Consider the following 72089-nt stretch of genomic DNA (forward strand, 5'->3'; position numbering starts at 1 on the left):
ACAAACTAAAAGTAAATCAGGAAATAAATCTCAAGTATTTTTTAAAATTTATGTAAAGTTTCCTATCTTTCTATTTCTTTATTCCATGCAAATATGACTGCAATAAAATTTCAGATTGGCTAATTAGTGATAGTCAATATGCATATAAAATTTAGAGATTAAAATATTTTCCTAAATACTATGTAACATTATCTCCTTAACACAACAGTAAGCAGATATTGCCTTCTCAATTTTAAAGAAATGGAGAAATTCCAAATTAGAAAAAAATGAAAAATTACTGATGTGTCAGCTGCACATTTTCTATTATACCATGCTCCACTATTTGATTGTTTAAGTTAACGAATAAAATGTTCACCAAGAGGATGAAGTTTAAAAATACTCTATGATATGATGAAAGACATTACTTACAAAAGGAATTACTTCACTATTTCATGTTACTTACCTACTTAAGGTTAAGTAGTAAGATGGAAGAGTTTGGGAGCTGAAATAAGACTCCTTGGGTTTATATCCCAAACCTAATATTTCATTGCTGTGCTTTTTTTTTTAATTGCTGTGTAATTTAGGGCAGTTTATTCAAGCTTTCTAAAACTCAGTTTCCTCATTTGTAAAAGGAAAATCATAATATTACTATGCAGTGGTTTGCAGCTGTATGTACCCCAGAAGAGATGCTCTTACACTGAATCCATTCCCATGGGCATGAACCTATTGTCAGTAGGACATTTTGACGAGGCTACTTTAGTTAAGATGTTGCCCGCCACAATCAGAAAGGGTCTTAATACTTATTGGAGTCCTTTATAAGATAATGAAATTCAGATAGAGGGAGAAAGCCACAGAGGGAGCAGCTGGAAACCAAATATCAAAAGAATTCAGAAGGGAAGGGAGCTACCAGGAGAGCCCACCATGTGCCTTGCCATGTTAAAAGCTAAGGACTGAGGACCACTAGCAGCCAGCCCTAGAGCACCACATTCTTTGGGGAGAAAGCACTGCCTTAATTATGTCTCGATATGGATATTTTCCTAAACTCAAAACTGTAAGCCAGTAAATTCCCATTGTTTAAGCTGACCCATTGCATGGTATTTGCCTGAGAAACAAAGGAAATAAAATATGCTCCACTTATAGGATCATGATGATATTAAATAATTTAACACATTTAGACAATTTACCCTAAGACCTATAAAATGCTATACGCTCCAGAAAAGTAGACATTAGTATCATTACTGATATTGTAATTAAAGACTATTCTGTAATAATTGTTTATGTACTTCTTTCTTGACTGCTGGAAATTGTGAAGTTAATGATTCCAAAGAGGAAACACTATGAGAAAATCAATGTCAATTGATTTAAGGGTAGAAATAGCTAAAATAATCATATGATTGCTTATATATGCATGGCAATAGAACAAAAGATGTGTTGAAAATTTAAGATAAATTTGTAACTTTGTCTAGATTTCAGTTACTTAAATTATTATATAAATATTATATATATGTATATATATATATATATATATTTTTTTTTTTACATGGGCAGGCACCAGGAATTGAACCCAGGTCTCCAGCATGGCAAACCAGAATTCTGCCACTGAGCTACCATCACACTGCCCACTATTATTATATTTTTAACAGAAATAATCAACCATTTGAATATAGCACATTCATAAAGTTTTAAAATTCTATTAATTTAGCCTTCCTAATTATCCTTGAGAAAACTTTGTAGTGATAGAATTTTAAAAGAATTACTGTATCACTAATGTAGCAGTAACAAATTATTTTAAAGATTATGTAATTTTTTAAGAATAGTTATTCAGATGGCAATTTAACAACAACAAAAAATAACAGAAAGAACATTATTCTCCCCCAAAAGCCATGTTGCTGGGATTTGAGCTCATCAAAATAACATGGGCTCCAAATGGATCACAGTCTTTCCACCTTCCACACAGACCTAATCTAAATGAATGACCAATCCCAATACAGGAATTAACATTTATTGAATATGCGTGCATCTTCTACTCTACATTTACATTCTGTAACCAAAGTCATCACTCCAAACTGCTATACTTCGAAAGGCTTCATTCATTTATGGACTAGTCTTTTGATACTACTACGTTTTTTTTTCTATCAGCCTCCTTTTTGGTTTGATGTTCTCTTCTTTGCTTTTTGAAGTTCCTGATCAAGCTATTAATTGTCATTTTATTGAGACAACTACAATTTTAATGAGATTCTCAGTGTTTTATTATAGTACTTACTGAAGCTATCCTTATATAAATGAATCAACGTTCCAAACTGTGCAAAACTTCTGCAGAAGATCAATGAAATTGGTTTAGACTGGTTTCATGATGATGAATAGCAGTCTACCAAATATAATGTACATAATTGTACACTTCTCAATAAGTTTAATTTGTCCATTCAATTCTTCTCAACTCTATATAATTATTTTGATTGTTTGAACACTTTACTTAAAAGTTTGATTTTCCACTCCCAGCAATTCTGAGTATAACCACATTGCCTAATTAACAGAAAACTATGGAAAATTTCATAAGGGAAATTGCTTCAATATATATATATACAGCAAATAAATCTGAAAAATTATCTACATCCATATATAACCCCTTTGTCCAACCTCTTGTTACAACATTCTTCTTTCCTACTGACATCTCTCTGCCTGTTCTCTGTAAGTAATAATAGCCTTTCCCCAGATGCCTGCTATTAAATGACCTATTGCTTCTTTCTTTCCAATATCTTACTGTCTATTAGTGTTACCCAAATAGAATTTTCTTTTATATTGCATAATATCACCAGCACCAACAGCAAAAATATCTTGATCACATGATTTACACAATAAATATTAATGTTATGAAAATTATTTGTGAGGAATGACCTACCTTATGAGGATACAGTTGTCAATCTATTAAACAAGATCTCTGCCTTCATGGACAAAAGAAGCACAATAAATAGTCATTTATGTATCAGCTTAGGAAGTGAAAATTTCTATTAGAAATCATGCTGGAAAAGAAGATAGGGCCTGTTAAAGGTGGAAAGAGACTGCAATTTTTAAATAAGATCATGAAGAATACATCATTGTGAAAACACCCTGAGTAAAGACTTGAAAAAATGAGAGAACAAACCAAGAGGATATCTTGGGACAAGAATTCCAGGTTGAAGGAAAAGTAAATACAAAGATCCTGAGAAGGAGAACTCTTGTTAAGTAAGAGGAACAATAAAGAGGCCAGTGTACTGAGAGAAGGGTGAGCGAGAGGTAGAGGAAATTATGTCAGAGAAGCAATGGAACACAGAACTTAGTAGGCCATTGTAAAGGTGTTGATTTTTCTTTGGGTGAAATGGGGGATCATTGGTGATTTTGAGTAGAACAGTGTCACCATCTAACTACATTTTAAAAGATCACTTGGGCTGCTGTGTAGAGAATAGAATGAAAATGTTCAATGGTTGTCATGGTTAAGTTCATGTGTCAACTTGGCCACGTGGTGGTACCTGTTTGTCTGGTTGGGCAAGTGCTGGCCTGTTGGTTGCAATGAGAACATTTCACAGAATTAAATCATGATCATGTCAGCTGCATCCACATCTGATTCCATTTGTAATCAGCCAAAGGGGAGTGTCTTCTGCAATGAGTGATGGTTAATCTGATCACTGGAAGCCTTTTAAGGAGGATTCAGAAGAGACAGGCTCTTCCTGTCTCAGCCGGCAAGGGTCTCCTGTGGAGTTCATCCAGACCCTCCATCGGAATCGTTGGCTTCACAGCTGCCCTGCGGATTTTTGACTCTGTGTTCCCACAGCCATGTGAGACACTTTTATAAATTTTGCATTTGCAAGTGTTCCCTGATGATTTTGTTTCTCTAGAGAACCCTAACTAATACATCTTAGTACCAGGAGTGGTTCTTAAGAAACAGAGTCTTAGAATGGGTTTTTATGAATGGTTTCCTACTCTGACTGGACTCAAAGACACTAAGGACTCTGATTCCCATAATCAGAATGACACTCCCAATCCATGGAGTGAATTGGCAAAAGAGATAGTCAAAATATCACCATTCGATTTTCCTAACACTTCGCTTATATGAAGCCAGGCTCTGGCAGATAATGTTTTTGACACCTTTACAGAGTTTTGTAGAAATAAGAGATATAGAGATGTTGGTTGTTGTTAGATACACTGGCTACATTAAGGAGTGAAAGCAATGGGCTTAAGGCTTCAAATGAGAGGCTTAAGCGCTGTCTGACAGATGGAGATGTTTCTATGAGTATCCTGAAGGAAAATCTCATTTCCTGTAGCCGTAGACGTGAGATCTCTGAAAATGAGACTCAGAATCTTATTGTTAGAACAGAAACTTTACAATGTAAACTGAAATCTCAATCTTGCATTATGTCTGCTGATAAAGTGATAAAGCGAGGGCATTGATTGAAAAGGAGTGGGACCCTGAAAAATGAGATGGTGATATATGGATTGAGAATGATGTTGGGGGTGAGGTTGAAACCCTAGGTCATGCTGAGTCTTCTCTAGATAACCCTGTAATAGTCTGTCCTGAGGACATAACTGCCCTACCTCCAGCCTGCCTTGAGGAGTTGACCACTAAACCTCCTCCTGAAAAGATTATCCCTAGAGTGATTAATTCAGTTTTACCAGATGAAACTGCAAATGAAGGCCCTGAAGCATATGGCTTGGAAGATATTTCTAATTCTTTTCATGATGCACCCACACCACCCCTCATTTGTTCTAGACCTATAACTAGACTAAAGTCCCAACAAGCCCCTAAAGGTGAGGTACAAAGTATTACACACAAGGAGGTATGTTATACTCCAAAAGAACTGAGTGAGTTTTCTAATTTATACAGACAGAAATCAGGGGAATATGTGTGGCAATGGATTTTAAGGGTGTGGGATAATGGTGGGAGGATTATAAGGCTGGATCAGGCTGAATTTATTGATATGGGTCCACTAAGCAGAGATTCTGCATTCAATGTTATAGCTCAAGGGGTTAGAGAAGGTATTAACAGTTTGTTTGGATGGTTAGTTGAAACATGGATCAAAAGGTGGCCGACATTACCTGAGGTTGAAATGCCAAAACTGCCCTGGTATAATGTAGATGAGAGGATCCAGAGGCTTAAAGAGATTGGAATGTTAGAGTGGATTTATCATGAAAAGGCTGCTCTTACACCTAGGAATATCTGGAGGATGCACCTTTTACCAGAACAGTGAGAAATAAATTTGTGAGACTAGCACCATCATCCCTGAAGAGCTCTGTGGTTGCCCTTCTCTGTAGGTGAGATATTATTGTAGGAACTGCTGTCACTGAGCTGGAATCCTTAAACACAATGTGGAAGATGGGATCCTGAATTGGCAGAAGCCAGATGGCAGCACTTAATTGCCAAAGACAGGGTAGACGTGGCTATTGTAATAAACGGCAAACTCAAAGCGGGTGTCAAAATTATATGAATCGCAGAGATTTCTGGCATTGGCTAGTAAATCACGGGGTACCTAGAAATACAATAGAAGGGTATTCTGCTAAATTCTTGTTCAAGCTGTATAAACAAAAGAGTTCTAGGTCAAATGAACAGAAGTCTAATCTGAATTATGCACAGAGTCATGGTCCCTTAATCAATTTCCAGGCTTGAAACAGTTTACAAACCCAGAGCTCCTTGAATGAAGGGGAAGCCAGGTCCCTTTGGGGCAGAAACCTGTTACACTGCCACAAATTTATACTGTTAATCTTCCTCCAAGCCTTCCTCAAGGAGACCGACGGCCTTTTACCAGGGTAACTGTGCATTGGGGAAAAGGAAATGACCAGATATTTCAGGGATTTTAGACACTGGTTCAGAAGTGACATTAATTCTAGGTGACCCAACACATCACCCTGGACCACCAGTCAGAATGGGGGCTTATGGAGTCAGGTGATCAATGGAGTTTTAGCTCAGAGCTGTCTCACAATGGGTCCAGTGGACCCCCAGATTCATTCTGTAGTTATCTCCCCAGTTCCAGAATGTATGATTGGTATAGACATACTGAGCAACTGGCAGAATCCCCACATTGACTCTCTAACTTGTGCAGGGAGGGCTATTATGGTGGGAAAGGCCAAGTGGAAGCCACTAGAACTGCCCTTACCAAGCAAAATCAGAAGCAATACCAGATTCCTGGAGGGATTGCAGAGATTACTGCCACTCTTAAGGACTTGAAGGATGCAGGGGTGGTGAGTCCCACCACATCCACATTCAATTCTCCTATTTGCCCTGTGCAGAAAACAGATGGGTCTTGGAGGATGACAGTGGATTATCATAGGCTCAACCAGGTGGTAACTCCAATTGCAGCTGCTATTCCAGGTGTGGTATCATTGCTTGAGCAAATCAGTACATCCCCTGGTACCTGGTATGCAGCTATTGATCTGGCAAATGCTTTTTTCTCAATAGCTATTAGTAAGGACCACCAGAAACAGTTTGCTTTCAGCTGGGAAGGTCAGCAATATACTTTCATTGTCCTACCTCAGCCTCAGGGGTATATCAACTCTCCAGTCGTATGTCACAATCTTGTTTGCAGGGATCTTGATTGTTTCTCCCTCCCACAAGACATCACACTGGTCCATTATATTGATGATATCATGTTGATTGGACCTGGTGAGCAAGAAGTAGCAACTACTCTAGACTTACTGGTAAGGCATTTGTGTGTCAGAGGACGGGAGATAAATCCAACAAAAATACAGGGGTCTTCCACCTCAGTGAAATTTCTAGGTGTCCAAATGTGTGGGACCTGTTGAGATATCCCTTCTAAGGTGAAGGATAACTTGCTGCCTCTGGCCCCTCCTACAACCAAAAAAGAGGCACAATGCCTAGTTGGTCTTTTTGGATTTTGGCAACAACATATTCCTCATTTGGGTGTGCTACTCCAGCCCATTTATTGAGTAACCAGAAAAGCTGCTAATTTTGAGTGGGGACCTGAACAAGAGGAGGCTCTGCGACAAGTCCAGGCTGCTGTACAGGCTGCTCTGCCACTTGGGCCATATGATCCAGCAGATCCAATGGTGTTGGAAGTGTCAGTGGCAAATAGAGATGCTGTCTGGAGACTTTGGCAGGCACCTATAGGATAATCACAATGCTGACCCTTAGGATTTTGGAGCAAAGCCTTACCATTTGCTGCAGATAACTACTCTCCTTCTGAGAAACAGCTTTTGGCCTGCTACTGGGCCTTAGTAGAGACTGAACACTTAACCATTGGCCACCAGGTTACCATGAGACCTATCATGAGCTGGTTGTTGTCTGACCCACCAAACCATAAAGTTGGGTGCATGCAGCAGCACTGTATTGTAAAATGGAAATGGTATATACAAAATAGAGCCAGAGCAGGTCCTGAAGGCACAAGTAAATTACATGAAAAAATGGCCCAAATGCCCATGGTCTCCACTGCTACCACATTACCTTCTCTTTCCCAGACCAGAGTTATGGCCTCTTGGGGAGTTCGTGACAGTGAATTGACTGAGGCAGAGGAAACTGGGGCCTGGTTTACAGATGGTTCAGCACAATATGCAGGTACCACCCAAAAGTGGACAGCTGCAGCATTACAACCCCTTTCTGGGGTGTCTTGAAGGACAGTAGTGAGGGGAAATTCTCTCAGTGGGCAGAACTTTGAGCAGTGCACCTGGTTGTTCATTTTGTTTGGAAGGAAAACTGGCCAGAGGTGCATTTGTATACTGACTCATGGGCTGTTGCTAATGATTTGGCTGGATGGTCAGAGATTTGGAAAGACCATAATTGAAAAATTGGTGACAAAGTGGTCTGGGGAAGAAGTATGTGGATAGACCTTTCTGAGTGGGCTAAAACATGAAGATATTTGTGTCCCATGTGAATGCACACCAGAGGGTGACTTCAGCAGAGGAAGGTTTTAATAATCAAGTGAATAAGATGATCCGTTCTGTGAATACCAGTCAGCCTCTTTCCCCAGCAACTCCCGTCATTGCCCAATGGGCTCATGAACAAAGTGGTCATGGTGGTAGGGAGGGAGGTTGTGCATGGGCTCAGCAACATGAACTTTCACTCACCAAGGCTGACTTGGCTACAGCCACTGCTGAGTGCCCAATCTGTCAGCAGCAGAGACCCACACTCAGCCCATGATATGGCACCATTCCACATGTTGACCAGCCAGCTACATGGTGGCAGGTTGATTACATTGGACCACTCCCTTTATGGAAGGGGCAGCAATTTGTTCTAACTGGAATAGACACATACTCTGGATATGGGTTTGCTTTCCCTGCACACAATGCTTCTGCCAAAACTACCATCCTTAGGCTTACAGAATGCCTTATCCATCGTCATGGTATTCCACATAGCATTGTGTCTGGTCAAGGAACACACTTCACAGCAAATGAAGTGCGGGAATGGACACATGCTCATGGAATTCTCTGGTCTGATCATGTTCCCCATCATCCAGAAGCAGCTGGATTGATAGAACAGTGGAATGGCCTTTTGAAAACTCAATTATGGTGCTAACTAGGTGGCAATACCTTGAAAGCCTGGAATAATGTTCTCCAGGAAGCTGTATGTGCTCTGAATCAGCATTCACTGTATAGGGTCGTTTCTCCCATAGCCAGGATCCATGGGTCCAGGAACCAAGCAGTGGAAATGGGAATGGTACCACTCACTATTACCCCTAGTGATCCACTAGGAAAATTTTTGCTTCCTATCCCTGTGACCCTGAGCTCTTCTGGTCTACAGGTTTTAGTTCCAAAATAGGGAGTGCTTCCTCCAGGAGAAACAACAATGATTACACTGAACTGGAAGTTAAGACTGCCATCTAGTCACTTTTTGCTACTTATGCCACTTGGTCAACAAACAAAGAAGGGGATTACATTATTGTCTGGGGTTATTGACCCTAACTATCAGAAGGAAGTAGGACTGGAACTACATAATGGGGGTAAAGAAGAGTTTTCCATGTGGAGATCCCCTAGGGCGTCTTTTAGTACTACCATGTCCTGTGATTAAAATCAAGGGAAAACTGCAACAACTCAATCCAGGCAGGAGTACCCATGGCTCTGAAACTTCAGGAAAGAAGGTTTGGGTCACCCCACCAGGCAAAGAACCACGGCCAGCTGAAGTGCTTGCTGAGGGTAAAAGGAGCATGGAATGGGTAGTGGAAGAAGGTAGTGATAAACATAAACTTCGACCACGTGATCAGTTACAGAAATGAGGACTGTAATGCTGTTTTATTCATGTTATACTATTTAAGTAGTAAGATATTAAGTTTAAGAATGAATATTACCCAATGATTTGCACCCTATTCTGGAGAGATTTAATGTGTTTCCAGTTATATGCAGGACAGTTGAGTATTGTTAAGTGAAAGAAAAATTGTGCATTTTATTGTTTTTTTACTTAGAAATTTGGTATGGTTTAAGGTGGTATGCATAGCTGCCAAGTTGACAAGGGGTGGACTGTCATGGTTAGATTCATGTATCAACTTGGCCAAGTGGTGGTATCTGTTTGTCTGGTTGGACAAGTGCTGGCCTGTCGGTTGCGATGAGGACATTTCATAGAATTAAATCATGATCATGTCAGCTACATCCACAGCTGATTACATTTGCAATCAGCCAAAGATGAGTGTCTTCTGCAATGAGTAATGCTTTATCTGATCACTGGAAGCCTTTTATGGAGGATTCAGTAGAGACAGGCTCTTCCTGTCTTGGCTGGGGAGCCTCTCCTGCAGAGTTCATCCAGACCCTCCATGGGAATCTTCACCTTCACAGCCTGTCCTGCAGATTTTTGACTCTGTGTTCCTGCGGTCACGTGAGACACTTTTATAAATTTTATATTTGCGAGTGTTCCCTGATGATTCTGTTTCTCTAGAGAACCCTAAGTAATACAATGGTGAAAGCAACAGTAAAAATAATTCAGAATATAGAACAATAAGATTATCAAAAGATGAAACACACTGAGACCAGGTATAACTAGTATTAGTAACTGGATTTTGGTTAATAAAGGTGCATCAAAATGTTTGGTTGGTAGATTATATATGAAATGTGTGAGAGAAAGGTGAGTTAAGGAGAGCTCTAAGATTTGGTACCTAAGCTATTTGAAAGTAAAGTTGTCATAAACCAAAATGTAGAGAATTGCTGCAGAAATTTATTTGATGGATGAGATCAGGAGTTTACTTTTGGATATGTTGAGATATTATCCAAGAAACAACTTCTGAGTAAGCAATTAGAATATATTATAATTTTCAGAAGAGACATAAATTGGGATACTTCCCTGTTAAAGGGGCCATTTAGAAGCCATTAGACTGAATTTGATCACTAAGGGAGCAAGTATAGAAGTTACAGAGAAGTGTTCCAAGAAATAAGCCCTAATTGACTCCAAGGCTAAAGAAGAGAAAGCAAAAAGGAGAATGAGAGGGAGAGACCTTAATTCAGGAAGAAGCCTTAGAGTGTTTTTCTCTGGAAGAAAAATGAAGAAAATGATTAAGGAAGATGGAGTTCCTACTTGTGCAAATTCACTAATGGGCCAGTTTGATTGGGACCCATAATTGACCATTAAATTTAACAATATGGAGGACACTAGATGTAGACATGATTAGTTTTGTTGAAGTGATGGGAGTCAAACCTGAAAGACATCAAGTATAACAGATTTAGAGGAAGGGAATCAGATACAGTGAATTCGTTTTGAGAAATTTTACAATAAAGGAGGAAAGAAGTAGGGTGTCACCAATTATTTGAATAGAGACATTATTATTTCATGGCCATAACAAAAAGCCATGAAATAATATTATAATATATAATATTATATTAATATAATATTAATTTATATTAATTTAAATAAATATAAGTGACCAAGGACAGCTTGCCTCAATGAATATGCTTTTGCAAGCCATTCAATCAATAAAGACCCTCACTTCTGGATATATTCTATATCAAGAATGAACTCTTTCCAATTAACCTATGTTTAAAGGTCAATCAATTAAAAGCAGTCTCATCTGATTAACATTTCTCCAGATGATGCCCCCTTCCTTACATTCTAGAAAATCCATTAAATACTGATTCCCAATAAAATTGCATAAAATCAGCAATCTTCTCTGATCAGACAGACTGTACTTTACCAGTATAACTCTCCCTCGCTATAGGTGCACAATTAATTCAGCTTTGTGATTTTTTTTTTTAATTTCTGATACTGAATGGTTGTTTCATCATTATTTGATACCTTTTCTTCCTACTACTAATATAACTGTCTAGGCTTTAGTCAATCCTTGAAGAAAGTATCCATAAGTTTTTGTTTCTTTATTGCTAAAGCAAAGATCATGTAATATTTTGGCATAAACAACTGGAATGTATTGGCTCATGGTTTTGAGAATAGAAGAAGTCTAAATCAAGGAATCCTCAAGGCAATACTTTCTTCCAAAACTGATATTCCAGGGCTGGCTACCAGTGATCCCTAGTCCTTGGTTCTTCTGTCATACAGCACTGTATAGGGCTCACTCTTCTGGCTTCTCCCTTCTCTTCTAGTTTCCATTGACCTTCAGCTTCTTGCTTAATCTTTCTTTACCTCTGTTTGCCTGAATTTCATTCTGCTTACAAATGACTCCAGTAATAGGATTATGACCAATCCTGATTGAGTCAGGACACACCTTAACTGAAGTTGCCTTGTCAAAAGCCCCATTTACTGTGGGGTCACATCCAGAGAAATGGATGAAGCTTACAAACATGTTTTCCTGGCGTGCATAGCTCCAAACCAGCATAACATACTTCCATATTTGTACATTCTCTTCTCTCTACTGTTCTATATTATGTACTAGTTTTGTTTCCAGCCAACACATTTCCAAATAAATTGCTTTTGCTCTTTAAAAGTGTTCTTCAAGGGGGCGTAAGGGTAGTTCGGTAGTAGAATTCTCGCCTCCCATGCAGGAGACCTGGGTTTGATTCTAGGATCACTGGTTGTGTTAATTAGATCCTCTAAATAATGCACTCCACATTTTACTTTTCAACATGTTTATTCTTAAGTGATACAAATGAATAATATGTATTATTTATAGTACATATAAATTTTAAGCCTAAGGATTAAAAACACTATAATCTGAATTTTAAATGATTGGATATTCTGACTTTTGAAAATTTAGCATACCAAAATTTATCCAAAATACAAATTTCTTATGTTATATAGACACAGCAACAGTTGATAATGGATTTTATGTATTTATAAATTCTAAGGATGGATCATGATAAATGAAGAATTTCTTTCACACTCTTCTTTACCATTATTAAACTCCAAAATTATCTGTAAAGCTGCAGTGTTGTATTGCCTAAAAATATAGTACCATGGATAAATGCTAATTTGCTTTTGCCATTTCATATTCCATTTATTAAATTTCTAAAGCTTCCTTTGCAACGACATAGTGAAGATCCTATAACAGTGGTTTAGATGAATTTAATTAGCATTCATAGTTTCATGCAATTGCTTTAGAAAACAATTCAGACTGTATTTCAATTTTAAGACTTTGAATAAGAATTGTTTCGTTAGAAGAAAAAACTTCTTTCAAAATTAGTTAGTGCTTATAAAATTACAATATATAGATACCCTTATTTGTTTTATATGGCTTTTTCAACATGGTCAGTCATAGCTGGTGCTACTGAGGACTTTGTGCAGAAATAGATTCAAACCACTCAGTGAAACTGTGTTCTCTTTCTGTTCCCTCCACTTGTGTCCATATCCAACCTATATACAATTCTATCTCCAACCACACTACCACTGTGACTCTATTGCTTATTTCTTACAGGTTATATTATTTCTATCTGTCAACGTTAAATACAGAAGTCATTTAAATAAGGTTGTGTTAATAAATGGACTTTAGAATTGGATCGTATTTGGCTTTCCTGAACTAGAAATTGGCACATAGGTAAAGTGAATTAGATATGTTTAAATTTTCATCAAAGTCAATATCCAGAGAGGAAATACCTAGTATGCTATTTAATAAATTGATGAGTGTTCTAAAATAAAAATAAGTGAAATCTACCATTTTGTAATCTTTACCAGAACCCAGTAAAAGTTATTTAGTTACATTTAATAGATATCTATCCCAGGAAAGACAATTGTATACTAAGGTGTTTGAAGAAAAGTGGAACATGCATTTCAAATTATAAAATCAATGTAATTACAAAATATTTATGAAGAATATAAATTTATGGAAGTATGACCTTCTTGCAATTTTTTAATTCGTGAGGAAATTACTTTCATTTTACATTAAAGTATTAATAACAGTAACAGCTAGGAATTAAGGGTGTACTGGTGCAGCTGTTGCCCCCTTCAATTTGTAAGGGTTAAGTATTAATTCTCAAAATAGCCTTATGAGATATATATTAAAATCATCCAGTTACAGATGAGGAATTGGGGCACTGAAAAGCTCAATAAATTTCCTAAATGAAATGAGGAAGTTTTTCTGTATGAAAAAAAATTATTAACTATGTGCAGATTGATGTTGAGAAAAATATTCTAGGTGACACTGAAAAAATGAGATAAATTCATTGAAAATTAAATAAATTAAAAATTGAAGTATTTAATTGAAATAAAAAATCTGGGTAACACTATTGAGAACTGGATTTTATTTATTTTTTGACTGTGAATTCAATCAGTCAGGTATATCCTTGGCCCAAATACACCAGAAATGAGACAATTAAGTATATTTGTAAAGTTAAAGGCATAATATCTGGGTTGTAGCAGGAACATTCAACACCAAGTAAACTCCAGAGACAGAGGGAACTCAAATTGCCAAGCCACAATTAAGGTCAACACCTAAACTAAGGAATCTTGTTGAGTCCCCAAAATTCAAGTATATAGCCTGAGCAAACTCAGATTTGAAGGCAAATCACACCAGCAGAGTATTTATAGGCCTCTAGAATTTATTTTCATTTTAAACAAACAGGTTCCTTATTGTCCTTGTTGTAATTTCATTTAGCAGAAAGAAAGGTAAATAATTGTGAAGTTTATTATTTCGTAAAAAAAAAAAATCACTTTATTCCCTAAAGGTTTAGAGGAACTATTGAAGACTTTGGCAAAAACAAAACAAAACAAAACAAAACATCTATCATCCCTTAATTTCTATTTGTCAAAGAGAGGTTTGAGCAGACCAGCTACATAGACTTTTGTAAGGTGTGAAAAGGTTCATAGTAAAGGAAGAGATGACTTTCTGTGGTTTAGAGTATACTCTGCTATATGGTGTCTATGTAGCATAGTGTCAGTGGCATAAGGAGGGAATTTTGCAAACTTGCATGTGTAAGTTTTAAGAATGTATATGAGAAAGTCAACTTTCAACTTATACTAGTGTAGCGAAATAACTGTTGACGGTTATACTTTTCCTCTGTAAACAAACAAAAGTGTTCAATAGAATATGTTTTATAACTTAAAAGTCATTGAGGATCTAAAAGCTTAATTTCCTTGTGAATATTTGTAATCAAGGATAAACTGATAATATGAGGCCATGTGCCAATACTAATTATTAGAGTTTAAAGTTTTATTTCAAATTCTAACACTGGCTTTGTGGGCTAAAAGGAATCAAAATCAATACCAGGACTAAGGAAGTGGAGAAGCTGATAAGGGACTCTTCATGCATTATTTTGGGCCTCCAAAGATTCAGGGTGAAGGCAAAAGAATTCAAATCCATATTCACACACACACATACACAAACTCTCTCTCTCTCTCTCTCTCTCTCACACACACACACACACACACAACCAGACATAAAGAGCTGCTGAAAAAGTCTGCCTTAGTCTTAAACAGAACAAAGGAGGAAAAAATCAGGGGGATATTTCATTTAAAAAAAGGATCAATATCCAGACATACAAACTTGTGGCAGCTGAGGTGGTCATAGTTTGTTAGACTAAAACCCCCAATTTTTCTTGTGTAAATTGCTTCTACCTAGTAACCGTCACAGATGTCTGGCAGAACCAAAAATAAAACTTCCCTGAGAGAGGATATATTCATCCTAGGCCTTGGGGCACTGGAAGGTATCATTTTTCAATAGCAAAGAAAAACAATCATTCAAAGATAATGGTTAAATAGCAATATTTAACATAAAAATCTGAAAAACAATGTAAAACCACATATATTAAAACCATTACTATTTGCCTTGAGTATTACTTTTATTAAATGCAGATATTAAAACATGTGTTGCCAATATTAAAATACATAGTTGGAAAAATTTTAAATCTCTGCATGGCATTGAAAACTGCAAACCAATTAACATGACACAATTAGATACAATTATCAGAAAATAAAGCTGTAAATGGAAAATAACACTAACAAAATAGAAGTTCAAAAGAACATTTGTCATGTACTGGACATAAAGAACTGATATTCATAGAACTGGTAGACAGATATAAAAACCTCTGCTATATCTAACAAGGAAAGAGAAGATGATAAAGCATATCAAATGCAGTTTAAGAAATATTCAAGATATAATTTGAAGGTCTGACATAGATTTGTTCAGTGTCCCAGAAGAAACAGGGAGAGAAAATATGAAGGCTGTTTTTAAGTTCTAATGGTGTATAATCTTTTAGAGTTAAAAGTACTAAACCAGGGAATTTAAAGCAGGAAAATTAAACAATATTCACCCATTATTACGTAACAGTGAAATAACTAAGAGGAAGAGAGAGGGACAGATAAGGAGTGTTTGAAATTCTGAAAAGCAACTGGGGGAAAAAAGACAGATCTTTTTTTAAACTAACATCTGAATTGTGCATACCATCCTTTAATTGTGTCCATTTTTAAAAATAGATAACATGGGGCAAGATGGTGGAATTAATAAACAAATTCTGACTACTGAAAATAGGCCCCCAGCACAGATAAACCTGGAATAAGGACTAAAGGAAATAGGAGTTTTTGTCTTGACAGTGAGGAGGTGAGGCTGGTGGGGGGCAAAAAGGCTTTTTGAGTCAGACAGCACAAAATACTGGAAAAGAACTGAACCCAAAGAAGGGGGGCGGCATATAGAGCCTGGAGATACACAGAGCTGCATGCCAACTTAAGCTCTTGATTGACAGACCACAGGAGTGGGGATCCTGCTCTGAAAATGATTTTTTTTTCCTACTACTTAAGAGTTCATTAGATAGAACTGGAAACCTTCTCAGGCTCCAACACCACCCCAGGCAAAGACAGAATTAAGCTTGTCTGAGAGGCAAAGTAACAAGTCAGGTGAAAGGAGTTAATTCTCTAAAGGCTGTACATTCCCACAGAGAAAATTGGGGCCCAGCTCAAGTGGAATCTCTCTTTCAAGGAATTTGTGTCCCAGGGACTGGGAAATCAAAGCAAGTGATAGCAAACCAACAACCTCACCACATTCTCAACCACACCCTAGCAGGGAGAGTTTGCTGATGTGAAAGGTGGCACATTACTTCATGATGGTGGGAAGCCACAGACAGCAAAGGGCCACATGCTGGTCAGGATAGGAAAAGCACAGAGTCTAGAGGCTTCATATCGAAATCTGAAAACCTGCTGGGTTGCACCCTCAGGGAAAACTGATGGAGATGACTTTTACCTTCTGACAGGAGGCCAGACCAGTATGGGAACATATGACTGGGGTCTATAATATCTGAAGAGACCCTGCTCAAAAAAAAAAAAAAAAAAAAAAAAATCCCCATATAGGCAGGGCAAGAAATAGAAAAAAAGAAGAACTGAAAAATTCTGATCATTTAAACAGAATTTATGCTAGAGGTCTAGAATAAATTGAACTAAATGCCCAAGAACAGATAGAGAACAAAGCCATCCAGAAAAAAAAAAATCCTAGGTAAAAGAATGAGAACCACTTCCAGAAGAAACTACTTAAGGAAATCAAATACATAGATGCCAGCAAAACAGAATGAGTCATACTAGGCAAATCAAAGATATGGCCCAGTCAAAGGAACAAACCAAAAATTCAAATGGGATACAGGAGTTGAAACAACTAATTCAGGATGTTCAAACAGACATGCAAAATCTCATCAGAAATCAAATCCAAGAGGGAGGATATAAAGAAGGCATTGGGTGAACAAAAAGAAGAAATTGAAAGTTTGAAGAAAGTAAATCATAGAATTAAGGGAATGAAAGGATCAATAGAATAGATTAAAAAGACAATGGAAACCTACCATGATAAATTTGAAGAGGCAGAAGAAAAGATTAGTGAACAAGAGGACTGAACATCTTAAATCCAACATACAAAAGAAAATACAAGGAAAAGAATGGAAAATATGAGCACAGTATCAGGGAATTTGATGAAAGCATGAAGTGCATGAATATATGTATTGAAAGTGTCCCAGAAGGGGGATATACAGGAAAAGGAAGAGAAAAGCTAATGGAGGAAATAATCACTGAAGATTTCCCATCTCTTATGAAAGACAAAATTACAAATTCAGGAAGTGCAGCGTACCCCAAACAGAATAGGTCCAAATAGGCATACTCCAAAACACTTACTAATCAAGTTATCAGATGTCAAAGACAAAGAGAATTTTGAAAGCAGCAAGAGAAAAGCAATCCATCACATACAACAGAAACTCAAAAAGACTATGTGTGGATTTCTCAGCAGAAATCATGGAGGCAAAAAGGCAGTGGTATGATATATTTAAGATTCTAAAACAGAAAACTGTCAACCAAGAATTCTATACCAGCAAAATTGTCCTTCAAAAATGAGGGGGCACTAAAATATTTTCAGACAATCACTAAAGAATTTGTGACCAGGAAACTGGCTCTGCAAGAAATACCAAAAGAAGCACTACAGGCAGATAGGAAAAGGCAGGAGAGAGAGATCTGGAGAAGAGTGTGGAAATGAAGAATATCAGTAAAGGTAAAAAGAGAAAAAAAAATAGATATGACATATAAAACCCAAAAGGCAAAATCGTAGAAGAAAGTACCACCATTACAGTAATAATATTAAATGTTAATGGATTAAACTCCCCAATCACAAGACATAAACTGGCAAAATGGATTAAAAAGCATATATAGCTGTCTGCAGGAGACTCGTTTTTTGACCCATGAACAAAATTAGGTTGAAAGTGAAAGATTGGGAGAAGATATTTCATGCAAACAACAATCAGAAAAGTATAGGAGTAATTATACTAATATCCAACAAATTAGATTTCAAATGTAAAACAATTAAAAGAGAAAGAAGGACACTATGTATTAATAAAATGAACAATTCAACAAGAAGACACAACAATGATAAATACCTATGCACCAGGCTAGAGTGTTTCACAATGCAAGAGGCAAACACTGACAATACTGAAGGGAGAAATAGACACCTCTACCATTATAGTTGGAGACTTCCCACTCTGATCAATAAATAGAACATTTAGACAGAGGAGCAATAAAGAAACAGATAATTTGAATAATAAAATAAATGAACTAAACTTAACAGACATTTACAGAACATTATACCCCACAAAAGCAGGATATACATTTTTCTTGAGTGCTCATGGATCATTCTCAAGGATAGACCATATGCTGAGTCACAAAACAAATCTCAATAAATTTAAGAAGATTGTAATCATACAGCACACTTTCTTGGATCATAATGTAATGAAGTTGGAAATCAATAACAGGCAGAAGGTCAGAAAATTCACAAACATATGGAGGTTGAACAACACATTTCTAGACAACCAGTGGGTCAAGGAAGAAATTACAAGAGACGTCAGTAACTATCTCAAGACAAATGAAAATGAAATTGTGACATATCAAAATTTATGGGATGCAGCAAATGCAGTGCTAAGAGATAATTTATTACCCTAAATTCCTATACTAAAAAAGAAGAAAGTGAAAAAAAAACAAAGAATTAATGGTTCACTTGGAAGAACTGAGAAAGAACAGCAAACTAATCCCAAAGCAAAAAAAAAACACGAAAGAAAAAATTTGAAGATTAGAACAGAAATAAATGAAATTGAGAACACGAAAACAATCAAGAAAATCAACAAAACTAGAAGTTGGTTCTTTGAGAAAATCGATAAAATTGATGGACCCTTAGCTAGGTTAACAAAACGGAAAGGAGAGAAGATGCAAATAAATAACATCATGAATGGAAGAAGAGACATAACCACTGACACCACAGAAATAGGGGGAATAATGAGAGGATACTATTGAGCAACTATATGCTAATAAACTAGACAATGTAGATGAAATGGGCAACTACCAAGAAAGTTATGAACAACCAACATTGATTCAAGAATAAATAAATAACTTCAAGAAACCAATCACAAGTAAAAAGATTGAATCAGTCCTCGAGAATCTCCTCAAAAAGAAAAGACCAGGACCAAATGGATTCACCTGTGAATTCTACCAAACATTCTTCTCTTTTATTTTAGCTATAGTGATTGGTATGAAGTGAATTATTATGTGATTTTAATTTGCATTTCCCTGATGGCTAATGATGCTGTGTATCTTTTCCTGAGCCATCTTTGTATTTTCCTTGGTAAAATGTCTCTTCATTCATTTTCCCATGTTCTAATTGGAGTACTTTGTTACTATTGAGTTTTGAAAGTTCTTTATATGGACTAGAGATGTGTGGTTGTCAAACATTATTGCCCAACATAGAGATGTTTTTTTGATCCTCTTACCAGACTCTTTCACAGACCGAAAGTTTTTAATTTTGGTGAGGTCCAATTTACACATTTTTATAGTTTGTAGTTTTGGTATGAAGTTTAAAACCATTTCTCTAGATCTAGATCCCCAAAGGTTAATCCTATGTGTTTGGCTAAATGTTTTATACTTTTACAATTTGCATTTAAGTATATTATAAATTTTGAGTTAATTTTTGTATGAGGTTTGAAAGTTAGGTCAAGGTCCTGATATTGCCCCAGGATGTCCATTGCTTCTTCACCATTTTTTGAAAGGGTTATCTTTCCTCTGTAGAACTACTTTTGCATCTTTCTCAAAAAAAAAAAAGATTGGGGCATATCTGTTAGGATCTATTTCTGGGTTTCCAATTCTGTACAATTGATTTAGATTTCTATTCCTCTCCCAATACCATGTGGCTTTGATTAGTCTAGCTATGTAATAAATCTTGAAATAGAATAGAGTGATTTCTCCCACATTATTCTTTTTCAAAAATTGTTTGACTTATTCTAATTCTTTTGTCTTTGAATGTAGATTTTAAGAAACTATGGCCTATGTCTACAAAAGTATTGTTGGGATTTTGGTAGGAAATGTATTAAACCTGCATGTCAATTTTGGGAGAATTGTCATCTTTATTCAGTTTTCCAATCCATGCACATGGTATGCCTCTCTATTAATTTAGATCTTTGATTTCAATGATTGGTTTTGTGCAGTTTTCAGCATGTAACTCTTGTAATTTTGTTAAATTTATGACAAAGTACTTCATTTTATTGTTGAGAATTTGTAGATAACATTTTATTTTTCATTTTAATCGTTACTGCTTGAAAACAAAAACACAATTGATTTTTGTACATTCATCTTGTATTCAGAAACATTGGTAAAATTTTTCATTAGTTTTAATAAGTTTTTATTGTTTTTATTTCTTATATTTCCTGTTATTTTCACCACATACAGTCATGTCACCTGTAAGTAGAAGTAGTTGTATTTCTTCCTATTTTTTGTATGGTTTTTATGTCCTTTAATTAATTTATTTTTTTGCACTGGCTAGAATATACTGCAGTATTTTGAATGAAAATCATGAAAGTAAACATACTACATTGTTTCCTCTCTTAGATCAAAAATGTTATTCAGCAGAATATTGACTGTAAGTTTTTGTAGATGCCTTTTATCAAGTCAAAGTATTTCAACTCTACATAATTTTTTCTGAGAGTTTGTATTATGAATGGGTGCTGATGTTTGACAAATATTATTTCTGCATCAAATGATATAATTTTATGGCTTATCTTCTTAACTTTATAATACTGTGGATTTATTGATCTGTTTTAATAATAAACAAATCTTTCATGCCTGAAACTCCACTTGGTCATGATATAAAATCCTTTTTAAATATTGCTTAATTTTATTTGTCAATATTTTGCAAGGACTTTTTATTCCATAGCCCATAAAGACATTGGCTGGAGTTTTCTTTATATTTTTTGCACTATTTTTGTACAAAAAATAGTTTTGTGTTTTTAATCAGGATGACCCTAATAGCACAACATAAAAAGGAAAATATTTTTCTTCATTTATTTTCTGGTAGAGATTATGTAAAATTTGTGTTAATTCTTTTGTAACTATATATTTGTATTTTCATTGAAACCATTTTGGCCTGGAGATACTTTTCTTTGAGGGGGAGGGCATGTTTTAATTGCAAATTAAATTCCCTTGGAGGTTGTAAGAGTATTCATAGTATCTATTTCATATTGGGAGAATTGCGGTTTTAATTTGTCTATTTTATCATTTTATATGTGTAAAGTTGTGTGTTATCCTTTTCATGCATGTGGAATATATAACATAGTTAGAATGCCAGCTCAACTACTTAATAATGTAGTTATTAAACAAGAACTTGAATTATATATACTTCCTCTCACTATCAAAGTCCTAATCAGCTTTCATTCTATCCAGATATTGGCTTTTCCAAAAGATATCTATTTTCCCTCCATGTTCCCAGATTTCATTAAGTACCCCTTCAGTATACTACTCTAGCCTTTTGTATGTAGCATTGTCAATGTAGGGTATATTTCAATCAACTATTCTTTCAACTTTGTTGCCCATCAGAATAGTATCTTCTTGAGACCAGTAGCCACATCTTCATCTTTTAATTGCTCATTGTTGTAAATTGCACAGAGGACTGAAGAGGATATTAATGGTAGAGATGCAAAAATCTGGTTCTCAGTTTTTTATTAAATTGCCTCATTTCCTCATGAGAAAATATAGTTTAATAATCTCTATTTTCATGGCAAATATGAGTAAATGATTGGAAGTATTTAAAATTTGAGTACCTTAACTAATTCTTATTCATTTTTACAGCACCAAAATGTTAGAATGAAACTAACATTTAATTGTGCCCATGAAAATACAAAGATGTCATTTCCTTTCCCAGCTCCTAATAATGATTAAGCTATTCATTATTACTTCAGAAATGGTGAGATTATTAGAAGAGATAAGATATGATCATAAACTTAGTTATATATTCTTTTTCTGTGTAATATCTATTTAATTAACAACTAATAAAGGATGATTTCAAATAACTCCATGATGTTGCAGCCTTCAAATTGCTGGTAACATCAGAAAAAACGAGGACACTAAGAAAGAGAAAATGTGTAACAAAAACAAGGTTTATATTACCTTGAAACCTGTAAAAAATGTGGGATATATCTTCAACAACCTTCTCAACCCACGTCTACCAAGGCATTGAAACTTTTTCTGTCACATACAACTGCTATCTCATAAAGAATGCTCTTCTAACCTTTCTTTCCATCAGCTATCAGTCTTCTACATTTGATTTTTTGAAGCAAGCAAAAGAGTCAGAATACAGTGAATCAAGTTAGCAGACTGAACAGGATTAAGACTTCACAGAAGTCAAGTGCATGCTTGGGACAACTGGCCATTGACCCATTTATTTGTTCCTAAGATGCCAGTATGGGGTTTAAAAAATGTTACTCTTTAAGCCCCATTAAAATACTTTAACCACTTGGCCCTTTAAAACACAGGTTTGAATTGGGAACTCTATGACCATATGTACTAAATTTGTGATGGAGCCATAAAGAGGTTTTCAGCCAAAGAAAAGCTGGATTCCCTGATATATATCCTTTCTCTGTCATCAGGGTAAGAGGAATAGCTGCAGGATTTGCTTATCATTGTGTTTACTAAAGGTTATTTTGGGCAATTGTGAAGGTTATCACTACAGGGTGGATTGACTCTGAATAATTTACAGTTGAGAAATGTGTGCTAAATTTTAGTTTATATAACTAGAATCTAATATGCTCTGTTTAATTATATAATGCAATGTGTTCCTGAAAATATGTATGAAATCATGTGTTGATAGAATGTATAAACATAGATAGAAATGTATTCTACTATTTGTTTCTTTCACCTCTGCAACATTGTTTAAATGCATTCACTAATTTGGATATCATAAGCACAACTTTTTTAGTACAAAAAGAAATATGGGATAATATATCTTAAATGACTGAATCAGAATTCCAAAATATTTTCACATATTGGAGTGATATCATATATGGACCATATAAGATGAAATTTAGTGAAATTAAGAAGTCAATTAGAAACTGAAAACTGAACATTAGTTAATTTTTTAAAGGAATTATATTACAGGTAGTGTACTGGTTTGAAAGGATGTATGGACCCTAGAAAAGCCACGTTTTAATCAAAATCCCATTTTGTTAAGGCAGAATAATCCCTATTCAATATTGTATGGTTGAATCTGTAATTAGATCATCTCCCTGAAGATATAACCCAATCAAGAATGGTTATTAACCCGGCTTAGGTGATGAAATGTCTCCACCCATTTGGGTGGATCTTGATCAGTTAGTGGAGACATATAAAAGAGGAAACATTCTGGAGAATAAGAGATTCAGAGAGAACAGAGAATGATGCAGCACCATGAAGCAGAAAGTCCATCAACCAGTGACCTTTGGAGATGAGGAAGGAAAACCCCTCCCAGGGAGCTTCATGAAACAGGAAGCCAGGAGAGAAAGCTAGCACATGATGCCATGTTTGCCATGTGCCCCTCCAGCTGAGAGAGAAACCTTGACTGTGTTCGCCATGTACCTTCTCACTTGAGAGAGAGACCCTGAACTTCATCGGCCTTCTTGAACCAAGGTTCAAGATTGGACAGTTCTATAGACTTGTTTTAATTGGGACATTTTCTTGGTGCTGGGACTGTAAACTAGCAACTTATTAAATTCCCCTTTTAAAAGCCATTCCATTTCTGGTATTGCATTCTGACTGCTAGGAAACTAGAACAGGTAGTATTAAAATAAGAATGAGATCTGGAATACAAGCACTTGGAACCCTGATCTACACTGGTGTTCAAGGACTCACTAGAATTGCAGTCACATCCCTGGGTGGCAATTCATAGCAATGATTATTGAATTCAGAGAAAAGAAACAAGACTACTGAATATACACAATAATTCTCATAAAAACTATTTTTGTAATAGTTAAAATTGCAACTTGGGTGGAGAAGAGTTTTCTGGCACTAAACTTAAAATAGTTTACATGTCCATTTCATCAAGATATTCATTAAGAATATATGATTTTAATTTATAGATTTAAGTAAATTTGGAGCATATTAGAACTGAGATCATGAATTCATGATTCATGCACTACTTAACTCAGGTATATAGATATTTTGGAATAAATATCTAGTTAATTTTTACTCATTCATTCACTCATTCATTTGACAGTTCTTATTTGAGCATTTGTTTTTAAGTCTGTACTGTTCAGATCCCAGTGGATGCAAAGAAAGAAAAAAAAAGGCAGTCTTTGCATCTATTGACCTAAGAGTCTTTTGGAGGAAATTAATGTGAAAAATAAAGTTTAGCTTGTTGGTGATTGTGATAGATTGAAGCTGGATGCCCACCAGGAAAACATGGTCTTAAATTTAATCCATTCCTGTGGGTATAAACCTATTCTTAGTAGGAACATTTGATGAGATTACTTCAGTTAATGTGTTTAGCATTCAGTTAATACTAAAATCAGTATAGGTATTAATCCCATTACTGGAGTCTTTCATTAGAGAATGAAATTTAGACCCAAAGAAAGAAAGCCACAGGAAACAAGAAGCTGAAATGGAATTCAGAAAAGAAGGAAGATGCCAGGAAATACCATCATGTGCCTTATTCTGTGACAGTGGAACAAAGAATTATCAGTAACCAGCCCTCAAACACCACAATCTTAGGGAAGGTTGGACATTTTCTAGCCTCAAAACCATGAGCAAATAAATTCCCATTGTTTAAGTTAACCCATTTCATGGTATTTGCTTGAGCAGTTTAGAACTGAATTGAATCATGCACCCCACAAAAGACATATTCTTAATCTCTATTTCTCTAAGTGCCAACCCCATTTGTAAATAGGACCCTTTGAAGACATCTTATTCATTACTGGTGAACTCATTTGTGAAAAGCATCTTCTAAAATCATATTTAAGTGTGGGCAAATTGAATCAAGGTAGGCTTTAATCCATTATTAGAGACCTTCTAGAGAAAAGCCACAGAAAAAAATCCAGAAATCAGTGAAAAGCAGAAAGAAAGAAAGAGGGATCATGATGTGATACAATGCAGAGATGCGAGCCAAGGGACCCCAAGGATTGCAGAAAACAAGCCAGTACCAGAATGCTACAGACTTCAGAAAGAAAGCGTGGCTTGTAGAAAACTTGATTTTGAACTTCTACCCAGTGAAATAATGAGATAATAAATCCTTACTGTTAAACCAACTAGTATGTGGTATTTATCATAACATCGTTGGAAAACTGTTTGTTTGAAACTGTATGTACCCCAAAGATGTAGCTACCTCTAGATGTTAGCTTTGTATATTAAGTAATAAAATCAAACAAACAAACAAACAAAACAGCCAACAGCTTCTCTTCTGATTATTGGCATATATAGAATATGAAGTTGCAACCCTTGTTTTCTATCATATCATCTGAAATGATTTATGGACTAGTAAAAATCATATTCTTATTTAATTAGCTAAGTTCTATACAACCTGCTATTTTTCATCATATTTTATTGTATTTCTACCTGTTAGTGACTTCATTCAAATTATTTGCCTATTATTCATTTAAGAATATGAATTATGGATTATTATATTTGCATTTAATAATGCACTACTCTTCAAGTGAGCTTATCAGTGCATTTTTAAAAATAATTCTTCAACCATAGTAGATGTGCCATAATTTTCTTCATTTACTAATGTGCTTTTCTATTCATAAAGTCACTTTGCATGTTTATGGATTTAAAATTTATCATTGGGATTTTCTTGTAGTAACTCTTTAACTCTGTGAAAGCTTTCCTATTAAGAAATGACAGTAAACCTATAACTGGGTCACATTCTCTTGTCCTTTCATTGTTAATGGATCCATTGTATATGCTTTAACTCTCTTGTCTGGTAATTGTTCCTTTAAGTTATTTTCAAGGCTAAGCTCATGATTCTATTTATTTGAGTCCTGAAAATTGTCCATATTTTCTTGTACCTGCTGTCACCATCTGTTCTTACTGAATGGCCACTTCCCAACAATAGTTTGATAGCAGTCTCTCAGGACATAAATAACATCTTGATAGCAACAGATAATGGAATTGGAGTTTTCTTTTACCCTCCGGAATTACTGAAACAACTACTTCAGGCAGAGGAGACATGCTTAGTAAAATTCAACGTCTTTGCTAGAGGCAAAACTCCCTGTCTGCTCATCCAGTAGCTCCTCTACATATGTTCACAAAATCCATCAGAAAGATCAGCTCACAAAATTGCAGAACAAATCAACTTACTGGTTGGGAGTCTCCTATACATTTTTGAAGCAATCTGGCCACCAAATGGCAGAAATTTCATGCAGCACTATTATAATTTGCAATGACTTGGGGACCAAACATATCTAATAAGATCTATAAGACATAGTGAGAAAATAAATTTGATCAAGAGTTTTTAAGTGCACAAAAACTTTTACACATCCAAGGTATATAGATTGCCTGTTTCATCACAAAATTCATAGACAAATTTTAAAACGAGATGAAGAAAAGATATGAGAATGAATCATTTCTGAATAAATTGAACTATAAGTCTTTCTACATAATTTAATAACAAATAACCTGAATACATTTTTGAGGGTATGTTTGTAATCGATCACAATCGCATGTTAACTGTCACAGGTAGCAATGTTGCATAGCTAGGCTTTATTACAGCTGCTTTACTTTAGAGACACAATTCAAGCTAATATGCTAGAAAGAATGTAATTTAATTAGAACAATGAAGGAAAGGAGACAACAAAGGGGGAATAATGAGCAAGAGAACTGGTAATGTGAATTGAAATAATCCTGAAAACTTCTGGCCAGGAAGCAGACAGAAAATGTATTCATGTATTATTAAAACATACGCCTTGGAAAATGGGGTTTTAATTCAACTTTAGCTTGATTTTTACTCTTATATATTTACTCCATATTATGAGCTTGTGCTGATGTTTTTATTAGCAGTTTGTAGGATTAATAGGTCAGATAGATTTTAGTAGGAATGCATTATGCATGTATCACAATTTTCATTAATTATGACTTTAAATTCACTATAGTGGGTTGAATATTGACACACATAATTATCGCAGGTGCCTAACAAAACAAAAGCCTTTATTCATCATAATATGATCTTTACTGAAGGAAAATAGAGTATAAAATGTTTCATTCTACTCAATTCACATTAAAAAAATTCTCTGATGTCAACTCTTCAAAACAAAATATATTTGAATGACCATAAGTTTGAATAAAGGCACTACTGTTAGGACTTTTATTCACAGCTGATCCCTCAAGAATTCTTTAATTAAAACCTGGAGGACTATTTGGAGGTAGCTATATTAGAGCATAGGATAAAGTATGAGAAATAATATTCCCAAGAAAGGTGAGAAAATTGTTTGGGTTTTTCCTCTATTTGGTATATAAACTCTGCTATTTGTGAATGGTAAATCAAAGAGAAAATGCACTGGGATATAATACTAACACACCCTGGGCTGCATCATTTTGCCATAGTTCTAGAGGAAAGGTGGAATTGGAGAGACATTTTTAATTACATTTGACATCTATAAAAGCTGAGATGTGTTCTCTAACTCCAGTTCAGATTAGGCTGTGTTTGCCTCCTGTAGCCTAATGAATGTCATGCAGACAATACATTTGTTTGTCTATTTGCTACAGGTGACCCCTGCCCCCCCCTTTTTTAATTCCAGGACTTAAGAGGTCACTGCCATTTGGTGTTTGGGTCAATTCCATAGTCTTTAATGTTAGTAGACATGATTCAAAGTCCTGAATTTGTATGTTTTTACTCCAGTGTGGGGCAGTTTTTATAAGAAACTCACATTTTTACTACATTGAAAAGTACAAGAGGGTGGTGCAATGGTGGCTCAGTGGTAGAATTCTCACTGGCCATGCCGGAGACCCAGGTTGGATCCCTGGTGTCTGACCATGCGAAGAAAAAAAAGACAAAAACAAACACATGACAGCCTATTGTTCCTAATTATTTTTCCTTTACATTAGTAGACAACAATAGTCTTAAGAAAGATAACGTAAGTAGATGGATATGTCCGCCTTTCTGGGTAGCAGTTGTTGCATTTGGTTTTGCCTTTTTAGTATTAAATGTGATAGTTTGACTTCCATCTGTTAGACTTATTTCTCTTTTTCTTTATCAGAATTTAGGTAGAGTAGAGGTATGCTAATTTTTTAAGACCCCCAGAGGTCCTGTGTTTGCAGCAGTTTTGACATACTGAGTTATAATAAGAGCAAGGAAGAAAGTTCGGCATATGGAGAAGCTTTGAATAAGGCTTGGCCATGTGTTTTTGGGGTTTGGAATTCCATGTGTGGGCAATATGTTTTTGTCTCAGAAGTTGATACAGCTAATATTTGAAGAGCTGAATTTTCACTCAGCAAGGTTGAAAGGGTGACTTCAACCCCTGGTGGCTTTGGGCTCATGCAACTGGCTCTTTCTAGAGAGGAAAGGCTATTGTGGCAACAGGCAAATGGCACTTGGGTTATGATGGGCTAATTATGTGCAGGCATTAACAAAATGCCAAGCTTCAGAAAACGTGGTTAAACCTTAGAAAAATCTTGGGATTCAGGAGAGATCAGACATTGTCTGGGAACAAAGATAACCTGAGAATTTTCAGCCACCCAGCCATGAGACAAGGCATAGTAGCCTATAGCATGAGAAGATAACCAAAAGGTTTCTGGTACTGAAGCCTGACTTGAACTACATTTGACTTATATACTTGGACAGTGAGGGCCTCAGCGTGTATGTGGTGACCTCCAAATACATATTTGTCTGTTCCTAGCAGTTATGGCTGAGCAATATTTTGACTACAGGGAAAATATAATCTTTCCATGTAAAGGACTTTTTAGTTTTTGAGGTAAAGGCACTATTTGCTGCCATTAAACTGCAAGGCAGCTGATAACTTGTGTGCTACATATGGAGCCCCTCTCAGGTTTTAGCAGTGGGTACCTCCCCTCAAAATTCCATTATGGATTCAGGGCCAAGGAGGAAATAGAGAATCCCTGTGTCCTTTTTCAAGGCTCTAGACTGGAAAACATTATAGTAAACTACTCTACCACAGACTCCCTCTCTTTTCAGTTTCTTTCAACACTGAAAAAGAGCTTTGTTCTTTCAAATTTCAGGCCTTTGGGTGATGCCGAACCCAATTCTATGGTTAGAAGCATGGTTCCTTACTCCAGACTTCCTTGTTATGATAGCTAGCCAAGATTAATTATATATTTCCATTCATCACATCGTCTAAAATATATGAACACTGTGTTCCATTTGCCTTGATCATTTATTTTCATCATTTAAACTTGGGTAAGATTTCTATTATATTTCCTACCAATGTACCACAGTGGAAAAAGTTTATCAGGCATTGCTACTTATCCAGATCACATGACACTTTATTCCATCTGTGTCTTAGAATAAAGCATAAGATATCCTTGTAAATATAAGTATTCAGGAACGCGAATTATGATTATTATGATTTTGTTTGTTTGTTTGGGCAGGCACTGGGAATTGAACCCAGGTCTCTGGCATGGCAGGCGAGAACTCTGCCTACTGAGCCACCATGGCCCACAAATTATTTTTATCAATTGAAATACAAGAGCTATATAACATTATGTTCATAAAGCAAAAGAGTTAAAGTAAATCCCTGATTGCTTAAGACATCACTAGTGAATGACATACATTTGAGTTTTTATCAGGAATATGAAATGGTCAGACACGAACCTTTCTAACTTGAAAAAAACTGGATCCAAGTTAAATGTTTAATCAAATATACTATTTTGATTGTTCTGTCAATGGAATTGTGAGCTGATTTGAGTCATTCCTGAAAGTATATATACATTTCTAAATTGGAACAAGTCAGAATATGAATAAATTTCTGGAATTCATTCTCAACTAATGTTCACTTTAAGTCTTCTTATATTATTCAATATTTAAAAATTAGTGTGGAATGTTTTGCTTGAGTGGTAGTAAAATCAAATCCTACTATATTAGTCATCTATTTGCCAATTTAACACAGACACACCTAAATGCTTCTGTTCGCAGAAAAATGCACTTGAATGTATATTTTATAATATACTGTAAGAATATTGTGGGAATATATTATTCATAGAAACAGTATTTTCAAAATTGATTTTCATATTGGAAGCATGAAAGAAGTATTGCAAAGTACTTCTTGTACCCATTTTCACTGAAGTTAATATTTAAACAAAAGCTACTTGTACTTATATTTTAGAGAAGTAAACATTTTAGTGATAGCATGTCTGAAAATAAAGAATTTTGCAGCTATTATTATAGTCTTTATTCTCTGATTAGTAGCTACTGGGAAGTTAATCTTACTTTTGTTTTTCTACAGGTACATACAGCTGCTTGTTATTTGTTTGTCAACTCCTGCTGTTTTATGAAGCCAATTAATTATTTTGAATTCCAAATCCTTCATTGTTACTCTGAAGATATACAGCATTTTCCTCTCTCACTGGTTATATTTAACCTGAATTTTAATAGCACTGATTTTCATACTATATACATCCCTGTGCACACTGAAAATTATATTGCAGCAAGTTTCCTGTTTGTTCTCCTTCGTCTTAATACTTATATGTGGTAGAAAGCATCTCTAATACATGGGTATCTTTCTTGCTCAAATTAACAGGAATAAATATCATCATAATTATTGTAAGTATCTCCTCTAAACACTCAATAGTTTCAAAAAATGAACATAAATATGATTTATACATTACAAAATTTCTCTTCAATTTAATACAGTGAAATGATGAAAACATCTACTTTTTAAAAGTTTGAAATGTAAGTTGAAGCATATTTGTATCCATTTCTAAACCATCCTTTACTAATCTTGTGGTATTTCCTTCTTTTAGAGAGGATTCTACAAGGATAAAGAGGAGACAAATAGAAATACTTATAGAAAAATGAAATTTTGTCATATTTCCAAAGAATGCCTAATTATTCCAAATTTGGATTATTAAAACTTCATGTGCAGAAGACTTAAACATTGAGACCCAAACATGGGTATGCTCATACAGTTATCACAAAAAAAGAAGCCTTCTAAAGTGGATGCTACAAAGCAGGAAATGTTGAATTCAGATTTATGAAATTAACCAAACAATAATTTAGCATAAGTTAAAAAAGCCGAAAGTTGCATATGAAAATACAAATGAATATGAAAATTTATCTGCATATCAATTGTACAGCTCTTGGTATCTGACATTTACTGATGTGGGGTTAAAAAAAAAACCTGTCCATATTCTGTATTCTATGGATTTTTCATGTGGCATATATAGTATCTAAATATACACCCGGAAAGCCACTAATGTCATAAGTGTAACCAGAAACATGCTCTGCAGTGCTGTCAAAGGAGAGAGTTATAAAAGCACACATTTTCCCCCACCTGTCCTACATATCTAAGTGTTGACCCAGTGTTAAATCCTGGAGAGTTGCATCAGAAATGTCAATAAATATGAGACCACCTTATAAGTATTAAAAAGAAAAAAGAAAATCTTTGGATGTGGTATATCAGAGTCTAGAAGAGTATTTTGATGCCAAACTGAGTTGCTAATACTGGTCTACTTTTTTTTTTTCCTTCTTTGAGATAACATAATGAAAGGAAAGAGAGCAGTGTTTATTTTGATAGACAAAATACCTATGCTGATCTCTACCCTTCAGAATAAAAAAAAATAGTTAATAATATTTGAGTCTCTATTTGCTAGCGGAGCATCAGAAAAAAATAATTTCAGCTCTTACTCAATAAAGGAGTTTTTTTAATGTAGTGAACAGAAATAGCAGGTTGCTGTCAGAAAAAGCACCATATGTGACAAAGCAAGTGGGAGGGAGAGCTATGAATGGGTCCAATGAAGAAACTGAGTTGAATGCAATGCATCTTTTATTAATAATAGAACTGGGAATAGTTGTGTGCAGATGTGTGCTTCTAACACTAAAACTGTTTTAAAATAAAGCACAAAATCATTTTGGGAAAAAAAACTCAAAACTCTGATCTTGAAAGACTACTCGCCTAAATGATTCAAGGAAGTCAGGAAAGTAACAAAATCATTTTAAATAAACTGTATACTTAAAGACGCTAAAGTAAAATCACAACCAAATACAGTATGTGAACTTCAATTGAATCCCGAACTAGGAGGAAGGGAAATTGTTAGGAAAATTAATATATAGATTCAGTATTACCGTGAGATTATTGAGTTACAGTTACATTTTAAGAGATATAATTGCATCATACTTATGTAAGAGGGTGTCATATGTTTAGATTTGAACTGAAGTTTTTGAAGATTCATGAGGTGTACAACTTACTTTCTCTTGTTAAACACACACACATTCCTCCTTTTGCACAATACCATGTTAACTGAAACCCATGCATTATCAGAAACTTTGCAAGTTTCATTGGAAATTGAGATTAAATCCCATAAAACGCATGACCATTCAAAGTGAGGAGTGCCTAAATATCCAAAGCAGTAAAAAAAGTAATAAATAACTTTTATTATAAATAAATAAATAAATAATGATAACTGACCTAGGTGATGCATAAACAGGTTTTTATTTTATTATTTGTGTATTATTTGTGTAGTCATAAAAATTTTCAAATTAAATGCAAAAATTTAATTTCTTTGCCTTACCTTTATTCATATAAATCTGAAAAATTATCCCCTGTGGTACACACACATACACACTCTGACATGGGTAGAAAAAATTTTCAGTAGAAATTAGAGAAAGTATAATTATCATTACAGGCATATAAGAAGTATATCTGAAATTTCATGAAATTGTTATTGCAATAGTGTGCATTAATGAATATAAATCATGAATTAATTGGAATTAATATGAATCCTAATTGTCAGAAAAGTACTAGTTCTGGAAGTCATTTTCATGTAAATGCTATGAGTCAGTTCAAAATATGTCACTGTCAACTAGAGTTTTATATAAGGATTATTTAAGTCGTGTAATCAAATATAAAATGTGAACATTAGATGAATCATCTTTGAAATTCTTGTCATAAATATGTTTTTCTACTTATTCTTCATTCTGACTTGATTTATACCTTCATATAAACATATGCAGATATTTGTATGAAAGCGAATCATGCATCAAAAGTAAAAAAAAATACAAACAAAAACTTGTATTTGCTAAAGACAATGAAATCCTTGTAAGATATGAAGTGGTCATTAAATCATTTTATGTAATTAAATATTTCAAATGCTGAGGTCAGTTATATGCTAACGGAATCAACAGCTAAAATCATGATATCTCATCTTAGTTTAATTAAATATGAAAATATCTGGCAACATTTGAAGGAAATGAGTAAAACTGTGAAACTGCGTCAAGAAAGGGTTGTGTTGCAGGTTGTGTTCCCTGGGACGAAGATTCTGAAATGGAGTTTAGTATGTAGCATGTATATTCAAGATTGCCCTTAAGGTAGAAGGGTGGGGTAAGAAGAGATGGGGAGGAAGAAGGGTTGGGCAAAGGCAGAGTTGAGCTGACATGAAACCCAAAACACTTGGGCAATACCATGATGAGATACACAGTTAGAATGGCTCTTCAGAATTGTCTCTGGTTGATTTAGTATGAGTAAATCTTTAGATTCTTGTCTGGATTAGTTGTTTGTAGTGATTTGCCACAGGGAAGGAAGATGAATTTGGGCAAGGCATCTCTCTGAAATTGAGGGTCTTCCTGGAGGGGCTGACAGCTGAAGGCTATAGTGAGGTACATTACAGTATTCACCATTTGTAGCTTTTAAACACACATCTTCATATATGCTCTGAAGCTTCTCCAGGATGCCAGTGGACTCTTCCTGGAGGAATGCTGTGAAAGGAAGATTAGTGGATTGAAAGATAGCCACCACTTCTGTAGCTAGCCCTGCAGCCCTCCAATATCCATTCAAATTTATTTATTTTCTTTCTCAGGTTATCCACTTTGTTAGTCCCAATTACTTACTTGCCTTGGGATTTGGCCCCAATACTCATTCCTAGGATCTGAAACCATAGTCACTCAGGTCAACATTGCTGCACTTGATAAAACTGGAAACCTAAATGGATCACCTATATGGCAAACATATTCAATATTGAACCCAGGTGTAACAGTAACCCTAAAACATCCTGATAAGCAGTGCCAATTATATCTTTCAGGATGTCAATTACCTTACCTCTTCTTTGTCCAAGTATCCTATAGAAAGAAGGGACAGATTTTCTTTATAATTCACAGGGATTCTTGCTGCGTCCCTTGTAAGTGGTGGTGGTGGAAGTGTTGCCCCATTGGGAAACAAGGCATCTAAACCTGCAGGGCATAGAGTAAGAATTCAGGATGCACAAAATTCCTGAGTGGATAATTAAGAGTGAGCGTAAATAGGAACACTTCTACTTCCATTTTTTGGATCCCAAACTGATGGTAGAAGAGGACCATGTAGTAAACTTAAACTTAAGTGGACAACTGCAGTGATCAAGGAATAGTGTCATAATGGGATTATATATTGGTTTCTCTTATTGTCTGGTTGAATAGTCAACATCAACAGGAGCTAGATGAATTTATTCCTAATGGGAACTCATGTTCCTGGACCCTGTATAGCTCCATTTCTTCCAGCTCTGTTTGGTTGTTTAGTGCCTCTATCTATTTGGTTGTTTGGTACCACTTCATTATAAAAGCTCTCTGCATTAACATGTGATGAGAAAATCTTCATACAGTATCCACTCTCATTTGTTAAATATTTGTTTTCTAGTCCGGACTAGATTTTGCTATACATGATCTTCCTTGTTTTTTCTTCAAGGTTTTGATCAAGCAGCTAAACAATATGCCATTGTCCATGAATCAGTACAAATTCTAATTTACAGCCATGTGTCTTTCCACAAAATGTACCACCTGAAGCTCTGCCAATTCAGGGAATTTTCTCTTACCATGGACTTCTAGTCACCACTGAATGAATCTGTAGGGCATTTTCCATCCATTTTTAGCTATGTCCACATAATGAGTATACTTATTTATAAGCCAAGCTTGGGTTATTCCTCCTTTATCTGCTAGTCATGAGGGTCCCCTTCACATTGGGGCAGGTGTGAGCTGAGGGTAGGAAACTAGTGCAATAGTGGTGAACGACATGGGGGGGGGCTACTTATGCAGATTGTCAATGCTCCCTGACTGTTTATGATTGATTCCAGATGTGCTACTTCCTTATAATGAATGGTTGCTGCTTAGGCCACCTGTTTTTAATAACTTAACATGTGCGCTGGTTTGAAATGATGCATGTACCCTAGAAAAGCCATGTTTTAATCCTAATCCCATTTTGTAAAGGCAGTCGTTTCTTCTAATCCCTATTCAGTATTGTATGTTTGAAACTGTAATTAGATCATCTCCCTGGAGATGTGGTTTAATCAAGAGTGGTTGTTAGACTGGATTAGGTGATGACATGTCTCCACCCATTTGGGTGGATCTTGACAAGTTTCTGGAGTCCTATATAAGAGGAAACATTTTGGAGAATGAGAGATTCAGAGAGCGCAGAGCAGAACAACATAGCCATGAGACGCAGAGTCCACCAGCCAGTGACCTTTGGAGATGAAGAAGAAAAATGCCTTCCAGGGAGCTTCATGAAACAGGAAGCTAGGAGAAGAAGCTAACAGATGATGCCATGTTCACCATATACCTTTCCAGATGAGAGAGAAACTCAGACTGTGTTTGCCATGTGCCCTTGTACTTGAGAGAGAGACCTTGCACTTCACTGGTCTTCTTGAACCAAGGTATCTTTCCCTGGATGCCTTTGATGGGACATTTCTATAGATTTGCTTTAACTGGGACATTTTCTTGGCCTTAGAACAGTAAATTAGCAACTTATTAAATTCCCCTTTTTAAAAACCACTCTGTTTCTGGTATATTGCATTCTGGCAGCTAGCAAACTAGAACAACATGTCTGTCAGGACTTAATTCATAAAGGTCAAATTTAGCCATATGGCTAGTTGGCATTCATAGTTAGGTGCTTTATGCCACCATGGCTCAAAACACTCCAGGGATTGATTTTTTTTTTAACATGGGCAGGCACCGGGAATCGAACCCGGGTCCTCTGGCATCGTAGGCAAGCATTCCTGCATGCTGAGCCACCGTGGCTCACCCTCCAGGGATTGATTTTAAAGGCATATAATTTTATGCTGCACATGGCGTGGTCTTTCTTCCAAACGCTAGATAGCTATGTCGTGATTCTCCCACTAGTGCTTGTGGTAGTTTCTGCCAGGTGAATCTTAGAACTACTGATGCTGCTAACACTAAAGGGCTTGCCTGGCATAAGGTTAAAAGAACAGAATTGCCGTAATCATATTCCCGATATGATTCAGAACAATTTTCTGTTCCCAGCTGCACTAAGAGTTGGCAGCATTTCATGTCACCTGGTGTGCCCCACTTGCTATTGCATCGATTTGGCACTTCCTGCTGCCCTTTTTGTTTTAAGGGTCTACCTCTACCTTCCCTGTCACTATCACAGATTTTACTTCTTTAATGGCATTACCTACCATCAACCATATGATAAATAATTCAGACAGTCAACTGACATTCTTAGTGCTGCAAGTGACTTTTTTTTTTTTACAAATATCTGCATTTCTTTTTTTAAACTTTTTATAACATAACATATATACAAAGCAAAGAAAAAAAAACAGTTTTGTTTTGAAACACTCTTCAACAAGTACTTATCTGGGCTATGGTCATTCTAAGTTTTTCATGTTGGAACAGGCTGTCAATAATATAGGGTAGGCACATGTAACTAGCTAAGTTCTGGAGAGGCTGGGTCCTCTAGGTTTCATGATTTATCTGGTCCAGGGACCCATCTAGAGTTTGTGAGTTTCTAAAAAGTTGCCCTAGTGCATGGAACCTTTGTAGAATCTTATATATTGATTTAAGTGTTCTTCAGGATTGGCTGGAATGGTTTTAGTTGGGGTTCAGTAAGTTATGATAGTTAGCAATATCTAAACTGAAGCCTGCGTATGAATGACCTCCAGAGTAGCCTCTCAAATCCATTTGAGCTCTCTCAGCCACTGATGGTTTATTAGTTACACATCTTTTCCCCATTTTGGTCAGCATGAAACTGCTGCTCCCATGGTGCCAGGGGCAGACTCATCCCTGGGAGTCATTTCCCATGCTGCCAGGAGATGTTCACTCCTTTTTGTCATGTCCCATGTACATGAGAGGGCACTGATTTCATTTGCGTAACTGGGCTTAGAGAGATTGAGGACACATCTGAGCAATAAAAGAGGTCCTCCAGAAGTAACTCTAAGCATACCTATATGTAGGCTAAGTTTCTTCACTATGACATAAGCTTCACAGGGTAAACCTCAAGATCAAGGGCTTGGGCTGTTGATTTGAGTGTCCCTAATATTTGACATAGTATCAGGGGATTCCCTGATGATCAAGAGTAATTTTTTCTCCTATCCCTCAAGGGACAATGCCGATACTTTTTGATTATCTGCTTAATATACTTTAGAATGTATTCAGGCATTATATTAAGCTATATAGGACTAGAGGTCCTCATTCTCTTTCTGGGCTCCCACTGTTTCAATTGCTCAAATGAGCTATCCAGTCAGGTTGAGTTAGATTATGCCCTGCAGAAATTTATGTTCCATACAAAATAAACCACTCCTCCTTTGGTCTCAAAGAGTAAGGTGAGGTACTAAAATATAGACAATGTTTTCCTTACCCCTGTATTCTGAATTACTTTAGAACCAACCTGATTGGTTTTATTCTTATCTCTAAATACCAGGGAATACATACATGAAACAGGCTCTTAAAATCCAGAAATAATAATTACCACTCCAGACAATTGTGTCTGCTATAAGAGCTTACCATCTAGTCCTTGTTTTCTCGTAAGCATTTTCTAAAGGGACCATACAATAATTGTTCTTTTCTTTCTCCCTTATTTTGCCTCACCAAATATCCTACAGATTCATTGACATCGTAGAGTGCCTCATGACTTCATTCCGTATTATAGCAGCACAATATTCAATCATATGTATACACCATCGTTTGCCAATCTACTTCTCAGTCAGTGCATCTTTCAGCCACCTGCATTCATTAGGCATCATGCAAAATGCCCACAGTCCACATTCCAGAAAAACTCTCAATTTTAGACAATTTCTTTGTTTCAAAGAGAAAGATAACCTATAAATATACTCTTAACGAACAGGAAATCTAAACCTCCTCTTGTTCCTCCCCCCATTATTTATCCCTGCTTTCCTGTTAAACATAGCTGATAGCAGGCAATAGCAGTTTCCCACCTGTGTCCTGGACTTAAACATGCTTTGTACATGAATTACACCTTTAAAGTAGTTCTCGCAAAAAGTTATTTATATTTTTAGTGTTAATCAGTGGAACACATAGGTATATACAACCCCTTTCGATCGTGTTCACCTTCAATATGATGTTACTTACACTAGAGAACTGCCTTCACTTCTATTTGCTCTCTTATATTTGAGTTCAACCTCATTAGGTAACTGGCCATCCACCTCTATCTTCTATGTGTCTCTGTATTATAAACGTCTGATTTTACCATTGCCATGGTCATAAAAGTGGAGTCCTACAGTATTAACTCTTCGTGTCTACCTTATTTCACTCAGCATTAAGTCCTCAAGACTCATCCATCTTATCATGTATTTCAAGACGTCATTTCATCTTACTGCTGCATAATATTCCATCACGTATTTACGACATTTTGTTATCCACTTGTTCGTTGATGGGCATTTGGACTGTTTCCAAATTTGGTGACTGTGAATAATGTTGCTGTGAATGTTGGTTTGCACATCTCAGTTTGCATCACTGCTTTCAGCTTTCTTGGATATATGCTAAGTAGTGCTATTGCTGATTCATAGCGCAACACGATATATAGTTTCCTAAGGAACAGCCAAACTCTCTTCCTTAGCAGATGTACTAGTATACATTCCCACCAGCAGTGCATAAGTGTCCGGATTTCTCCACATCCTCTCCAAAATTTGTAGTTTCCTGTTTATTTAATAGCACCATTCTTATAGATGTGAGGTGGAAATGAATTGTGTAGTCTTGATCTGCATTTCACTTATAGCTAACGAAAATGAGCATCTCTTCCTGTGCTTTTGAGCCATCTGTAATTGCCTCTTCAGAAAAATGCCTATTTATATATTTAGCCCATTTTTTAATTGGGTTGTTTGTTCTTTTGTTGCTGAGTTGTAAGATTTATTTATGTATACAGGATATCAAACCTTTATCCTATGCGTGATTTCCAAATTTTTTCTCCCGTTGAGTTGGCTGCCTCTTCACGTTTTTGGCAAAGTCTTTTGAGGCCCAAAAGCATTTGATTTTGAGGAGTTCCCATTTATCTATTTTTTCTTTTGTTGCTTGTGCTTTGGGTGTAAAATTTAGGATGCTACCTCCTATTACTAGTCTTGAAGATGTTTCCCTACATTTTCTTCTAGAAGCTTTATAATGCTATTATATTTAGGTGTTTGATCCACTTTGAATTAATTCGTGTATAGGGTGTAAGGTAAGGAACCTCTTTCATTCTTTTGGGTGTTGATATACAATTCTCCCATGCCCATTATTTTTTATGTTTTTATTATGTAGTATAACATATATACAAGGCAAAGAAATAAAAAAGCAATCGTTTTCAAAGCACTCTTCAGCAAGTAGTTACAGGACAGATCCCAGAGTTTGTCATAGGCTACCATACGATCCTCTCATATTTTTTCTTCTAGCTCCAGAATATAGGAAGCTAGAGGACTTAAATATTTTTTTATCACCACAGTAAACTTTTTTCCTTCTTTTTTTTTGTGAAAAATAACACGTTAAAAAGCTATAAATGTCCAAGCACAGCATCACAATTAGTTATAGAACATACTTCAGAGTTTGTCATAGGTTGCAATTTCACAGTTTTAGGTTTTTACTTCTAGCTACTCTAAAATACTGGAGACTAAAAGAGATATCAACTTAGTGATTCAGCATTCATGTTCATTTGTTAAATCCTATCTTCTCTGTGTAACTCTACCATCACCTTTGATCTTTCCATTCCTCTCTTTAGGAGTGTTTGGATTATGGCAATTCTAAATTTCTCATATTGGAAGGGTCTGTCACTAATATGGTGTAGGGAGATGGAACTATCTGATGGGGCTGGGCTAGATTACAGGACTTATCTGGACCAGGAACCCATCTGGAGGTTTCTGGAAAATTACTCTAGTACATGGAACATTTGTGGAATCTTGTATATTGCCCTAGGTGTTCTTTAGGATTGCATGCCTATTTTTGAAAAGATTATTTTGTCCCAGTTCAGTGGATTTGGGGGCCTTGTCAAAAATCAGTTGTCCATAGATTTGGTGGTCCATTCTTGCACCTTTGAATTTATTCCATTGATCATTACTTCTATCTTTGTGTTAGTACCATGCTGTTTTGAAAACCGTGGCTTTATAATATGTTTTAAAGTCAGGAAGTGTTAACCCTCCCACTTTGTTCTGTTTTAGGATGCTTTTAGCTATTCGGGTCCTCTTTCCCTTCCAGATGAATTTGGTAACTAGCATTTTCAAGTCTTCCAAGTAGATTGTTGGAAATTTTAATTGGTACTTCATTGACTCTGCACACCAATTTGGGTAGAATTAACATCTTAACTATAGTTAACCTTCCTATCCATGAGCAGGAAACATATTTCCACCTATTTTGATCTTCTTTGATTTTCTTTAGCAATGTTTTGTAGTTTTCTGTGTACTAGTCCTTTACATATGTAGTTAGGATCATTCCTAGATAACTGATTCTTTTAGCTGCTGTTTTGAGTAGATTTTTTTTCCTTGACTGACTCACCAGTTAGGTCATTGCTTGTATATAGAAACATTACTGATTTTTTTTTGGGGGGGTGCATGGTCTGGAAATCAAACCCAGGTCTCCCACATACATTACTGATTTTTGCACATTAATTTTATATCCTCACAACTTGCTTGTTTATTAGGTCAAGCAATTTTTTTTTGTAGATTTCTCAGGATTTTCCAAGTATAGAATCATGTAATCTGAAAATAATGAAGGTTTTACTTCTTCCTTTCCAATTTGGATGCCTTTTATTTATTTATTTATTTTTTTTTTTTGTTGTGTCTGATTGCTCTAGCTAGAACATCTAGCACAATGTTGAATAGTAGTGGTGACAGAGGTCTTCCTTACCACATTCCCGATCTTAGGAGAAAAGCTTTCAGTCTCTCTCCATTGAGTATGATGGGGCCTATCAGTTTTTCATATATGCCTTATATCATATGGAGAAAGTTACCTTTGATTCCCATCTTTTGAAGTGTTTTTATCAGAAAAGGATGTTGAATTTTGTTGAATGCTTTTTCAGCATCAATCAAGATGATCGTCTGATTTCCCCCTTTCAATTTGTTAATGTGCTATATTACATTAGTTGATTTTCTTGCATTGAACCATGCTTGCATTCCTGGTATAAACCCCATTTGGTCATGGTGTATAATTATTTTATGCATTGTTGGATTCAATTAGCTAGTATTTTGTTGAGAATATTTGTTTCTATGTTCATTTGGGAGACTGACCTGTAGTTTTCCTTTCTTATAGCATCTTTACTTTGGTATAGTATTAAAATGATAATAGCTTCATAATTGTCTAGTTTATTGGCCTATAGTTGTTCATAGTTTCCTGTTATGATTTCTTTTATTTCTTCAGAGTCTGTGGTAACATACCCCTTCTCATTTCTGATTTTGCTTATTTACCTCCGGATTTGTACACTTTGTTTCATCCATCATTTACCTGAGATCCAATTCAAATTTTTCCTTTCATTTTGCCATTTTCTGTTTTGAGTGTTTGAAATCAGTTGTCCTGTCCTCTAGTTCACTTAAATAACTTGATAAATGAATTATATCTAAGAGACATATATAGGTCATTACACCCCAATATATACATCACGGTATATATTCTTCTCTAGTGCTCATAGACCATTCTCCAGGATAGATCATATGCTGGGAAACAAAACAGGTCTTTATAAATTTTAAAACATTGAAATTATTCAGAACACTTTCTATGGTCACAATGGAATGAAGCAGGATATCACTAAGCACCAAAGAATTAGAACTTTCTTCTTCCTCTTCAGATCTGTTGTTGTGTGTTTCAAGTATGTTTCTTTATTTGGTCCAAACATCTTTAATCTCTGTGATACTTAATTTGGTTGTTATGTTGGGCTATATCTGTCTCTATCATGATATGCTTAGTGATCTTCTGTTGTCTTTGTGGCATGTAAATCATTTTGATTGGTTTACTTTGAAAGTTGATTTCCTTAGGTAATCTAAAGCCTTGAATTTGCAGGATGGATATGGAGCATAATGCAGGTCACGGGGTGGGGCACATCAGTGTGGTGATGCATTGCAATGCAGGTATAGGTGCAGGTTGGGGATGCTATGCTGGTGCCTGTGAGCATAGCTGCTCAGTAGCAGGGAGGATGTGGCTGTGCAGGTGCATGGATCTGGGGGCAGAGCCTGGTGTGTGCTAGTCTAGGGCACAGGGCCCTTTGTGCACATGTCCAGAGCTCAGGGCAGCAGGTTGGTGTTGTACCTGCATGGGCTGGGGGCAGATGTGGCTCAGCTGTGCAGGTCAGTGATTACCCAGAGCTGAGGGGCATGACTGGGGGCCTTGTACATGTGCAGATCTGGTTGGACTGTAAACTGATGTATGTGTGCAGAGCTCAGGGTGGACAGTATGGTGTTACATGACTATATGGGCTAGGAGTGGGAGTAGCTTGGTATGGAGGTAAGTACACACAATCTTTATGCACTGGCAACCATCTGTCGGGGACAGGGATGGGGAGGTAGGACTTGGGAGAGGCAGGGTGAGACTTTGCTTTTGTAGCAGAGGTGGGTAGGACTGGGGCAGGCATGCACATGTTTGGGGTGGGTGTGGGGGGCAGGTATGCACATGGGGGTCAGTGGGGCAAGGACGCTTGGAGCATGGGGGATGCAAGTGGTGGGGTTTAGGTGTGTGGGGTGTGGGGTGAGCCATGGGTCATGGGGCTGCACTGATGAGGGTAGTGTGTTCGAAGAACATGGTCTGGCTTTCTTTTTAGTCCCTATCTCCCCTTCTGTGCACTCTTGAGGACTCCAGGCTTCCATGTTAGGCTGTTTGAACCAGCTGAATGGCAGGTGTCTGGTTCTCTGCTTCTCAGTTCCTCAGCTTTCACAACCAGGAATCCCTATGTGGTGCAGAAAACTCTCCCAGGTCACTTACAACCTGGAATTGCTGTCTCAGTCGCCCTCCCATCGCTTCTGTAGCTGGTCCTTGTAGCAGGGGTAAACTAGATCTAAGCTATTCTGCCATCTTCTGTCCTGAACCTCTGCATTTCTTATGACCTTGTTAAATGGTGTATCCTTTGAGTGCTTCTGTGAAACATAATCATCTGGTAAGATATCCATCCAAACATAATATAATATTAACATTCCCACTTCTTTGAGAAATTCAATCCCTTCTTCTACATTATGATTCATAATTCTCCATTTAAACCTCACTTAGCCTGAGCCAATGTTTTTCCTTGCTTTATTTATTCCAGAGGCTCCTCAGCCAAGCACTGAGTTGTCAATCATTCCTGCTCTGGCAGCCTGTGCCCTTTTGGCTGTTGGCTCCACCCGTAACTCTAGGTCCATATTCCAATGTGGAGCATGGTTTTACTCTATTGGATACCCTCTTCCCAAAGGAAATTTGAAGTACTGCCTTTTGATTCTGAAAGTGATTTTGGACAACTGTTTCTGTCATCTTTGGAGCAAAGCTTTTTTAAAAGCTTGTGCTGATGGAGGTGCCACCTGCTTTTATTATATCACCAAGGGAGAGCAGGAAAGTTTTTTGGCTGAATTCATCAATGGAGATTGTGATTCTATTTGGCCTGAAGTAAGAGAGTACTGCATTATTAAGGGTTGAAAGCTGATTTCAAATCCTGATCAAGACCACACTGACTCTGGGCCTTCAATTGGCCCAAAAGAAGAAAAAAGAAAAAGACCTACAGGTTGATATGAGTATCACACTGGGAGGACTTGGCGGATGTTTTGACTAGGTTTCTGGCATCTGTGAATACGCTGTGGGAGGTGACCAGTATCATTCCTTTGAAAAATTTATTTTAAGATGCATCTCTCATCTATTTGCTCCAACCGCAAATCATGTGCTGGGTTTTGGAATACTGGTCAGTACTTCTAAAATCTGCAATGAATTTGGGGTAGTGATGATGGCAACTGCTCAGCTGTCCTCTGGACTGGACCATTAAAGACTAATGTATTGACAGGCACTGATAAGTGCTCCTCAGCCTTACCTCATCGCCAATAATTTATTGCTCAGTAAGAACAATTCTCTTGCATTTACCAGAATCTACATTTACCCTGGAAACCAGCTAATTTTAAAAATGATAGTGTTTAGATAATCCAGGAAACGTTATAAATGACAGATCTCAATGTTATAGTGAGACACAAAATGATTATTTGTTAGGAAAGTAAATAAGTGCTATTGTTTTCAGTTGGAAACTAATGTGAATCATCACATCACAAAGGTCAATACTGATTATTCTTTATTGTGTTATTAATCATTCTTTTTATCTTAGAAATTTTAGTTTTAATCTCAAAGGTGATAAAACTCCTTGGAGTTTTGCACATCACTGGTCCCTGCTGCCCATCCTTAAATGCTTTTAACAACAAGGGGTACTTAGGAATGTCTTTTAATATTATATTTCTCCAAATGATTTATATTACTTTTTACTGAAAAAAAAAAGATTCCTTCCAGATTGGGATGTTAAAACTACGCTATTTCACACTGGCCTAATAATGTATCTGGCATTATCTTTCAAAAAATAAATCAAGTCATTGACCTAACTTTAAATTTAAGAAGAGGTAATTGGGTAAGTTATAGGTGAAGGAAGAAATGACATGAAAGATAAATGATAACTCTCAATGTCCATCCGACTAACATATTAACGCCCAAACTCAATTCTTGAAGTAAATGCCCTAAAAGTTAGTAGAAAGACAGATCAAAACTGTTCCCACCGTAATTAGAACCTAAACTGAAGAAGTTGTGCAGAAGAAACTTAATCACAAAAATTCATTTTTTCTGGCATACTTCAGGCTGAAAAAAATTTGGTTCATAGAACCAGTTTTATTTGAAAACCAGAAAATAATTTGGCAATCTATATGGATAAATGGACAATTTTAATAACAAACCTAATACTGATCATTAAGCTTTTTATTATACTGTGTTCTTGTCCCAGTCCTGTCGTTTACCTAAGTTTCCCGAACCCCTTATCTCATATGTAAAGTGGAAGGGTTTGGAGTGATTTACCTGAGGTTCCTTCCCACATTCAAACTGTAAATACTGGCACTTGGCAGTTGTAAGGCCAACAGTGCACATGGTGACTGCCACCGCCAGGCTAAACAACCTGGCCCATTGAGTATATTTAGGTTTCTTTTACAGTGGGGCCATCTTGATTAAATGCTTTACTATATGTATTTACTAAACCAAATATTACCATGCAAACAATGATTTAAACACGAGCCTGCCCAACATGTCTTATGTTCACATGATCCCTGGGTTGCTGTAAGGAAAGGAACCGGCAGCTGTTCTCTTCATGGTGTTAACAACTTTGATTATGAAGGGACATTGTGAGGCCTAGACTGCAAATAAAAATGAAAAGGGAATCAGTCGAACTAGCGTGCAATTCTGAAGTTATGCATCAGGAAAAAAATTAATTTTATGCAAATACGTGAGATTGAAATCTGGGTGCCAAATAAAAATATTTAGCTATCAAAAAAGCCATTTTGAGAGAAAGTTTATACCACTTCCTGATGTAATGCCCAGGATGTTAAATTCAATATTCTAAGGGAGTTATCAAAAATCACTACGCACTCCCTTATCTAACTTAAAGTTTCGGCCTTTTTGAGTACACATTTTCAGAATTCAACCCCGTGTGTACTCTCCCAGCCTCTGCATGTGCATATTACGAGTGGTATGGTCACTCTTTCCCCTTGTAAAGTCCAAACCATCCTCAGTTTGATTAAGTTGTAACTTAACCCTAGTTATAGGTCTACTAGCCAGGAAGGGATCTAAAGTATATATTAAGGAATGAAACATGTAGTCTTTGAAAAGAGAAAACTCTGCATCAAGTAAATAAAAAGATGTTAGTTTTCTTTCTTTGTTTTTACTAGAGCAATTGTAGGTTTACAGAAAAATCATGCAGAAAGTATAGTATTTCCATACACTACCCCCCAAACACACAGTTTCCCTATTATTAATGTTTGCATTAGTGTGGTACTTATAATTGATGAAACAATACTATTATAATTAAACTATTAACTATATTCCATAGTTTACATAGTTTACATTAGGACTCAGTCTTTGTGCACAGTTCTAAATTTGTTGCTGTCATTATTTATATTCTGTGGACAAACGACATAAATTTCCCTCTTTAACGACTTTCAAATGAATAACAATTCAATAGTAGTCTCCAATGTTGTGCTACCATCATCACAATCTATTACCAAAAATTTTATATTATCTCAAACAGGATCTCTGTACAATCGAGCCTTAACTCCCTGTTTCCTGTTCCCGCCCAGCTCCTAGTAAACTATTCTTTTTGACTCTATAAATTTGCATATTCTAATCATTTCATGTAAGTGGGAATGCTGGGTTTTAGGGAGCAGGAGTCAGGTGCTTCTGCAGACTTAGGAAGTTTCGGAGAATCTGAGGATTCAATGTTGTCTGGCATTTCAACTCAGATGTCCCTCTTCCATAGGTCAGAATTCAATCATTTCCCAGGGTCCTGGCACTGGCTAACTGACTACTTTCCTGTTCTTTGGATTAAATTCTAAGGCTGGTCTTCATCTTCACTCCTCCCAGACCGCACTGCAGATGATGATTTTTGTATGTTGCAAATGAGATCCTCTGCCTTTCACATTTGTCTTTCAATATGTGCTTACTCCTTCTCAGCTTTTACATGCAGTTTTCTAGAATATCAATCAAATTAAGCATAACAACTCAATTCCATTGTTCGTAGTTACTATACCCTGCACCCAGGTTCTCAAACTTTCAGCTAATGTAGCTCCTCCAATTCACCAGTGATATATATATATATATATATATTTTTTTTTTTTTTTTTTTTTTGCATGGGCAGGCCCTGGGAATCGAATCCAGGTCTCTGGCATGGCAGGCAACAACTCTGCCACTGAGCCACCATCACACCAGCCTAGTGATAAAAATTTTAGCAGTTATTCTACCAATGAGTTGAGGTTCTATGTCCAGCTGGGTGATGCATGATGCAGCTCCAACTTCTAGCCTCAATTACTGCTTTCTTGGACTACTCCCATCACAGGTTTAACCCTGCCAGAAAGCAGACTCAATGAAATGAAGCTTAGCATACTACACACTAGATGCATTCTAAGGAAAGCTCTGGAATCAATACCTGTGGAAGTGAGAAGGAAGCAGGATTGGGTAAAAGGAGAGGCCACTCTCCAATGCTGATCCAATGACAGCTCTACCTAAACACAGAGGAAGTAATGGAACTGCAACATCTTTCAGAATTGTTCCAGTTTGAGTTGAACTTTCAAGAACAATCAGTCATTGGTTATAGGCTGCCCCCAAAAAGGAAGGTGACCGTGAATGAGGTGGCTTTCTTTCACTGAGGCAGTGCCTGGGGAGACCGAGCCCCTTTGTCAGCATTGCTCTTAGCAGATAGTTTAACAAATATTGATTGAAATTGGATCTTGGTGGCACATCACAGAGTCACCACAGGCTACATATTTAGCATTTGTGAAATTAAAGTAGAAATGGGGAAGAACAGAGCTATCACATCATTAAAATATTGTATAATTTAAAAAGTGATTTGAATAACTCTATAAGTATAACCCAGCTTGTATATTAAATGAATACTATTATCATCTCCATGTCCTGGGACAGTGGGAATGGAGAGTAATTGCAGCAAAATATATGAATTGGAAGGTAAACTTGGCCACATTTTTAGCTGTTTGGTCTTAAGCACATCCCTTAAACTTCTCTGAGCATCACTTTCCCTTTCTGTAAATGGTGCAGAAGTATCTGTACATGATTTTTTTTTAATAGACCACATGCCTTTGAAAGTATCTATAATAGAATTTACAATACTGTAATTTTTTGATACTTTTGAAAGAAAATAAGCAATATTTTCAACACAATATACTAAAGGATATTTTAATGGGCAATTTGTCTATCATAAAACATTTTTATTATGTTTTATGTTAACTATGTATAAAACATATTTTATTATGTTTTATATTAAACTATATAAATTATTTACACATAGTTTTTTCCTTTGAAAATTATATACTATGATTGTATTAATTAAGCAGTGTGTGTCTTCCCCCAGAAAAGCATACACATACAAACATACACACCAAAGATAAAGATGATAATTTTAATATGTATGAACACTGTTAGACATTGCCATGTTTTTCTCATTATGTAAAAATTACTTATTTGGGGCAGGCAACGGTGGCTCAGTGGCAGAGTTCTTACCTGCCATCCCAGAGACCCGGGTTCCATTCCTGGTGCCTGTCCACACACAAAAAATAAATAAATACATATTTAAAAATAAATATTTCTTATACCCATCAAACACTTCTTCTCCTTTACTCCTAATTCACTCTGAATTTCTTTTCAGATAAATTTATGTTAATTACTTTTAATAGCTACCATGGTGTTAGATTTTACACTAGATTTCATGTTCAATATCTCTTGTGTTCACATTGTATCACCCATATACAATGGGTGGTAGATAAAAGAATAAAAATGAAAAAATAAGACAAATTCTTAAAAAAGCAATCAGTCTAACATCATGAGAATCAGTAAAGACCCCGAGTAATGATACTGACGCAATTAAGGACACAGAAATAACAGACACAGAAAGGCAGTGTTAACAAGAAACAGATAATCATCATTTGATTAATCTCTACTTCCCCACCATCCTATATGACCAATAAAGACCAGAAAAAAATATGATTTTGTATATTTTTAAGTCTCCAAAATTGTCTGTCTGGCACATTATTGGTACTCAAGAAAAATATCTTGAAAACGAATAAATGATTAAATTAATAAACTGAGCCAGAAACTAAGAGTAATATGTTAGAAGTCCATACATAAAACTGGAGAGGTTAACTGCAATGCCTAGATATTGCCAGAGGAGGGAAGCAAAAGGTAACAGAGCAGCAAAAGATACCCCTAAGTGAGCCTTCAAAAAAGGGCAGTTACTGAGGTGGCAAGTTGTGTTCAATTAGGATAGTTTGTGTGACAGGGCCACACAAGAGTCAAGAGAGAAGTTACTTCCAAGAGCCAAGCCAAGCCCTTAGTCAGAGCCAAAGGGCATTGTTTAAACCTGGAAGAAGAAAGTCAAGATAAAAGATGCTGAGAGCAGGCATACATCAGGCTACCAAACAGGGAATAACACGTTTTTAGAAATGTAGTTAGTTGGAAAACCTGACAGTCCTCATGTAGCTCCGTGAGTCTTTCCAAACCTTTTGGTTTGGTCTTGGGACTAAGATCTCTGTCTCTTAAAGTGACAGATGCCCAGGGCCAACTCTGGTGATTATCTAACATAGAGTTTGTGATTTCATTTTAATAAGTTGTTAAATATGGACTAATATAAAAGTTAAGGAATACCCCTTGAATAGAGATTCAAAAAACTGGGCATAAAGAAAGGATATAGTAAGTGCTAAGCAATCAAAACCAATGATGACGTTTTAGACAAAAAATCTGAAATGATAGGCAGTTTCACCTAAAGTCCTTATCTCTACTAGCTGTGCCTAAATGGACTTAATGGAGTCACTATGATTTACCAGAGTAGTGGCAACTGGGAATAAAGAAATTGGGTTTATAGACAATTTATTCCAGCTCACACACGGAACTTTATTGACATAACTATATTGTTCAGTATTTCAGATGTTAGCTTCAATACCCACGTGCCATCAAAGTACAGACTTTTTCTGTAATAGAATTTCAAAACACAGTTTAAACTTGCTATAAATATATTGAGTACATGGCGAAGCCCATGCAATTAGAAAAACTGCAGATTTTTGATACAGTCTCCTTGCCAACTCAGGAGATACTTTTTCCATTCCGTCTGGCGGCAGCCATCAGGTAAGCCAAGATGGATGCCTGTAAGTACATGCAGGAGCTATGGAGGAAGAAGCAGTCTGATGTGATGTGCTTCCTTCTGAGGGTCCGCTGCTGGCAGTACAGCCAGATCTCTGCGCTCCACAGGGCCCCCCGTCCCACCACGCCGGATAAAGCACACAGACTGGGATACAAGGCCAAGCAAGGTTATGTCATCTATAGGATTCGAGTGCGCCGTAGTGGCTGCAAGTGCCCAGTTCCTAAGAGGGCAGCCTATGGCAAGCCTGCCCATCACGGTGTAACCACCTGAAGTTTGCAAGACGCCTTCAGTCTGCTGCTGAGGAGTGAGCTGGACACCACTGCGGGCCGCTGAGCATCCTGAATTCTTACTGGGTTGGTGGAGATCCCACCTACAAATTCTTTGAGGTTATCCTCATGGATCCATTCCATAAAACTATCAGAAGAAATCCTGACACCCAGGGGACCACCAAGCCTGTTCACAAACACAGGGAGATGCATGCGCTGACCTCTGCTGGCCACAAGAGCTGAGGCCTTGGAAAGGGCCACAGGTTTCCACCATACTGTTGGTTGTTCTCGCCCTGCAGCTTGGGGGAGGCGCAACTCTCTCCAGCTGCATTGTTATCGCTAATAGAAGTAATGTTTGTGAAATTCATACCTAATAAACAATTTAGAACAGTCATGTCTACTTAAAAGTATTCTTTGTTTAAACACTAGTTGTCTGCAGATTGTTTGATGAATATATATATTGTCAAATTATTAAAGTTAAAGTACAATGTTTGCAGACTATAAAGTGATGGTGTATCTTGTTTCTAATAAGATAAACAATTTTGTTTTTGCATAATGTTATTAGGGAGTTATATGTCAGTGTTTTAAAATGCCATTTGTTGCGTGGTATAGGTGTAAAACAAATTCTTAAAAGAAGAGCAAAAACAAAAAAAAGGAGATGCTTTTAATGGCAGGACACGAACAAAATTGTTCACGATATTGCATCACATATCCCTGAAGCTTTACTACAAACACAAACATAGATGTAATTTGAGTTTATCACTTCAATTTGGACCGGGATTTAAACTTTGCTAAATTTGAACTTCCCAAAGTAGATTTTGACTTTAGATAAATCACATAGCCTCAGCTAGTGTAACTTTCCACATCTTAAATTAGAATATTTGAACTGCATCATAGATTCTTCAATTGGAAGTTTAGTAGAAGATGCAAAAATGAGAACTCTGTATGAGCAGAAGTTATTTTGACCATTTTCCTTATACCTGTTCAATTGTGATCAACTTTCAGAGAAGGAAAATCAATGCTTAAAGGGGCTACTTGTAACTTACTTGTGCACAAGTAAAAGCAATATTAATTTATTTGTGCAAAGGCAAAGGTGCTGAGGAAAAATGAGTTAAGGGACACACTTTAATGAGAGATTCGAGAAAGCGGGCCAACAGTTAATACCCTATTTTAAATAACCGTGTGTATCCAAAGTATACTTTTTCCACAACCTGGACTGTGTAGTCCAATTGGAATAGAAGATGTTCTGACACAATCTCCTGAATTTAATTTGCTTTTTAAAAGTTTAAAGCAGGAGGAAGAATTGAATGTGACTTTTTCATTTGGATTGCAAATAAAGACAATACTAAAAACATGTTTGAAATGTGATTTAGGGAGTCACATCTCATTAATGGTCAGGTAGCTCTTACCAAATCAAATCTTTCACAACATAAGTATTATAACTTGAAAAAAAGATCCTAGTTTCTACAGTCAGATCAAAAGTAGGCAGAAAATGAATGGGTATCAACATTCACAGAAGGAAGGAGACTGGTTAAGTTTCCTATTTTACAGTGTTTAGTTTTGAGAACAGCCAGGCTCTACTCTTTCTTATGCAATGAAGCTAAAATTGATGATGAAAAAAAGTCTCCATGTGGTAGTTAGATTTAGGTGTCAACTTGGCTAGGTGAAGGTACTTAGTTCTATGCTGTGGATATGAGCCAAAGGCATGTGAACCTCATCTGTCCTTCATAACATTTGCAGTTGGCTAGGAGGCGTGCCTACTGCAATGAATGATGTTTGATTTAATTGGCTGGTGCTTAAATGAGAGAGCTCAGCATAGCACAGCTCAAGCAGCTCAGCATACCTCATCTCAGCACTCACAGCTCAGTCCAGGCCTTTGGAGGTACAGAAAGAAATCACCCCAGGGAAAGTTGCTGGGACCCAGAGACCTGGAGAGAAGGCCAGCAGAGATCACCCTGTGCCTTCTCACGTAAGAAAGAACCTCAGTTGAAAGTTAGCTGCCTTTCCTCTGAAGAACTAATGAAATAAACCCCCTTTTATTAAAAGCCAATCCGTCTCTGGTGTATTGCATCCTGGCAGCTAGTGAACTAGAACACTGTGGCATTGCTGACTGGAAGAAGCAGAGACAGGCTATGTAGCCCCAACAGCCACGAGAAAGTAAGAGTGACTCTGAGAAATAAGATCTCTAGAAAGACAGAGTCCCATATTCAGTGTAAATTGTAATCAGATTTCTGATTGATCCAAGCACCATGCTAAAGCTGCCAGAATGTGATACACCAGAAATGTATTGGCTTTTACAAAGGGAATATATTAAGCTTCAAGTTTTCATTTCTAAGACCATAAAACTGTCTAAACTAGGGCATCAAGAGAAGGATACCTTGACTCTGAAGAAAAGCTGATGGTGCCCAGGATTTCCCTGTCACATGGGAAGGCGTATGGTGATGTCCGCTGTCCTTCTCTCCCAGCTTCTCGTTTCAGTTGACTCTCTCAGCTCCTGTTTCCTGTGGCTTTCTCCCTAAGCACCTGTGGGTCCTCACTTAGCTTCTTTACGGCAGACTCTGGTTTCCTTTCTTAGCTTAGCTCTCCAAATGTCTGCATCTGGTTTCATGTCTCTGCTCTCTATGTAGCCTCTGAGCTTTCTCTATGTTATCAGCCTTTTATTCCCTTCATAAAGGACTCCAGTAAAATGATTAAGACTGACCTTGAATTGGATGGGTCACACCTCCATGGGAACAACCTAATCAAAAGGTCACATTCACAATGGGTGGGTCACATCTCCATGGAAACAACATAATCAAAAGGTCACACTCAACAATGGGTGTGCTCCCACAAGACTGGATTAGAAGAACATGGCTTTTCCGGGGCACATAACAGGTGAAAACCAGGGAGATTCTAAACAGACTAGAGATGGCTAAGATAACTGAACTTCAGAACAATAAAACGGAATTTGGAGTCTCTATAGTGTGTGTACCACAATGTCCGAGATACAACCTAAATTTACTCAGCATATACATAAATAAGATAAAATCATCCATAGTAAAGCCAAAGAAAGTCAATGAGGAAAAATCTTGAGTTGTCTGAAATTATGGTATAACACAATGTTTTAAAAAACTATTATTATTCTGCACTAGGATATAAAGGAAATATTTTCATAGTGAATGTAAAGATAGGAAATCTATGAAGATAAATAAAAAGTGTATTAAAATGAAATTTTATATGTAAAAGATACAATATCTGGCATTAAAATGAAAACTAAATGAATTTAACAGATTATAACATACAAAAGAATCAATGAGTGTATTTAAAAATAGAGCATTTCGGTTTATCTGATTTTGAAGAAGAGAGATAAAATCCATTCTAGAAAAATGAATGGAACCTCAGAGACCAGCGGAAATATTATGGAAAGTCTGATATACATGTTATTAATGTATTAAAGTATAAAGAAGAAAATAAATTGCTTGCAAAATAAAGCCTGAATAATCATGAAATAAAATTTCCCAAATTTGATGAAAAAAAGAAAGTTACTTGTTTAAGAATTGCCAACTTGAAACAAAATGAAAAAAATAGAATAAGAAAAAGGAAAGTATAATCACATCACAGCCAAACTGATTAAAATAAATATAAAGAGTATATCTCAAAATCAGCAAGAGAACTAAGAAATGTTACAGAGAAAGTAGGAAAAATTCAAATATCTACTTCTTGTTAGAAACAAAGGAAACCAGAAGATACCTTAATAATATTACTAAATTTCACAAAGGTGGACTTCAGGAATGGTGAAGTAAAGAACTCAGTGGACCATTTCACCAGCAAAACAGCAATATGACTGGTGAAAAGGACTAAAGAAACAAAAAGTGTTAATCTCTGAAAATTGTGCTTTTTTTTTTTTTTTTTTTTAAGAAAATCTTCCTATACAGAAAAAGGCAATCAGTGTGTTTTTACTTGAAGCATTTGTATCATGACTGGTATGCTTAGCCTTCCCGCCCCAGCCCAGCCTTAGTGCTGTGTTATGGAAGCTATACCATGAGTTCTCAAATCCAGGCTGGTCTTGCCAAGAAGACAACAAGTCTCTCCATCCCAGCTCTTAGTCTGGGGTTATGCTTTCACCCTGGAAGGGGAAGGCTGCTGGCATTTCTTACGCTTCCCAGGCCCATGTAGCAGATCTATTCCAGGCAAGAGCTTCTGAGAAGATTGAGTCTCCTTTCTCCTTTCCAGCTTCCAATCATAGAGTAGACGCTCTACTCCAGGCATGGCCACAGAGAACACTGATCCCTGAGTGTTCTATTGCAAAATTGCACGAAGAGTGGGGGTTCCAAACCGTGAGGACTTAGCCTAGCAGAAAAGTGATCACCACTCTTCCCCATGCCCACTTGTAGAATGAGGTAGGTTACTAGACAATGAAACCCCAGTTCCCATTTCAACTCCGGTGCAGTGACGCAGGGATGCTGCCTGATGGAAGAAAGGCAGGCCCTAAGAATCCACATCTTTACCTGAGAGGATTCACTTTTATTTGAAACGCAGTGTGGAGAACTTCATTTCCAAGGTCATTATAAAAACAACAATAATGGAGATTTTGGTGGAAAGCAATTAAAAGGAAGCTGGTTACTCTATGATGCAAACAAAGCAGCATAGTTGTAGAGAATCAGAAAAAGACACAGCCAAGAAGAGGCCTCTGGAGATCATGTTCAACTCTGACGGTCAAGAAGACTCTGTACGTGTGCTGGGCTATATGGTTTCCGTGAGTAGACACTTAGGAGGAGGCCCAATCACAACAGAATGTGGGGCAGACCTGAAAACATTCAGCAAGCCACACACAGACCTATCAACAGAAGGCAGCATCCTTACCAGCACAGGGGCTGAAACATAAGTTCTAAGCAAACGTTGAGCAACAAGCTACTCTGACCCAGGGGTACTGACTAGGTAGCCAGGATTAGAAATAAAATCATAATAAGCCATGGCATTCTGGAAGATTCTAAGAATGAACAAAGCTGTACCTTGTTAGTCATGATTGTGAAGAGAAACTCCAAGTCGCTAGTCCCTGACTGAAAATGGAACAAACGCATAAATTTCATTGCTGGCAGCCTCCAAGCTATACACACTTCTAATGATAGAGTATAAAAATACAAAACATAACCTTTGACCAATTAGTGGTTCATGCTAGCCCAGAGGGAGCCTCAGGTTGCCAAACCAAAGACAAAAGAACAAAAGCTGGAAGAAAATCTGAGCAGGGATGTCAGAAGATGCAACTTCAGGTGAAATTGGTTTTGGGAAATTAACCTATTGATGTCACGTAACAAATAAACAATTACCAATAAACACCACTAGCACCAAGAACAGCAACAAACCAGGGGGTGGGGTTTGATGTGAGAAGACAATATCCAGAATTTCTAGATCATATTATCTAAAATGTCCAGTTTTCAATGAAAAATGTATAATAAACGCAAAAAAATAGAGGAAAATATGGCCCATTCACAAGTAAAAAAAAAAAAAGCAGGCAATAGAAATTTCTTTTGACGATATACAGATGGTGGTATCAGTAAACTTAAACACAAGTTCTAAGCAAACATTGAGCAACAAGCTACTCTGACCCAGAGGTACTGACTAGGTAGCCAGGATTAGAAATAAAATCATAATAAGCCATGGCATTCTGGAAGATTCTAAGAATGAACAAAGCTGTACCTTGTTAGTCATGATTGTGAAGAGAAACTCCAAGTTGATAGTCCCTGACTGAAAATGGAACAAACGCATAAATTTCATTGCTGGCAGCCTCCAAGCTATACACACTTCTAATGATAGAGTATAAAAATACAAAACATGACCTTTGACCAATTAGTGGTTCATGCTAGCCCAGAGGGAGCCTCAGGTTAGCCAAACCAAAGACAAAAGAAAAAAAGCCCCACCAAGGCTCATCAGCTGGCAAAGAAAACCAGTGGGAGGCCGGGGTGATATCTGAGCAAAGATGTCAGAAGTAGCAACTTCAGGTGAAATTGGTTTTGGGAAATTAACCCATTGATGCCACGTAACAAATAAACAATTACCAATAAACACCACTAGCACCAAGAACAGCAACAAACCAGGGGGTGGGGTTTGATGTGAGAAGACAATATCCGGAATTTCTAGATCATATTATCTAAAATGTCCAGTTTTCAATGAAAAATGCATAATAAACGCAAAAAAATAGAGGAAAATATGGCCCATCCACAAGTAAAAAAAAAAAAAGCAGGCAATAGAAACTTCTTTTGACGATATACAGATGGTGGTATCAGTAAACAAGCATTCACAATAGTAATTATAAATATATTCAAAAAATTAAAGATAATCGTTCTTAAAGAAATAAAGGCATGGCAGGTCATGATGGCTCAGTGGCAGAGTTCTGGCCTGCCGAAAGCCAGGTTCGATTTCCGGTGCCTGCCCTTCCAAAACAAAAAAAAGAAAGAAAGGCAGACATGATGACCATGCTTCATCAAAGAGCAAAGAGAGAATATCAATAAAAAGATAAAAGTAAGTAGAGTTATGTTAGTAAGAGCTTTACTCTTATTTACTTTAACTTTATTCAAGTAATATAATTAACACTGATTATAAAATAATAATGGGGCAATTCCCCCAAATAATGGGAGTTGTAATAGAAAGATTTCAAAATAATGAGGATTGAAATTCATCTGGCAAGATTGGTTTGGTCTGGGTGAAAAATATATAAGGTCCAAGGGGCAGAGCTTATATGTAGATTCATGTAGGGAGAAATTCTGGCTTTCTGTGCTCAATAAGTTCATTTTGTGGAAGATTTTGAGCAGAGGAACACTGTGACTCATGAGGCAGTGTCTAGCCCCACTACTGTAACTGAGAAATCAGGATTTAAGGGATAATTTTGATTACTGAATCATTATACAGATATTCCTTTTTGCTTTCTGCTATCTTGGAATAGACAAAGGGAAATTCCTGAAATCTCTAAATCGTAACCCAGATGCCTTGATGTATGATAATGTTTTGAAACCTTTATCTTCTGCCTCTGTGATTGTAAAAACTATGTGACTAATTTTCATCTGTACCTAGCTAGCCACCATTTCAACTTTAGAGTCTTGTAATTACTAAAAGTCTGTTAATGAAGGGTCTTGTGTCCTCCCTGAACTAACCCACTCCAAGTTCAAAATGATCTTGATTACTTTGAGACTGGATCTAACTGAAGTGGGCCTGCCTCATGTACAGTAGCTTAGACATTAACCTACAAGTCATCTATACCTCATTTTGCTATTTTCTTTCTAACATTCTGTGGCTAAGCATGTAATCAATCTGCACATGCTCAATAATCAGATCACTCCTGGTTACATCATCTGGGGTCACTGTGCTCATTATCCTAAACCCTGCCCATCCTTTCTCTAATAACGCTATTAGAATTACTATAATTAGGGAGACAGATTTTGGGCCACTAGACCATCTGCTCTCCTACTACATGCCTAGTAATAAACTCTTCCTCTTTTTGAAACCCCAGTGTCTCAGGAATTGGTTATTGAGTCATTGGGTGAAAGAACCCATGGCCTTTGTCCGGTAACACTACTCATGTCTGAAGCATGAAAAGTAGACAATAGAAACAACTGCTGTTACTGCTCCATTCCCATTGACATATGAGATATAGTAGTAAATAAAGGGCATTAAAATCTTGGATTGTTTTCATGAGCTTTGCTCAAATGAATAATAGTAATGTACTCTTGGCAAGTACTCTGTGGCAATGAATTAACAATAAGGAGGAAGGGCCAAATCAGAAAGTATAAAGATGTGAGGGAATTGAAAAGATCATACTTTTTTAACATGAAAATCTCAATTTTTACAGCTTTACTGAGGAATGGCAATGTCTGTGATACACATATCAATAAAGATAACTTAATATGATTCAAATAAAGTTCTTCTTTGTTTAGGTAATTGCAGAACTCTGAGAGCTGTGAGGAGAATCATCAATTTAGATGTTAGAGATGATAGCGTTGGTTATACAAGGAAAAGTACTTTATCTCTGAAGTCTGAGAAAAATGCATGCATTTGCACATAAACACACACACCCTTCCCCCCAAATTAAATTTATTTAAGTTTAAAACAAAACAAAAAAATAATAGTAACACACATTATTGAGTTCAATCTATTTTGTACATAAAGATAGGTTTGAACGGCAAAACAGGTTTGCATTTAGTTTAAATGATTAAAGTATAAAATGGGAATGTATTAAGAACTCTGGTGAGGGTGATATAAAAAATAGAGTGGAGGGTGGCCCACGGTGGCTTACTGGCGGGGTTCTCACCTGCCACTCTGGAGACCCGGGTTTGATTACCAGTGCCTGCCCATGTAAAATAAAAAAAATAGAGTGGAAAAATCTGTTTGGGGGTTACAATTAAGAAACCCGCATTTTGTGATTAATTTGGCCAAATAGACAGCTTACTGTAGGTAGTGAACTCAACAAACATGCATCAATGAGAAATTCCTAAAACTGCAGCAACAAATTAATGTGTCAGCAGGAATGGATCTCGAGACCGTGTGTTGGTGGACAGGCAGCAGGATTACAGCGCACAGCTGCAGCAGCGTGCAATTTTGATTGTCTAGACCCAGAGAGCCCATAATTTCTCTCTTTTTTTGGTGCATATTTGAATAGGTAATGGCATCATAGCCGTATAAATACCGGCTGGGAAACTCCCAAACTAATGTTGTTTTCTAGTCTTCTATACTTAGCTTTTTGTTCAAAGATTGTTCTTCCGTTGAAGATATTACTTCGTATAACCCGTTTTCTAACTTTCTTGTCTTTCTATTAGGTGTTTTTTTTTTTTTTTTCTTCTGCAGTTACTTACCAGGCCCTAGAAACTTTTACTCACTTCCAAAGGAAAGTGTCCAGCTTAATTTCAAACTTCTTATCTATTTATTAATCTTCTGTAAGTATTTTAACATTACCATTAGAGATGTCTTTCGATCAGCTGATGACTTGGAATTTTTGGTCGCTGGCCTCTTATATTGACTCTTACACTAAAGTAAACCCCAGTCTTCCCTAACCAAGTTAATTGAGACAACATCATCGCCATTTTCGTCTTAATATGTCATTAGTTTTTATCTATTATTATGCTTTATTATCTTGCCTATGTCTTTAAATCTTTTCTCCTTTATGGATTAGTCCAAATTCTTTGGGGAATTATCTTCACCCAATTACTCAGTGATCCATATCAAGAGTGGAATTAGTTGAGAAAGAGATCCGACTACCCAAGAAATTTGGCCTGTAAATCTGTATCTCCTACCCCTACGTGCAGTTACTATCAAATGCTAGGTTAAACATGTCAATTCTCTGACTTTAAGACTTTGAATCAAATGACCATAAGATTATTTCGGATTAGTGAGTATCTGTCTAGAGTCCATTTTAGACACCAAAATCAAGGTATATTATAAGTAGGGAATTCTTATACTGGGTTAAAAATCTATAGAATATTTTTCTTTATTTTCTTGGGAGTTTACAGAGTTAATCTTGCAAAAAGATCTGGATCATTGTATATGGTTTTAGCATAGTTATTTCAGCTCAATTCCTTCATGTGATGAATAATATTGAAGGCAATAACTGGTGCTTTGTGCTATCTATACAGAACTGGGCAACGAATACAACTATTTTTAGTTTTAAAAAGCTTTATATGATTTTTTTCATTTTTTAACTAAATAAATGAACAATAAAGGTGGCTAAAAGTATGCAAACAAAATGTAGTATTATGAGAAGTTGAGAAACGGCACAGACAAATCAGCAGTCCGGATATTCCTTTTTTCAGTGCAACTGAAAGTGATGCCTCAGATGATGAAGACCTGGGCTTAAATATCATAAAATGTAACATATATTATACAGAAGATATTCCACTGACAAATGTTTATTTATATTTCTGGGTTTGAGAACTAAAGTAACAACTAAGAAGTGCTCAAAATGTGATTGTTTTGTAGCTATTGTTTTGTAGCTATGTTTGTTTCATTATAGTCTAAAACTTATGAAAATAAAAACACAGGAGATTTATTTTTGGCATATATTACAATGGAGTATAAGTGTTGTTTCTTATAGAAGTATTTCAGATCATGTAATATTTCCTTAGCACTTTATTGATTATATATTTTTGCTTAAGAGATTGTAATATGCTATCAATATTATTCAATTAGGAGATTGCATAATTTGTCCAAAATAATTTTATGTGTCTGTGGAAAAGTAAGGCTAAATAAAACCTATCCTACTATCCCTTACATTTGCTTTAAGTTATAAATTCTATTTGGGGAGAATAGAAGGATAGCCAGAAAAGAAAAAAAAGAAAAAAAATCACTTGCTCTTGTAGTTCTAGATGACTTCCACCAGGTGGCAGATAGTAAATGGCATTTTCTGATCAGCACTTTTTAATTTTAATGGCCTGTCTAAAATGACTTAAGCAGAAAGTAAAATATTGCAGTTTATATGGAAGCAAAATATTGCAATATATATGGAAAGCTTAAAATGATTTATTTATTTGATAATTCCCATTAAGTGCGGAAGAAATTGCTGAATTAACTTTCTTTGATATTACCCAATATCAAAGTGGACAGTGAGTGGGTCAAACTTTGAGATAAGAAAGAAAACATACCGTTTAGCTACTTTTTCAAAATTCCCAAATAATACTCTGTTGAATTTTGTTACATTTTTATAGCATTTCAAACAATGATATAATATTTTAGCCTGATAGCAGAATGGAATTTTTTTTCTGTATATACATAAGGCTCAGAAAAATATTTCTGCCTGCTCTAAATTATACTGTGCAAAACAAATTCTACTGAAAATATCAATATATTTTGTTATTCATGAACATCATAACAACGAGTAATATTCTCCTAAATTACAGATGAAATTACGTTACTTCAAAAATTGAGGGCCCATGTGTGATTTTCCAGACTACATTCTATTATCCTCCTGTAACTGTAGAAATAACCATGTGTATGATTTTTGTAGATATTATGGCAAAAAATTGCCATAAATTTATTTATACTTTTCCACAAATTTCTAGCCGTAAAAAATATATGACTTATTTTTACATCTTGTTCGGTTATTATTCTGTAATCTTCTGGAATATTTTTTCATAAAAATAGACTCCTGAATTTAATTTGTGCTAGTATGTATATACCACTGCAGTACATCCCTTACATTAATGTTGAAAACTCTCTGAGTATTTAATCATTTTACTGTGGATGAACATTTTTGTAATGTTTCTAGTTTTCTGTTTAATACAACAATGCTTACATGGATATCTTCACATGTGTCCTTTAGTGCACATGTACAACTACATTGAATATTAGCATTATTTTCATTTTATGAGATATCATAAATTATTTCCCAAGGTAGTTGTACAAATTTATGCCCCTGTTATCAATTTATCAGTTTGTTTCCCATCCTTGCCAATACTTATTGTTATAGGACTTTTTTTCTCTCATTTTTTAAAATTAGAGATGTTGTAAGTTTAGGGAAGTTCATGTGGAAAATACAGAGTTCCATATATCCTTGTTAACACTATTCAAAGATTTCCTTATTTGTAACACTTAGCAGTAGTGTAGCAATGTAAAAATTGATGAAACAATATCATTATACTGTTAGTCCATAGTTTACATTAGGGCTCACTATATTGTACACTTCTATTGTTTATTTTTATTCTAGCAAAATTTTCCTTTTTAACCACATTCAAATATATAATTTAGTGGTGTTAAGTACATTCAAGATATTGGATGCTGGATTGTAAGCTCTTATAGCAGTCACATATATTCAGGAGCTGTAACTGTTAATTCTAAATTCTGAGATACTTAGCTGTTTGTATATAATCTGGTCATTCCCAGAAACTTCAGATATTTATGTGACACCTGAGACTCAGAGTTGGAGCTCTGAAGCTATGAAAGTGAGCAGTACCCCATACAGGAACTGTGCAGAAAGTTGAAAAAAGGGATCATACTTCAACTAGAGAAATGAAGGAAACTGATCTGGATAGGACTAAGGTGTATCAGAATACAAGGTAAAGGATGATATCATCCAAATTTTAAAACTTCAAATTCTGTGTAAAACCAAAGGGAGAGATGTTTATTTGGTGCAAAATTTATATTTTTGGTAGTACATTACCTAATTTAACTTGTATGATTAGTTTAGTTGAACATCATAAGTTCATGGAATCTTAAATAGGGTGGAGATTTTGTTTGTCCAGGTTAGTGTGATGCTCCAATGTATTCCAGAGTAATTTGGACTAAGAAAAAAGAAGTATTTGCAAAACCCCCTTGGGGGACTTGGGACAAAAAAAAAAAAAAGGAAATATTTTACTTCCCCATTTGGAGAATTTCTGATATTCTTGCAAGCAGTGGGTACTACCAAATCAATAGGCTGAGTTCTTAATCTTGGGGTTTGCCCCTGTGAAACTTATTCCTGCAATAGACAGGCTAAGCCTACTTAAAATTATGCCTAAGAGTCACTGTCAGAGAACTTCTTTTGTTGCTCAGATGTGGTCAATTCAGCAGGTGAACTCACTGCCCTCCCTTGCCTGTGTGGGTGATGACTCCCAGTGGTGTAAATGTCCCTGGCAATGAGGGACAGAACTCCTGGGATCAGTTGGGACCCTGCATCAATGGATTGTGAGAGCCTTCTTGATCAAAAGGCAGAAGAGAGACATGAGATGAAAAGTGTCAGTGGCTGAGAGATTTCAAACAGCCTCAAGAGCTTATCCTGGAAGTTATTCTTATGCCTTCCTTATACAGATATCCCTTTTTTAGTTTATGGTGTATTGGAGTGACTGGAGGGCAGTACCTGAAGCATTTGACTAGGTGATTGTGGAAACCTTGTGTCTGATGCTTCTTTTATCCAGGGTATGGACAGATGAGTAAAAATATGGATAATAAGTAAATAGTAGGGATAACATAAATTGGATAGATAGAAATACAAGTGGTCAATGAGAGTACGGGTAAGGGGTTTGGGATGCATGAGTTTTTTCTTTTTTCTTTTTATTTCTTTTTCAAGAGTGATGCAAATGTTATAAAATATAATCATGGTGATGAATATACAACTATGTGATGATACCGTGAGTCATTGATCTTACACCATGTATAGACTGTACATGTGTGAAGTTTTGCCAATAAAAATATTTAAAAAACAGTGTGCTAAACCCCACTATCCATTTAAAAACTTTCAGACATCTCAAACAACCTCATGCCAATAAAGTTTTAATTTCCCATTTCCTACCCCTACCCTGGTCCTTAGTAAGCAGTACTATGGTTTCTGAATCTAAGAATTTGCTTATTCTAATTATTTCATATCAGTGAGATCAGACAATATTTGCCCTTTTGAATCCGGCTTATTTTATTCAGTGTGATGTCCTAAAAGTTCCTCCATCTTGTCACAGATATAATATTACATTTTATGTATATACCACACTTTTCTTATTCATTCCTCAGTTGGTGGGAAATTGGTTTGCTTCCATTTGTTGGCAATTATGAATAATAACACTATGAACATTGGTGTGCAAATATCTGTTTGTTGCCTTGCTTTCAATTATTGTTAGTATAAACCTAGAAGATGGATTGCTGGGCCATATGGTAATTCTATACTTAACTTTTTGAATAACCACCGAACTGTCCTCCACTGGAGCTGCAATGTCCCTACTAACAATGATGAGTATTCCTAATTTTCCTCATCTTCTCCAAAGCATGCAATTTTTTGCTTATTTAATAGAAGCCACTCTAATATGGGGGCACGATATTTCATTGTGGTTTTGATTTGCATTTCTCAAATGATTTTTGATGTTGAGCATCTTTCCATGTGCTTTTAAGCCCATTTGTATATACCTTCTTTGAGGAAATATTGATCCAAGCCTTTTGCACATTTTAAAATTGTGTTATTTGTCTTTTTGTTGTTGAGTTATAGGATTATTTTATAAATTTTGGAAATTTGACCCTTGTCATATGTGGTTTCCAACTATTTATTCACATTCTGTGGTTTGCTTTTTTACATTCATGATGAAGTCCCGTAATTCACAAAAGCATTCATTTTGATGCAACACTATTTGTCTACTAACTCTTACCTGTATCATATTTTTGGTGTAAAACATAAGAAAACATTGCCTAACATTAGGTCCTGAATTTGCTTCCATAGTTTTCTTCACGGAGTTTTATGCTTTTTGTTCTTATATTTAGACCTTTGGTCAATTTTGAGCTAATTTTTTTATATGGTGTGAGGTAGAAGTCCACCTTCATTCCTTCACATATGCATATCCAGTCTTCTCAGCACCTTTGGTTGAAGAGACTATTCTTTCCCTGTTGAGTGGACTTGAAACCCTTGTCAAAAATCAATTGGCCTAGGGGGTGCAAGGGTAGTTCAGTGAGAGAATTCTCACCTGCCATGCAGGAGACCAGGGTTAGATTCCTGGTCGATGCACTTCCTAAACAAACAAGTAAACAAACAAACAAAAATTCAGCCAATGGTGCTGCAATAAGTGGATGCTTACATGAAAAAAGAATGAAATATGACTACTATCATGCAGCATACAAAAAAAAACAAAATCAATTGACCTAGATGTGAGGTTTTATATCTGAAGCATGCCGTTTTGATTATTGTAGCTTTGTTATAAGATTCATATCCGGCAAGTGTGAATCCTCCAATTCCATTCTTCTTTTCCAGATTTTTAATCTAAATATGATGATTGGATTTTATACTTTTGAAAAAAATATGCTGTAGCTTTGACTGGGATTGCATTAAATCTGTAAATCACATTGGGTAGATTTGACATCTTAATGAAATTTAGTCATCGATACATGAACACAGAATGTCTTTCCATTTATTAGGTGTCTGATTTCTTTTAACAGTCTCTCATAGATTTCTATGTGCAAATCCTTTAAATCCTTGGTTAGATTTATATCTGGATATATTATTCTTTTAGTCGCTGTTATATAAATGACATGTTTCATTGACTTCCTCATCAGATTGCTCATTACCAGTATATAAAAACACTAATTTTTGCTTATTTACATTGTACCCCAACACGTTGTTGAATTTCTTTATTACCTCTAAAAGCTTTGCTTTGAATTTTTCAGGACTTTCTATATAAAACATACATTTGAAAATAGGAAAATATTTTATTTCTTCTTTTCCATTTTGAGTGTGTTTTATTTCTTTTTCTTGTCTAATTTCTCTGGCTAGAACTTCTAGTACAATTTAATACTAGTGGTGACAGTGGGCAGTTTTCTCTTGTTCCTTATCTTAGAAAGAAAGAGTTCACTATTTCATCATTGAATATCATATTAGCTGTGTTTTTGGTTTGTTTATTTTTTTTACATACCCTTTATCATGTTGAAGACAATTCCTCTATTTTTTGGTGTCTATATGCTTGTATGGAGAATGGGGCCAGGGTTTTGACAAATGCCTTTTCTGCACTAATTTAGAATATCATGTGTTTCTTTTGTTGTTTATTCTTTTAATGTGGTTTATTAATATATTTTTTTATGTTGAGCGACTCTTGCACACCTGAGCTAGATTACACTTGATCATGGTACATAATTCTTTTAATGCACAGAGTCAGTGTGCTAGCATTTTGAGGGGATTTTTCATATATAGTCATAAAGAACATTTGTCTGTAATTTTCTTTTCTGTGTTATCTGTATTCGGCTTTGATATTACTATGATTTTGTCATTAGAGAATGAGGTAGGAAATAGTCCTTCCTCTTCAACATTTGGAAGCATATGAGCATGATAGGTGTTATATCTATTTTGCAATGTTTGGTAAAATCCCTTTGTGTAACCAACTGGTCTTGGGCTTTTCTTTCTTGGGAGGATTTTGATTACAAATTCAATTTTTTTTTTACTAGTTATTAGTTTGTTGAGATTGTTCTATTTCTTCTTGAGTCAGTGTGAGTAGTTTGTATGTTTCTAGTAATTTAAAGTTTTCATTTAGGTTAATATGTTTATATAAAATTGTTCATAGTTATGCTCCTTTTTTTTATTTTGAGGTGGGTTGACAGTCATGTTCCCCCTTTCATTTCTGACTATAGTATTTGACTCCTCTCTCTCTTTTCTTTTTTCAGACCAGCTAAAGGAATGTGAATTTTATTGACCTTTACAAAGAACCACCTTTTAGCTTGGGTGATTTCTTTCTCTTCCTCTCTCTCTCTCACTCACTCTTTCTTTATTTTCTATTTCACTTATCTCTATTCTAATCTTTGTAATTTCCTTACCTTTTCTCACTTTGCATTTAGTTTGCAAACTTTCTATATCCCCTACTTTAGATGTTAGGTCTCTGATTTGAGATCTTTCTTCTTAATATAGGCATTTAGATGTATAAATTTCTCTCATCGGACTTCTTTTGCTGCATTTGATAAGTTTTGGTATTTTGTGTTTTGTTTTTATTTGCATCAAAATGTTTTCTAATTTTTCTTATGATTTCTTCTTTGAGCCATTGGCTAAAAGTGTGTTTTTAAAATTCCCTATTTGTGAATTTTCTGGTTCTTGCTCTGTTTTAGTTCATTCCATTGTGTTGGGACCTAAGATGTGGTCTAGCATGGAGAATGATTCATTTGCATTAGATTTGAATGTATATTATGCTGCATGATATTTTATGTGAATCTGTTAGGTGTAGTGGTTTCTAGTTTTGTTCAAGTCTTCTATTCTCTTATTTTCTTTCTAGGTAGCTATCCATGATTGAAAGTGTTATATTGTAATCTCCTACCATTAATATAGGACCACCTATTTCAGCCTTCAGAACTGTCGATATTTTCTTCATACATTTTGGGTTTCTGCAACTAGGTTTGTGTGTGTGTGTGTATGTATATAATGATATGTATATGACATAAGAATTATATATGTTATGTCTTCTTATTGCATTGACCACTTTAAAATTATATAGTGTCCTCTTTCTCCTTCTCTATTGTTTTTTACTTAACTCTATTTTGTTTGATATTAGTATAGCTACTCCAGCTCACTTTTGGCTGTTATTTGCATGGTATATTTATTTTTTAATCCATTCACCTTCAATTTGCTTCAAATTTAAGGTGAGTACTTATAAACAGCATATTTTGGGTTCTTGACATTTTTTCCATTCTTTCTGTTTTAGTTTTCTAGGCTGCTCAAGAAAAGACGGTGAAATGGGTTGGCTTAAACAGCAAGAATTTATTAGCTTATAGTTTTGAGGCTAAAATAAATTCCAAATCAAGTTTTCATCAAGGTAATGCTTTCTTCCCAAAGACCACCATTCTGGGACTGAATGCTGCTGATCTTTGGTCCTTAGTTTGTCACATGGCAAAGCACCTGGCATCATCCCCCTGTCCCTTCCTTCTCTTCCAGATTCCATTTCAGCTCCTTGCTTCTAGTTGCTTTTATCTTTGTCCATCTGAATTTCATACTTTTCAAAAGGACCCCAGTAGTAGTAGAATTAAGACCCATCCTGACTGAGATGGGACACGCTTTAATTGAAGTAACCTCATCAGAAATTCTTATTTACAATTGGTTTACACGTACAGAAATAGATTAAATTTAAGACCATGTTTTCCTGGGGAACATACAGCTTCAATATACCACATTATCAATATGTCTTTTTATTTTTATTTTTCTTATTAAAGAATGTGTGTGTTTACAGAACAATCATGTATAAAATACCAATTCCCATATGCCACACTACTATCATCTTGAATTGGTGTTGTGCGTTTGTTACCATTGATAAAAGCACATTTTTATAATTTTACTGTTAAACATAAACATAGTCCATGTTTGAGCTTACGGTTTTTTGTTTGTATAGTGCAGTTTCATTGGCATTTTTAAAATTATGCTGTTATCAATTATAAAAGCTCTGACTTTGACTGGAGAATTTAATCCATTTACATTTAAAGTAACTTCTGATAAGGCTTGGCTTTCTTCTACCATTTCATTGATTTGCTCTGAAAGTTTTATATCTTTTTATGCTCTCAATTTCCCACTAATATCTACTTTCACATTTATTTGATTTTTTTTGTAATATACCATTTTAATTTCTTTCCATATATTTTTTCCAGATGTTTTCTTCATGGATACCATGGTGCTTAAATTTAACATACTAAACCTATAATAATCAAATCTAACTTGATACCAAGTTAACTTCAATTGCATACACATAGCATGCACATGTGTATGCATGTTCCTGTACACCTCTGCCCCACCATTTCTTTGTTCTTCTTGTCACAAAGCATATCTTTATGCATTGTATGCCTAAAAACCGTAGATTTATCATAACATAGTGAACTGAGGTGAGATTGCAAGAAGAGTCAGAAAGAATGCCATGGAATTCTCCTATCATTTCTAAATTATTCTTTTTAGAGAAGACATAGGTTTACAGATAATCATGAATAAATTACAGGATTCCCATATGCTACCCTATTATTAACATTTTGCATTGGTGTGGTACATTTGTTACCATTTATGAAAGCACATCTTTTATAACTTCATTATTAACTACAGTTCATGGTTTAACTTAAGGTCCCATGTTTGCATAATGCAATTCCATGGATTTTCATTTTTTATTTTATTGCATTACCATATATAGAACCTAACATTTCTGTTTGAACTGCAAAAGCTGCATTTTCTTGATTTGGCACTCGCCTAGTTTCTACAACCGTCCAAATATTTTCTGGAGTTCTGAGAAAGATGATTCTGGCAATTATTTCTAGCTGTTCAAAGCTGGAAGTATTTTGCACTGACATCTTGGCCAACTAGAAACCTTGTTATCACACCTATAATTCTTATTGACCACATTTTTAAATTATTGCACCAGGATTGCTGATAATATCTGGCTTCTTTATCCTCAAGTCTTTTTTATCTCCTATTAGTGGATTAGTTCTCATTTTCTATATGAATTTTATATAATCTTGATATAAAAATGTTGTTAATTATGTGCATTGCAAATTTCTTCTTTCCAGTTTTCAATCTTTCTGACATTTCTTTCTGAATATGTCAATAAGCATTATCAAAACAATGACTCTTGGTTAACATATCTTGGGTGCTCTGCCTTGATCTCAGCAGGAATGTCTTCACACATCCAGGCTTCTACCACCACTGCAGGAGATTTCATTATACAAACACACAGATCTTTTCTAACAATTGGCTACACCAAGCATTTTCTATTATGGGCTTGGGTGGATTGAATTGTGTGCCCGAGTTTGGACAGGTTCTTAGTCTTTGTCCACATTCTGGTAACTGTGGCCTCATTGTAAATAAGGTTTGTTCAAATTGTTTCTTCAGTAAACATGTGGTTCAATCAGATTGGACATCAATTCTGTTTACTGAAGCCCTTGATAAGTAGGCTGAGATTCAGAAAGAGAGAAAGAGAGAGACAGCATCGGGAGTGTACAGGAATTGGAAGTCATGGGACCTGCAAGAGACAGGACAAGCACTGCCATGTGATGGGAAAGTCAAGGTCCAAGGATCACCAGCAGCCAACCCCAGGATGCTACTTTCTTCTGGGAGAAAGCATTGTTTTGCTGACACCTTGATTTTAGATTTCACCTATCCTCAAAACCATGAACCAGTAAATTCCTATTGTCTAAACCAACTCACTGTATAATGTTTGTTTTAGTAGCTAAGCAACTAAGACACAACTAAGCTCAACTGTCTTCATGTTCAAGCAGTCTGTTCAATACCAGGACATGCTCATATTCACCCACGAGAAAAGAGAGCCGTGTGAGGAATTACAGAGAAGGTTTGCATTTTAACCTCCCTCCTTCTTCTCCTACTGCGATTTGCCTAATTCCTCACAAATACTTTACTATCTTCAATTGTAGAGTTTGATTTCATTAATATGCATTTATACCTCATATCTGGCAAATTAGTTGTTCTTTTTCCTTTTTCCTACTTTTTATTTTATTTTTTTAGGGAATATATTACTTTCAGGGTTGTTTATTTTAATGAGAGGAAAGAAATAAAAGTTTAAAAAAAATTTATTGTAAATCAATGGTAGTTGAAGGGAAATTGCTGACTTAATAGGATCTTCTCTGATTAGAAGAGCCTACTGCCACCACATTCTTGATAGGAAGACCTAAATATCCAATTCGGAGATAATACAAGTTGGGATATCACTTCCTACACAGAAGTTTTTATAGCTCCTGAAAAAGTGTTTCTTCAGTGTGCATATGCCTTTGTATGTCCAGGTGAAGGAGAATCTACGGTTATATATTCCTTTTCACTGTTGTTCTGTCACAACCACCTAGAATTTTCCCCCTATCCAGACTTAATTCTAATTTAATTGACTGCTTATTATTATGTTTCCTTACAATATGTCAAATTATTAGATGATTTGACTATAATAAACAGAACACTGGAATAATTAAAATGAGATAAAAAAAAAGTCTTACCTAGTCTACTTTACACAAGTCTATCTTTTCTGTCCACAACTTCTCTTTCTTCCAACTCTCTCTTTTTGTCAAATTAGAAGTACATAAGAATATGTGAAAAATACATATGGTTATATTTGAAGAAATAATGTATATAAAAGAAAATAGCTTATTTTATGTACTTTATAGAGTTAATATTTAAAATTTTATTTTATCAATATTTGTTAAAATCTACAATTTATTTATACTTAGTTAAATGAGAGAGCATTAATTTGTTTGAGAAAAAATTATATGCAAATTTATACATTTTTATGAATGATGTTTATGGAAATATCATATTTACTAAATATTATAATATACTTTATATCAATGCATATTTATAATTTCTTTAGACACTAGCTCCACCATATTTTAATTAAGTTGAAGTATTCTATAACCTCAACTAACAAAATTGAAGTTTATACTTAATGTAAATTCATATTTGAACACAATATTTTAAAGAGGTTTTTTTATGAATATGGAGTTGTGTGACAATATAATGACAACATTACAAATTAGAAAGTTAGACTGTTTTTGATTGAAAAAAGGCATTTAAAAAATGTACCATAAATAGTCCATAACCAAGATATAAATAGTGTTAGAAAGTAACATGCTGGATAGGTCATAAAACATGCAGTTTGAATATCAATGAAAAGTGAAGGCAGAATTTAGTCTATTTTTCAATGTAATATCATTAGAGTTGTAAAACACACACTCTGTATTTCTGAAAGTAATATTGCCATTAACAAATTAATTACTTAAAATCTGCATAAATAAAATACACTGAATATCCTTAAAAATCAGAAAATCACATCTTAATTCTAATATATTTAGTAAATGAGTGACATTGCTGTCATTTGAAATTTATCAAATGTAATGAGCTTGGCCTAATTAGTGACTACATGAGTGTATAAATGGAAGGGGCTTCAGTAAATTACATTCATGTGAAATGTGGGTTTTGATATTAAGAATGAAATAGAATCCTTGATCAATTTTATATATTTGAACTAGTTGGGCTACCAATTTGAAAACATAGTGTCTTTAGTGAATGTCTCTCTCGTGAACTTCCATTTTACCACTTTAACTAATATGAATGATCAACGGAAAGAAGATATTTCGATATTTAGAATTAAATAAAAATTTATCCATGGGTAGTAACAATAATATTTTTCTAATTTTTTGCTAAATCTAAAATGGGCTTTCTATGGACAACACCAT

The 72089-nt window shown here is 35.7% G+C and overlaps 1 long non-coding RNA gene and 2 pseudogenes across 1 annotated transcript; 2 read left to right on the forward strand and 1 right to left on the reverse strand.

Annotated features, from left to right (window-relative positions):
• The first annotated feature begins 42836 nt into the window (after positions 1 to 42836).
• LOC143666134 (thiamine pyrophosphokinase 1 pseudogene) lies at positions 42837 to 44399 on the forward strand (annotated as a pseudogene).
• A 1195-nt stretch (positions 44400 to 45594) lies between these two features.
• On the reverse strand, positions 45595 to 53264 carry LOC143666104 (uncharacterized). The gene is made up of 3 exons (XR_013167395.1): positions 53206 to 53264; positions 48606 to 48641; positions 45595 to 45733 (listed from the first exon to the last, which is right to left on the reverse strand). It is a non-coding gene; the product is annotated as an uncharacterized LOC143666104 (long non-coding RNA).
• Positions 50216 to 50847, forward strand: LOC143666103 (large ribosomal subunit protein eL15 pseudogene; annotated as a pseudogene).
• Positions 53265 to 72089: the final 18825 nt, after the last annotated feature.

This window comes from Tamandua tetradactyla, chromosome 22 (assembly GCF_023851605.1).
Source record: "Tamandua tetradactyla isolate mTamTet1 chromosome 22, mTamTet1.pri, whole genome shotgun sequence".
Lineage (NCBI taxonomy): Eukaryota > Metazoa > Chordata > Mammalia > Pilosa > Myrmecophagidae > Tamandua > Tamandua tetradactyla.